Source organism: Onychostruthus taczanowskii, unplaced genomic scaffold (assembly GCF_017590055.1).
Source record: "Onychostruthus taczanowskii isolate IOZ18803 unplaced genomic scaffold, ASM1759005v1 scaffold3, whole genome shotgun sequence".
Lineage (NCBI taxonomy): Eukaryota > Metazoa > Chordata > Aves > Passeriformes > Passeridae > Onychostruthus > Onychostruthus taczanowskii.
In genome coordinates, this window is record NW_024500349.1 from 16,294,343 (window position 1) to 16,355,290 (window position 60,948).

The 60,948-nt window shown below is 38.5% G+C and overlaps 1 protein-coding gene across 1 annotated transcript; it reads left to right on the forward strand.

Moving 5' to 3' along the window:
• Window positions 1–14,200: 14,200 nt before the first annotated feature.
• VIPR2 (vasoactive intestinal peptide receptor 2) lies at window positions 14,201–60,539 on the forward strand. The gene is made up of 13 exons (XM_041408769.1): window positions 14,201–14,414; window positions 17,189–17,291; window positions 28,565–28,672; window positions 32,301–32,398; window positions 41,616–41,713; window positions 44,825–44,966; window positions 47,767–47,917; window positions 48,806–48,866; window positions 51,182–51,251; window positions 54,233–54,324; window positions 56,142–56,271; window positions 56,361–56,402; window positions 57,981–60,539. The coding sequence occupies exons 1-13, from the start codon at window positions 14,364–14,366 to the stop codon at window positions 58,152–58,154; spliced, it is 1,320 nt and encodes a 439-aa protein (XP_041264703.1). The 5' UTR covers window positions 14,201–14,363; the 3' UTR covers window positions 58,155–60,539.
• The last annotated feature ends 409 nt before the right edge of the window (window positions 60,540–60,948 follow it).

A 60,948-nucleotide genomic window follows, 5' to 3' on the forward strand; every position in this document is an offset into this window, starting at 1 on the left:
TTTTTATTGGGGGCAGGAACTGGCAGAAGATATTTTACTGGCTGGGGAGGAAAGTGAAGGGTATCTGATACACCAAGTTTATTCACATATGTGCTTGTGCATATACAATGGAGTATAGGAGTCAAAGGCAGTTCATGAGAGATACTAAAACCTCATTTTGGGAAGTGCTGAAAGAAATTTTAGTTCTTGTTTAATTAACAATTAAAACATCAAAAAAAAAAAAAAAAAAAAAAAAAAAAAAAAACCAAAAAAAAACCACCAAAACAACAAAACCAGAAGAATTGAGTAGTTTCTTCAATCCTGATATTTTTGGAAATGCAGTAACTTTATTGATTCAATCTTCCCTCAGTATTTTGAGCAGATGCTGCAATTTAATCTCAATGAAATTTTAAGAAGAGCATCTCTTCATTTTCCAAGGGAAGACCAAATGTTGCCTTCACGCTCAGGAAAGTAAAATTCAGCCCCCAGCCCACAGACTGAGCTCAGGAAAGCCATCTATGAGGAACATTTGAAGTGTTTGCAATACCCATTCTGGCAGAACCTAATTTAAAGCTGGTGAGTGCAGATCAGGTAGAAAGACATGAAAGCCATCCGATGTCCAATATTTGGTCTCATAACCAAGCATCGTTACCAAAGCCTTCAAACAGAAATTATGGGCTAATTCACTTCATCTGGAATTGGGAATTGGAAAGAAAGACCTGCGCTAGAATTCAGGAATGTATTTAATTTTTTTTGGCCTGCTACTGAATTATATGTTTTAAAGTCTCCATTTTCTGTTTGTGAATGAAACTAGCTTATAGCTTTTTTATCTGATTTGTTTACAATTCAGTAGGCAGAATTTGGAGATTAGATTTATCTCCCAGAGAAAGTTATTACAGAGGAATGAAGCAGTTTGAAATAGAAATAATAAACAAGAATATGTATTCATCTCAGCAATACTGACCTTGCAGAAAATTATTTTTCTCTTTATATTTCTCTTTCTGGGCAATTCCAGAACAAACTGTTACTAAACAATACACTTTTTTTTAACTGAAATACATTTTTAAGTATAAATATTTGGAGATAATTAAACAGTTTGAGCATTTTTATTAGGACTCAATCCAGCCTTGTGTTGTTAAAGGTGGTTAGTCTTTACCCAGCACATTTTTAGAATGGGGTCCTAAAATCACAGCCAAAGTCCTGCAACACATTGATAGACACTTTTGGAAATTAGAATTTTTCAGAAAAACGAGCAGGAGCTGGCAACATCTTCTCATTGTGGTAGTCTGCAAGTACCAAGACTGAGCCCAGAATTTTCTGAAAACCATTTTTGTTTTGTTTATTAGCAATAGATTTTGGGGCTTTTGGGGTTGTTTCCATTTAAAACTTTCCTTTTGGCCATTCTTTGGGCAACATATTTTAAACTTATGTTCTGACATATTTTTCTTTATTTAAACAAATAAAATTCAACTGTGAGAGAGATCTGGATAGTCTTTAGAAATAAGACAATCAAAGCCAGCCATACTGTCACTATATCCATACACAGCTCATGAGACCCAAGGAAGTAAATAATCCTTTCTGTGTGCACAGAGTTTTTACCAAGACACCCCACATCTACTTTACTGCAGCAGCCCTACCAGCTCAAGCTCCTAAGCAATGTTAAAGTCTGTGTAAAAGTGTCCCATGTTCCCACAGCAGCGTGGAAGCAATTGATTCTTTCTACCCAGTTACTCCCCCAGCACCGGAGAAAACGACGTGCTCCCAAATGACTAACTGGTGTTTCTTGAATCGGGTGCTTCCCTGTCATTGATAAAAGCATCAACAAGAAGATCTTCCAGAATGATGCTGACTGTCCAAAATCACCAGACATTCATATGAGGGCAGCTCCCTTCAGAAGGTTTTTCTGTCTCAGCAGTGTCTGCAAAAGTGTCTGTCATTCCTCCCTGTGTGCTCTGTACTTGATTTGTCAGGAAGCCTTTTTCTCCCAAGCATGGTTTTACCTGTAGCATTATACCTGAGAGCATCATCCTTTGCTTCCACATGGCCTTTTGGAAAACCAAATACTGATTCTCCTTTAGAGAGGCGTATTGTCTCTTTTGGTATATTCTGGCTCATTTTGTTCCATCACTTTGTAATGCTCACCCTGTGTAAGGAGTTGTCTTAAATGGACATTCCATGCATTAGTTTGGCTTAGGAAAACATGATATACCACAGGAATATCAGGTTTGTGCTGCCAAGAGCTAACAAAGACCATCCTGGAGGATCTTTCAGATCAGTCTCTGAGACAGGCCAGCCATGCTGCAGTAATATGTTTCTAATACAAATTTTTGGGGGAGAGTAGAGAAATTCTGTGGGTCATTCCAGACATGCTGCAACTCTTTGGAGCTCCAGCTGTGAATATTATTTTAAACTTCTATCATGAGGGGATCCATAGACTGTATGAGGTATGTTGTACCTGATTAATTTATGGAATAAATGGCATAAGAGTAAATTTATATGCCAAATAAAATATCAATCAAAACAGATCTTTCTGTGCTTGCTAGTTTGGGAACACAGTGTACAACAATCTTGGCTAACACATATTTCTAGTTGCTGTTTCTGCCCTTTAATAAACTCTTTCAAGGTTGGTATGATTTCAGTTTTCCATTTCCTTACAATTAAGTGGACACAAAAAGTGCTTAAGCAAACTTCGGATGACAAATATATTATCATAAAAATATTAATAAATTTGCCTGTCAGCAAGAAATAAACGTGCACTTTAAACTGGTATTTACTAATGTGTATAGAGTTACTCAAAGTGTATGACAATCAAAAGGGAAAACTAAAACTAAAACTAAAAACAAAATTAAAGTTTTGATACTGCCTTCCCTTTCCTGTTATTTATTTCTTTATCCTTCAGTTTCTTCCTTCATATTTTGGGTAGAGATGAAGAAGAGTTAAATAAACAGGAATTATTGACCTCATTTGTTCATTTTCCAGGGAGTAACTTCTAATCCCAAATCCTGTGCAGATACCATTTCTTGAGGATGGATCTGGAGATGGAATCTGCCCTCTTACTATTAATTACCTGCAAACAGCTAGCAAAAATTAATTTGCTTCATAAAACCATTGCAACATAAAAGCTAACACCATCAGGACTCCATACTAATCCAACAGCAAACATGTACAGAAGATTGTTAAAATGGGACAGTTGGTCTTTGATGAGTATTCTCCCAGAATCCAGTGATTTGCATTTAAAGTGTTTCCTAAGCCAGTGGTAATACCTTTGTGCTTAACCCTCTGTGAGCTTTCCTTCCACTAATTTGTTCAGTTTCTATCCTGTATAAATTTTTAGCAACCAGCATCCTCTGGAAGGGTCTAATAATCTGTGCATTGTGTGAAAAAGGCATGAAACTAGGTAGTTTAATTTCATGTCCTAACTAATCTTTGTATTGAGAATATCAGTAAATTTTCATTATTCATCTTCATGACATCCATACTCGTTCCTTGGAATGCCATTTAAAAGTTTGTATCATATGATCTCACTGCCAGGCTTCTGCACTGAAGACTTAAGTGAAGCATCACACACTATTAGCAGCTCAGTTAGCAGCTCAGTTCTTTCACTTGGAAATTCATCTAAGATCTTTTGGGAATATTGCCAGATCTGGTAGTTACTGTTCTTCCTTTCTCTTTATTCCATAAACTTCTACAAAAATCTTGACTACAGACAGATTTTCCTTAAACATCAGTTATGATCAAGGTTCTGCCATGGTGAGCTCTCTATACTCACTCCTTCACTGCATACACAGGTGGAATGAATCCATTTGGGGTTTTTTTCTAAGGCTTATCTTTTTAAAAATGTTGATGCATCTTGATCCTCTGTTTGCTGTACTGATGCTCCAGCAGGCTTGCTGCTTCTGATGTTTGTAAAAAAGACTTTCTTAGTACTGGTGCCATTTGGAAGTTCATCTCCTTCCTGTTCTGCTTCTTCATGTGTATTATATGGAGTTTTATGATTTTTCTGGTTAATCTCTTTTTGGCTTTTGAAGGTTCTTGCATCTGTTAACATTCCCTACCCTTTCTGCTCAGCCATGCTGGATTGATTTTTCTCTTTCTAAAATGGGATGGCCTGAATTCCCATGCTCTTTGAAGAGCTTCTGCTGCTTGCCAGGGCTTTACCCTTTGGCTATCTCTTTAACTGAGCTTCCTCCCCTATATGTAATTCTTGGTTTTGAAAATAAGAGGTGTGGCATTCTTGTTTATGTACCTTCTACCAAATTTGAAAGTTACACTAATACACACAGACATCATTTATTCTTTAACCCACAGGTTCAGGGGCACCACACTCCATAGAAAGTGACAGACTGTTGAGCATCATCCTATAGACCTGTTCATACTTTATCATTCCATGAACATTTATTGGATTGGATCATTCCATGATCAACTCACTATTTCTTCAACTTTGTATTACCTCCATAAATTTGATTTTTCCCTTATGCATCATTTCTGCAGTGCCACATCTGCATCTTTCTTCCCTTCTGCATTAACATAATCAATGCACTCAGCCCGTGGCAGAATGGCAAGCCCTTCTTATTTCAGAGTATCTACAAGAGAATAGAAAAACATATCATTAATTTTCAGAAACACATAATTTAGAAATAACTGAAAGGCTCTTAGTTTCAAATTCAGCTAAGTAAGTGACCTCTATGAGCAATATATTCAAAATGAAGTTGTACTGAAGTTGCTGTGGCTACTGCATTCAAAATCATAGCCACTGGCTATTCTAAAATCCATATATTGACCAAACACTGCACTCCCAAGATAAGTTATCATCATGGCTTGATGAGGGAGAGTTGGAAAATGACCTTAAGAGGGTGTTGAAGAAAAAAGGAGTGAAATTACTAATAATGTTATCTAGTCCAGCCAGTACAAGGCAGATAGACAGCAGTGGAGAAAGGCCACATGCCAATAAACATTGAGATAATCAAACACAACAAAAATTGAGAACATGAGTAGATGACACTTTGAGTCTGAAGCCTGTAAATCATCACCATTCTACAACCAAAACACAAACCAGCAGCACAGAGTGATGACTATCAGTGAAGGGACAGAACCTACAAAGTCACAGGGTGAGAGTTTGGGGGTGTTTCAGTAATAGAGGAGTATCAAGTATCATTAACATGGAAGCTTAGTACTGCATATCAGTATTTGACCTGACAACCTTTCATGTCTTCCTGTGCCACTGTGGACTCAGATACTCGTCGTGAGCTGATGCAGTTAGTTCAAGCATAATGTAATTTGAAGCTCATTTACCACAGAGCAGTCCATGCAATCAAAACTCTGTGATGAAAGCTGGTTTTAAAATGAAAAGCATCAACATTAAAGGTTTGTTACCAATTGGCACATGCAAATGCATTAAGAAAAAGCAGGGGAAAGTGAAATGACTAGCAAAGGAAAGCGTGCACTTTGTGTGCTCTTGCTATGCGCTGTTTGGACAGAATATCAACATTTCAATCCTGCCTAAAAAGAAAAAAGAGTAAACCTTAAAATCCCTGTAGACAATTGCTCGCAATAATCTTCTAGGACATTCTGAGCTTGTTCCTTTGTTTTGTGTTCTTGCCTTTTTTTAACTGCTTTGTGCCCTGTGTCATTGCTAACAAGTGTGGAAGGAATATATAAAATACTACCAAATTTGGAAAATTAGCACATTATATCCACTCCACTCATTTTTCTCCAATGTAAATCACTGCACAAGGCTCAAGATAATCAAGACTGAGCGCCATTGTTATTTCCATAGCCTGACCTTAATATTAAATCCTATGACTGGTGAGTCAGTTTCTGTCTGGTGTTTTGACATTTGCCTCTCACTAATCATTCTGCACAATTCCATTAAAAACAGTATATATTAAAGCAGAGAAATTACTCCTAGAATCAGTTTCTAGGTTCTTAGTCCAAAACAGCTTTGCAACAGGGGAAAAGTTCAACTGGCATTTCAGTGGTGGAGACTGAGTTAGCTAATTAATTACTGGCATATTTAGTGCATATCATTCCTCGGTACATGAGATGCCCCACCCTATAGCTGATGTAGGATACTTAGGAAGGGTCTGTGCCATCATTCCTCTGGTGATCAGAAGCCCAGCCAGCTATGTGCTCACCTTGAAAAGAGCAGTGTGATTTATGGAAATTTCAGATTTGAGTAGAATTTACATGGTTTCACAGCCAAATGCTTGATTTTGTTCCTGGCTGAAGCCAATGGGACTATTGCCATTGATCTCAAGGTGAACAGAGCTGGGCCAAAAATGAAAGATTAAGGCAATACTCATGTTTTTCTTGAGGGTTCCATGATTCCAGTCTGAGCTTTCTCAATATCTAGTGCAGCGGCACAAACCCAAGGACCCTCAACACCTCCCTAGGACCAAAGCTAAAGAGATTTCAGAATTACATTTTCAGGGTTTAGTTAGCACTTGTTAAGGAATGATTGAGGAAATATGGGAAAAGATCTGCTCCACGGACACCCATTTCCCAGCAAAATGCAAGCATCTATGGCCTACAAGCACTTTATTTCATCTGTTCAAAGTTGTTAATACCTATATTCTGTGTAATACCACAGCAATAAATGCACTTTCCCAGAAAGTGGGAAATGTAGGCATCCAGCGTTATACAAGCCTGGGAGGTCTGAGCACACATCTCCTGGCTGCCCAATCCACCAGGCTCTCTGTTCAATGACGTCCCCACTGTGTCCCCCTGAAGCTGGGCCACTGTGGGTCTGGATCTCATTTTCTATCCAACCCTAACAATTTACAAACCAGGTAGCCCGTCTCAATCCAGAAGCTCATCTCAACCCAGTACCAAAGGTGTAATCTAGACAGGGACAGAGCACAGCTCTGCTCCCAATACCGCGTTTTCCAGAAAGACACCTGCTCACCTGAATGCCCGTCTGTCTTCACCCATAAATGCTGGCAGTCCAAAGCACAACTGCCCTGCCTTTTCCTGCCTCTCTGGTGTTTTCTGTTTAACTTGGGACCTGAAGTGGGTGGTACTGATCCTGTCTATGGAACATTCCTGTGGATTACAAGGGCTTGTTTTGTCAATATCTATTTTTTTTACTCTCCTGCTACGTGGGAAAATTCTTCATACAAGCCTCAGTAATCCTTTCCTGATCAGCATGTCATTCAGATCACGTTACACTGGACAATTAGGCTTCACTTACAGTGTTGTTACTTTGCTACATGATGACTTTTTCTCTTAATGGAGACAGTAATTTTAGAGTGTTTAAAAGTTCGATTACATCAATGATGACATTTTTCCTTTCCTATCTCCTGGGTAGGCTTGAGCTAAGCAACAGAAACCAAGCCTCATATTGACAACTACACTGAAATCTCATCTCTCCTCTTTCTGAAATTGTTGCTTTATTTATATCCATTAAGCTCACGGCTAGTCAAAGTTTTTGACAGAATGATGTTCTTAATTTCAAAGGCATTTCAGTCTTCTTCTTGAACTGTCAAAAAACCCCACGACAGTATAAACAATGTTCTATCCTAAAGATACAAAAACTTGACAATCAAAACAACTTCAAACTGCAATTTACTCTGACTGAAAATTCACTATATGTTTAGTTGGCTCTACTCCAAGATTTAAAATAATGCAAATCTAGAACCTAATCTTTTGACTACATAAAAGCAATTCTCCCCCTCTCCCTTTACCAAGACTAGTGATGGCTGGAATTCTTAATCTCTTTTTTCAATCATCCTTTAGTACAAATCTAAATGCTTTATTTTCCCATATTTCTGGAGAATAGACCAATACAGGTTTCCTGATACAAATACTCCCAGATTACCAAAACATCAGGATCCAGATGCAAATTTTTGCAAATTTCCCTAAAATCTGCTCTGCTCCAAGAAAAGGTTCCATTGACCAAAAAAACTCCAGAAAGTAGAGCCTAGTAGTGCCTTCTGTTTCCCCTCTAGCAAAATTTATGCTTGTTTTGAAAAGCCACAAATAGAAATATTTATCCAAAAAGCTAAATATTTGTATTTCTGGCAAAACTAGTCAGATTTTTGATGAAAAATAGAATTTTCCACAAAGGTGTGCACTCTGTATAGAAAACTACTTTTTCTGTGTAAAAAGAAAAATAAAATTAAGCAATCGACTTTCTGTAGAAGAGTGATTTCAACAGAAAATTTGGAGAAAGACTATTTATAGCAAAGTAGGATAGGGGCTTGGAGAAGACATAGAGAAAATCACAGTCTATTGTTTGTGAACAGAGCCACAGAAAAATTCTTTTAACTAGCTGATCATGTTCTATCTTGAAAAAAAATAAAAAATCTTTGTCTTCACTGTTAAAATATTTATCCAGAACAGGCAGCTGGATATGAATCTGCACATTTACTCTCACCTCGATTAATCCACCCATTTTTCTGCCAAATTTCCTTTAGTCTACATAGTTCCTTTCCTGATGACATGTTTAATCTCAGTTTACATTTTCACAGGCAATTGAACCAAACATTCTCTAAAATCCTTAGGTCTTCATTAATATTTTCTTTATCTGCTGAATTCATCTTTCTTGACTGCAGATTGCTAAATTTATATGCAGTGCTCCGGATAAGACCTGACCAGACCTCTGTGTGTTACCTGGCCTCATTCATTGCTTTGTAACTCTACAACAAGTCTCTGTCCCATGTGTCCTGAGATCACATTTATTTTTCACAGCCATGTCACATTAATACTCATATTTGCCATGCACTGACTTGCATACAAAGGACTTCCTGCTATTGCCTTTTAGCTTGTGGTGGTAACATTAATTTGTTGTTTTTAGCACATGATGTTCCATCTTGCGTTATTAAACTTCCAACTACTTTTTAGGACTTCATTTTCAGATGATCCAGTTCTGTAGGATTACCTGAATATCACTTACTACTGACAGCACCTTGAATCAGCAGCAGTTTTTTGTCAAAGATGAAAATAATTATTGAAAGGAATAAAACAGGACCCTGGCCTGATCTCTGAGGAGCTATTTCTTTTTTTCCTCCTGTTTATACACCAGCATTATTAGTCAGGCTTACTTAATCACATTTTAATCAAATAGATGTTTCAATAAGCTCCATCAATTCAACTATAATTTCTATGTCAGCATATCAAACAAATTACTGACAGCTATCTAGAACAAATCTAATGACTTTTCTTTGCATAGAAAGACATTTTCTTACTTTTTCTCAGTAAAGTATCATCTCATGCTAGTACTACCTCCCTTTGATAAACACTACTTGTATTTTATTGTATTTTTCATTTGTTTTCCTTTCTGCACTTACTTGTCTATTCTTCTAAAGCCTTTTATACCACTTTATCAGTTAATTTTTTCTGTAGTTTTTTTTTTTTTTTTTTGTCTTTAGAGTTTTTTGGGAAGATCTACCCTTTAAATTGTAAAAAAAAAAAAAAAAAAAAAAAACCAAAACCAAAAAAACACCACAAACAAACCAAATATACTAACTATCACAAAACCCTTAAAATTAAATGGGAGAATTTTCTTCTCATTGTATCAGAAGAAAAAGATTTGATGCTTTCATGTCCAGTAAACTCTCAAAAAAAAACCAAAAAAAACCACTGACCAGCCAAATACCCAGCTTCTTTATTTTAAATTTAACCTATACATTTAAAATATCAAATTCTACTTCATCTACACATGTGAATGTAACTGAATGCCTATTTAGTTTAATGAGTATAATAAGGATCTGAGGAAATCAGAAAAATTTGGTACCCTAGCCAAGAAATTGAAAGAGTTCATTATACTAAAGAAATCTCTCTCGCTCTTTTGAAATTACATGGAAGTCTTCTAAATTTGAAAGAGAGAAAGAACAAAATCACATACTTTACACTAAGTACTGTAGACTTCATTCAGTGAAAAACATCCCTGTGCCATTTTCTGACTGAGGATTTCACAGCTACAGACATCCCTTTAAACAAGCTATTCAGCAGTCCTGAAGTTAACAAACCAGACAGGAAAGTGCCTTTGTTTTCACTGAATTTCTTTGTATTTGTGATCTGCAGAAACATCTTTTGGCAGCCAAGCTACTTGCAGATTACAGAAAGACAACACTGCTGCTGGTTGGGAGTCTCTGCATTGGGGTGGAGTTGGTGTGCTGATATTGGCAAATTGCCACTGCACGGGCCACTGCCAAACAGTGTTTTGTGGAGCAGTTTGAGCCTCACCACTAGAAGATGCACCCTCAGCTACATCATAAAGCTACTCTTCATACCCAGACACACTGTTGGAGATGCTCAGAGGCAGGAGAACGAAAAAGCTGAGGTGACATGCTTGAGGACAGCCTTTCCTTAGAAAACTCTCTGTCTGTGTGGTGTTTCTCTGCCTAGAAAACAACACAGGGTTCAAGAGGGGACATAATATGATTGGTAATGGTGACAAAATTTTAGAACTTCTGGACACCATCTCTGTGTTTTATCTTCAGATAAAACACAGAGAACCTGAATTTCATTTTCTCCTCTTACTGCAGCTACAGTATTTGATGCTGGAATGTTGGACAGTAGGATCACTGTGCTGCTTCTCAAAGGATGGTGCTGCAGCCACACATCCCCTGGAGCGTGTCCAAGGTCTGAAATCCCATTGTCATGAGCAGGACACATACTGTATGCCTCACTCAGGCTTGGAACCTTCTTTGTCATATTCTATCTGATCACTGAGAGACACTTAGTAAGATCAAGTATGTTAATAGTTACTGATACTAAAATTTCACAGAACTTTAATTTTCTCCAGTATAAAAGATCCAAACTGCACATACACTAGTCACAATCTTTCTTTCCCGGAAACCCTTTCTAAAATCTATTTCCAAGGCTTGATGGAATCTTTCCTTAAATACTTGGACTGCAGGAAAAAAAAACAAACCCAAACAACCAACCTAACAAAATGCAGGATGACAGTAGAGTGCCTTTGGGAGAGTTAGGAATATCTGATGAAGACCTAGTGTCTTTGAAAAGTGTGAACACCTAGGAGGAGCACTCCTTTGGCAATGAGACTTAGTACAGCATTCCACATAAACTCTCTGTGGTCTGGAAAGCAGGGCTCAAAACACACAAAACAGCTTGAGCAGCTCAAGAGACAGACAGGCTTGCAAGAGGCACGTTGTTCAGGATGGCTTGTATACATGCTTTGAGGGAAACCCTTCAAAACTTTTCATGCAGTTTAGGTATTTCTGGCAACTCTATATTATGCATTGTGTGAGCAATAATTGTTAGATAATTGAACAAAAGACAACTCCTTTTAAACAATGAAAGCAACGGATCTGGAGACTTTATACACAAAACATGAAGAAGATTTGTGAGTAAAATACAAATTTTCAAAGCATCTTGAACTCCATCAACAATTTAAATAAGACTTGAGCTCAAAGAGGATTGGTGTCATTACTTCAGTATGGAAACTCTAAATCAGCCATTTACTGCCAGCACTGTATTAGAGGATTCCAAACAGACAGATGGCCAGGCAGCAAGTAATTGTTACTTACGGCTCGACTGGCATGTACCTTTCCTCAGCAGGAAGACTCTTCCAACAACTGGAACTGAGGAAAAGCTTTTGTGTCCTGAATGTGTTGTGAGAACAGAGAACTTGCTGTACTTTGGCACTGCCTGCCGCTGTATCCATTGCCCATCACTGAACTTTCTATTTCCGTTTTTACTGCCCTCTGAGGAACACCCAGGCTCAGCTGATCAAAAATACTATTTATTTCACTCAAAATGCATTTCCTTCTCTACCACCTCTATTGTGATGAATTTCTGTGCATCCTCTCTGGGCTCCATTCTCTCTGTGTGTTCGCAGTCCTGTGCCTCGTGGATACCTCCATAAAATTTTTCCTTTTAATTTGACAGTCCCTTCTTTAAAATGTCATCAAATCAACTCTGCCTAAATGTATATGACTCCTTTGTTCTTTCATAAACCTATCTGTTCTTTGCTGATTAAGAGTATCAGTCTCATTTGTATTTACCCCTATATATCAACAGCTGTTCTAGTTTCATTCTTGTTCTTTATTTCCCTTCTACATCCGCTGTAACAGAGCACTGAACTGTGATAGGTTTAGGTGAAAAGAACTTGAACCATAATTTCTGGACTTTATCCATCAAGAATTTGTTTTCTTCTTAGGGAAAAAGGAGCACTTAGCTATATATAAACAAAAATATTAGTATTTGATGCATCTCCTTCATCTACTGTCTCTTTCATGTCAAAGAGTCACTGGGAACTGCAATGGAGGAAAGGGTTGAGAAATAACTGATGATATTTCTTTTTACCTAAAAATGTTGTTTAATTGAAAATAAAACATCACAAAAATCTTTGTACAATCTTCTGATAGAACAGATGTAAGTTTCAAAATTTCTTTGCTAGTTCTAGCGTATGTGGACTATTAATATTTGAGATATTAGTTTCTGTCATTCCACAGAAGGAATAATGATGACAGTTCCCAAGACTGTTTCTACACTGAACGTTAACAGTAATTTGTTAATTGGTTTCCCAGGCTACTCAGCTTCAACAGCCTAATGAATTATTTGCTGGAAGAATTAAACACTGGGGTTTGGTGTCTGGCAACTCTTGCGTCCTCAGCTGCTGGGGCAGCCCAGCTGGGGCACAGCCTGCCTGGTGGCTGCTCTGCACAGGGACTGCCCTGGGGTTTATTGCTGATGAACCTGATGAGCCTTGGCACGTATTAATTCCACTCATGAGAACGACTGCTCTCTTAGCGGGATGCCAGTCATCACAAAGAGCAAGAAAGAACTTCTAAAGAGAGAAGACTGGAAGGATTTTCCAAAGACTTGCAGTAATGATAAAACATCAGCCGCTCGTGAATGATAAAAGCAATGGTTTTGAGATTGTTATTTTGGAAAGACTTATAGCTCTTAGAGAAATTGTGAGGAGCAGATCCAGACTGCCTGTGTCAACCAAGAGCCTGAAGAGGAATCTCAGACACTGGTCTCAGGAAACAGAGGGGCTGCACTGTGCAATTCTCCGTGTCCAGGAGTTTTGACCTGAGAGCTTGCCTGGGAATCTCAGAGCTAATGGCATAACCAGTCTCCTCTGCAAACCAGCTGTGTCAGTAGATGCAATCTGGCCTTTCAGTCCACCTATCACATACAGATCAAAGTCAATCCAAAGAGGTACTATTTTCTGCAACAATGAGAATATTTTCATTACCTGACAATATACCATGCTACAACTTTTTCTTTCTACATGAATGTTTCCCTCTGCTCTCAACATGCAGGTTATAATACTGTTTATTGGTTTGTCATATTTCTTTTTTATTACACCAAAGATGTTATAATCAGGTATTTCTTCTTAATATATGAAAATAATTTTTGCATACACATCAAAAAATTAAAATTCTCTTTAGCTTTTCTCATAGAAGTGTCCTTGCTTTGCTTGTAGCTGTTTTTTTGAGGGGCTATTTAGGAGAGTTTTATGCTGCCTCCTCAATGCCTTTTAGTACATAATACTTACATTACAACACATATTAAATCAATGGAAAGGCAACCGTAATATATTCCCTTTTTCAGCTAAAAGCCAATTTATAAATGCTTCTTTTTCTGTAACACAAGGGACGTGCTAACATGTCATTTAAATGTGTACTTTGTATGCCTCGTGAGGCAAAACCCGGATCCATGCCTGGTGTTAACTGCCAGGGAATGTCATGGAGTTGCTTTAAACTCTTGTTTCTCTATTGAGAACTCGGAAAAAGAAGAGTTGTGGAGAAGAAATTTTTAGTAATACAGCTGTTGCTCTACACAGTGGTGAAACGCACCCTGCCAGGGATCACTTCACTCACCACTCAATGTTTTTCGTGCGTGCCTGGTTTGAGGGGTCTGTGTTCGATGATCTTACTGCTTTCCCCGGCAAAAGGCATCCCGGAGCGGGCACCGATGCGCTGCCGGGATGGGCACCCAGGCTGCCTGGGCGTGTATCACGGGAAGAGGGGGTTCTCCGGCACCTGGGAGCGGGCAGCGAGGGGTATGAGCATCCAATGCCCGGCAGCAGCCCGGGGGTGGCGGTGGCACCTGCGGGGCGCAGCGATGGGCGGGGGGCGTCCCGGCTCAGGGCAGCGACTCGCACCTCTTATGGGGGGAGCGCCGGCGGCAGCGAGAGGGAGGAGGAGAAAAGGAAGGCGAGGAGAGGGGCTGGGGAGACACGGGCGGGCGGGCAGGAGCCGGGGGCTAGAGGAGGAGCTCCGCGCAGAGCGGCGGCGGGCACGGCCGCGGTCGGGCCGGGAGCTGCGGCGCCGGAGCGGGGCAGGTGCGGGAGCAGGCAGGGGAGCCGGCAGCGGCCCCGGGCCCTATGGTGCCGGGCGGGACCCGGACCCCGCTCCCCGCCTTCCAACGGGGCCCGCGGAGCGCCTTCGGACGGGCACTGGGCGGGCATGAGGACGCTGCCGATCCTCCTGCTCTCGCTCTGCTGGAGCCTGCCCCGGGTAAGTCTCGGGCGCGCCGCCCGCCCGAGGGAGCGCTCGCTGCGCTCCGGACCGCGGGCCGGGCTGACCGCACGGCGCTTACCGGAGGAGCCTGAGCGGAGCCCCCCGGGCTGTTCCGCAGCCCCGCGGGGCGGGGGCTCGGCGCGGCAGGTGCGGAGGCCCCGCCGCACACGCTCCGGGACGGCGCTGCCTCCCGCCGCTGTCCCCGGGCGGGGAAGGCGAGCGGAGCGGGCGCGCAGCTCCCCCGGCGCTCCCTGCCGCATCCCCGGCAGCTCCGCTCCGCCGGGCACAGTCCCATCCCCGCGGAACCGCCGCTTGAGCCCCGCAGTTTCCCCCGAGGCCGGTGGACACCGCTGGTTTGCGAAGAGTTTTCACCGAGCGCTGCCCGGGAGCGGTCCAGAAGCCACTGGCCGTCGTTGTGGGGGGAAAAGCCTCACATCTACAACTGCCCTGCAATATGTACAATGGGATTGCGATGTACAAAGTAATCAGACTATTGAAGTCTTCTTTAGGGAGCCTGCTTTTATCATCTGTATATTTTCAAGCGTTTCTTAAGTAGTTTCTTAAGTAAAAGTCAGTTATATTGATGGAAATATCGATACACACAAAAAAAAAATTTTAAAGCCTTTTAAATTTTTTGTTACTGTGTAACACTAAAAGTCGGGAAACCATACTGAAGGTGAGTGCAAGCTGCTTGTCAGAAGAAATGTTTATTCATCAAATTGCTGGTCTAAATGCTTTAGAAATTATTGAGCTGCTTAAAATGCAGAGATACTCCTGAGTTGGATTTCCAGCTCGGTGTGTGCCTTTACATGCGGTTTGTATTCATTGATGATGAAGGATAACCCACCGTTGGTTAAGCAGAGGGAAACATGCATCAGCACAAGTCCTAAAAAGTGTTGAGTGCCCTCAAAATCTTGATGTGTTTCGGGAGATGGTCAGAGCCACAAAGTCTGGAACCCTAAATCTCTTTAGTTGTGAAGTCCGTCTGAATGTACTGGATGCATTAGGACATTGTACAGTACAGTTTAGCATGTAGCCCACCTGTGAAAAGTAATATGCCACCTTTGGGAAATAACAGATTTTTAACAAAACTTTACTATTAATCACTGATATTTCAGAGGTACCAGAAAGTGAAGTTGTTTATTCAGCAGGCTTCTTAATTGCAGTGGCTAGTTTGATTTATCCTTCATTTATTTAACTTCTTTATTAACTGAACCTTCCTTTCCAACACCCAGTAATTGTAATAGTTCTCGGTGAGTAGGAAAACCACTGTCAAGTTATGGAATGTTAGCACTTGGAAATGAAAAGTAGCCAAAAATAAGTTTTTTGAAAGGAAAGTGCTATTAAAAAATATTATGTATACATGGGACTTTTATTTTACATGGCCGCTATCTGCGAAAAAAGATTATACATACCAAAATGTAGGAATTTTCAGTGTAATGCTGAACTTTGAATTACAAATTCTAGAAATCCTAATAGATGTTAAATATGTGCCTCTGAAAGGAAAAGAATTCTGCACTTGAAACATGTGCTATACTCAACTTAGAGAAAAGACATGGGAAAGGAAGTCAGGTTCTGATGTTGTGAAATGAGATATTTGGAGAAGAGAGAGATTTTTGTGAGTTTTCATAACAGCCTCTGCTGTTATGCTTATGGCTCTTGCGCTGTATTTTTAAAAGCTGTGCAAGTGGTTGTCCACAAAGAGACTGCAGCATCATCAGGTTCTCAGTCCTAACTCTAGATCCGAGGTTCTGGGCCCAGAATCACAACTTAATTAATTATTAACATTTTTTAAAAATTGCTGTGTCATGCATCAGAGATCATTACCAGATTGTGTTATTCAACGTCTCCTAAAAATGTGAAAGAAAAGACAGAATCTTGGAGAGAGACCACCTTTTTCTTGGTAACTACAAGTGTGAGGTGTAAGGATGACTGAAGTACTCATTTTATTGTATTAAGATGTGATTTCATTTGAGCTAATCAAACTGTCCCATCAGCACCACTGATGTTTCCAGCTTTTCCATTTGCCACCTCCTGCAGTAATTTCTCCCATGCAGTCTCTTTCAGACTCCATGTGTTTCTCTGTGAGGCTCTGACTGCCTCTCTGAATTGAGCTGACCCCAGTACAACTTTCCAGGGTCTCGTTTCTCTCTCCAGTACTGCTGCATTCCTCTCTTCCTGTGGACATACATAAACTTTTCTGAAAACCTAAGAACTGAGGGTAGGGCTTTGAACCAGTAAAGGCATTAGTGCTTTAATTTTTACATAGTGGGGTTTTCTTCTTGTGTAGCATTTGCTTGAATGAAATAATCATGGTCTGGGGCCTTCAGGAGATAAAATATGGTGGAAAAGGGAAGGAAAGCAGAATTTACCATGTCAAAGAGAATGAAATTTGATAAATTTTCATGTTCTGTGATTTGTACTAAACCTTCAGCTCCCTAACTTACTCCAAAAGGGGAAAAGAGCAAATGAATCTACTCTCCTTTTTCAGTTTCAGCTCAGAGTTTTTCTGGAGAAAAATATCTGGTGGCACAATATTGACGAATGCACTAGAAAGCTGAATGAATGCTACAGGAAGAAGCCAGTAGAGTATTTCAACATTTTGCTCTGAAAAGTCAATGTGTGAGAAGCTAAAATGGGCATTGAGTGTGTCTAGCATGTGCTTGGGCGAAACCTGTGCCAGTTAAAGTTGTGGCTTTCATTGCTGGTAGCTGCATTCTTCATTTTCATTCTAGTTTCAAGACATTTGTTAATTTGTTAATTCGACACAGGTGAATGGTGTCCATCCAGAATGCAGATTTCAGCTGGAGATTCACAAGGAGGAAACCAGGTGCATGGAACTTCTAAAGAATGCAAAGCCAATGGACTACAAGGGTAAGAAAACTGTAATGTAAAGATAACTGGAGTATTGAAGATTTTCTCTCTTTACCTTCTTTACTGTTGTGATTGCAGTTCCTGTAGTTGTCTGAGCTGTGCTTGGGATTTGACAGTTTTTAGAATTTATGGAATTTTGCATTAAATGCACTGCTGCAGCAAACGTGGTAAGAGCTGTGCAGGTGCTAAGAATGCCCTGGCTGGGACACCAGCTGGGAGCAAGCACCTTCTCCTGTGCTGAGATGTTGTTGTGGCATTTTCTGACTGGCAGAGCAGCTGTGATGACAGGACCAGCAGGAAGAGAAAATCTGAGGGAAAGCTGAAAGCCTTGGGTCCAAGCACCTCTCCCTAGCTGTGGCTGAAAGTGCTAGTGGCAGGAAGGATCTCTGGGTTTCCCAAGTGGACAATGTTTCAGACTGAAGGCCAGATTCACACCTAGAGGACCATGGAGTCGTGCAAAGGGAAAACCAGACAGCTGTGTTATGTCCAAAACCCCAGCTCTCTCTGTTACTTTATCGTTTTCATTTTCTTTCTGCATAGAGAGATAAATATATAGCTAGTGATAGAGCAAACTGAAATTTAGTGGAAGGAAGAAGAATAGTAGATGTAGGGTTTGGTTAGGTTTTTGGGCTTGGGGTTTGTTTGGTTTGGGTGTTTTGTTGGGGTGGGTTTTTTTGGTTTTTTTTTAGATTTTATTAGATTTCCTTTCTATGTTCTCATGGGAGGAGAAAAAACATTTATGGAAAAATAACATTTTTCTTGTAAGTTGAAGCTGCTGGTAAAGCCATTTGTTCAGCAAGCGGAATAAAAAGGTGACAGATAAATTTAGATTGTCAATACATGATTTATTTGGGCTTTTTGTGTTCATTTTGTTTTGAATACACTCTGACAATGACTATGGGACCTCAGAGACCTGCCATCTGCAGTGCTCTTTGAGCATAAACATGAGTCTCAACTTATGATGCTTTTTCCACCTCTCCTCAATTTAAATGTGTAACTCTCTTAATGCATATTCTAATACTAATTTGTATAAAAAAATTCAAAGGATCATCAACAGTTTATATTTTATTATAATTTCTCCATTTTATTAATCAAGATCAGTAATTTAAAAAATGCAAAAACTTACTGGAACAATTAATCTAGATTTAAGGTTTTATTTATATATGAGTGGTGAAGAAAGATGGCTGTTACATAAATAATACTAGTGCGAAGCCAGATGGAGAAATAATTAGTAGGCCAGCTTAATGAATTAAATCATGAGCCAATAAATTCCCTGCTAGCTGTTATATGGCTTTGAAAGTCAAGCTTTCCTCAAGATACACTTTTGTGATCCAGATGCTGCACTGCTCCAAGGGTATCTTTGTGATGCACACCAGTTTTATTTTGGGTTCCCTAGGGGAAGAAAGAAGTTTGCTGCCAGTATTTTCTTCCCAGCCTCTTTTCACTGGGAAATGGGTGCCTTCTGAAGGCAAACTGCTGTGAAAGAAGACTCGTGTCTTCTTTCTTGGAGGGACACAGGATGTCTGATGGTGTTGATTCCACCCTGCAGACAGTGGCAGAACAGCAGTGAAAGGATTTAGTTATTTTTTTAAATGCCCATCTGAAACTAAAGGAATATTCCATTTTGTTGGAGACTGGAATAAAGCCCCAGCTTTATGAAAACTGCATGTTTAATACTACAGGAGAATTTGTTCTATGCTTTCTGTTACAGATACCCTCACCAAGAACCTCCAGAGAGTAGCCTATGTTAAATATATGCATTTACATTTACAAAAATAGACATTATCTTTGTGTTCTTATTTTCCTAGTAAGCTCTCTGTAATCATACAAAGAAGTAAGGACTCTTTTGAACAGTAATACTCTGACTGCTGATAAAGTAGAATTACTAAAGAAAATTGACAAGCTGGAACTAGTCCAAATTGTAGCTCCACATGTAACTTGTAACACATTTGAAACGTAATTCTTTACAATAAATTCCCGAATGCTATTTCACTTTTTCCTGATTGGGAAAGGTGGTTATCCAACCCTTCCCATACTTCTCTAGCTTTAGTATGTGCTACCTGACTTACAAAAGCTGTTAATAAAAATCTTATGAAGGAACTGTCTTGATCTTGAAAATAAGGGTTCCCTGAGATTTTCCACAGAAGGCTTGGACCTCCATTATCAAAACCAGTGGGAATCTTTTCATTAATTTACTGGGCACCTGGGAAACCTTTGCACCTCTATGTCACATGGTCCAGAATTTGGCTGGCATGCACAGCTTCTGAATTCTGGAGGATCCAAATTGTGCGGGACAAGTAGTTTCTTCTTTCAACTAGATGACAATTATGTATTAAATTTCTTATCTTCCCAGCTCCCAGTTAGGGAGGTAAAAAGGAAACATTTAAAGGCTATTCGGGTTTCTTTGACATGATAAAATGATTTTACGCCTGAGCTGTCTCAAGACATGGGCTGAAGAATTTTGCTGAGTAATTTTTGCATGGTACCTAAAATCACTGACTATGAAGTATATGAAGTACTTGTTTACTTCATGGCTTAGTAAAACAGTAGCATGTTTTGCAAATAAACATTGTTTAAAGACAGTTTAAACATCCTTTGACCAAGGCTAAGGTACCCAGTTGGTGTAAGTTCTGCTCATTTGCCAGTGCCAGACTGTGAGACACCCGAACCTCTTGCTTTGCACCCTTTGGGGGATTTTCGGGCATTAGCACATACTTTTCCATTAGTGGACAGCATTATACTCCATTTAGGGGAGAAGTCACTCTCCAAAGACCTGTGGCAGTGCTTTCCTCCCTGTGGTGCTCATTAGAACATCTGGTTGTTTATTTTATGGAGACTGCATTAGCTTCTATCCACATTTGTTGTCTTCTTTCCTCCTATAATTTGGCCCCTGAGATATGAATGCACCCTAGCTGGAAGCCTAGGAGAGGTTCTTCTATCTTTGGGCAGATTTCTATATTTTTGAAGGACAGATGAATTGAGTTCTAACTAGCTCATAATAGCTACAGATTTTGAGATCTATATGGAAAAAGAACTGATTTGTTTTTTATCTGCTACCAATGGCTTGTTTTCTAACAAAAAACCAAAAAACCAAAAAAACAAAAAAAAAAAAAAAAAAAAAAAGGAAGTTCCCAAGAAAAGTGATTGAAAATACAAAAAATTACCTACCTTTATTGAGTTTTAAAAATTCTTCCTTATAAAGAAACTGGCTCATTTTTCTTCACCTTCAAGTGAAAAAATGAAATCTTATGGTCAAAAATGTTAAAACTCAGGAGCTTTTAAGAGGGTTCTACAACTAAAAGTTCTAAAAAAGATTTCATCATGAAAAGAATGAAGTTTAGGGAATTTTGATTCATCTTGAACTGAGTGGCTGCACGGTTAAGTGTGTCTTTTTGGATTTTGATTTCTGAAATATGTTCTTCTGAGACCCACATGTCAGACAACATTTTTAATTTTAGATATGGCTTTTTAACTGAGAAAGGGATGTAGACAAAAAGAAAAATGGCTTTGGAAAGAATTTCATAAATCTCTCAAAGAGAAACTCCATAATGCAGCTTGTCATAGGAAATTAAAAGAGACAAGACACCAAAATGATGCTCTTAGTTATCTTGAGTTTAAAGCAAGAGGGAGCAATATTGCTGTTTAACCCAATCTCCTGAATTGCACTGTCAATAGAATTTTCCTCAGTGATTCCAGCACTGAGCTCCTGATCTCAGGGATGGAACAGAGCTGTTGAGAACAGTGGGATGAACATTCAAATGTCAGACCCATGGCACGTTGCGCAGAAGATAAATTTATCTGACTGTTTAGCTTACCTGTTAAGGTTGTTTTTCCAGGAAGAAAGGTGCATATTTTGCATTTGCACACATCCCCACACCTTTGTGTGTAATACACACATCTCTCTCTACAGCTACACCAATGTGATCACTCCATCCTCCACGTTAGCAAATAGGAGACTGACATAAAGCCAGAGGAGGCCTTTCTTTTGCTACATGAAAAGGAATCTCCTCAAGGTTCCCCCTTTATTATGCTCCCTCTCTCATCAAGGTCTTGCATCAGGTTTTGTTTAGATTTGAAGCTGTTTTCTCTGTAAAATGAGTCAGTACTTCAGACTGCAGTGGTGCTGGCAGTCCTCTGAGCTAGCATTCAAAGCAGAATTAAGTGAGATGGTGGGGTCATGGAACTTCTTTCATGCAGCACCAGCAACTCTTGGAAGCACAACTTTAGCCGTCTTAAATCTCTGTGCTGCTGCTTTTCCAGGTGTAGTACAGATATCATACTACTTTTTACTTCACACTTTTTTTTTTTTTTTTTTTTAATGAAGGACAATAAAGGGGCAGCTTTGGATATTTTTATGTTTTGGCTTTCACTGATTGAAGTGTCATCATTAATGGCACCACATAAAACTGACCCTTACGGTATTGACAATGTCTGGTCTTTGTGGAAGCTGTACTTAAATATTTGAGGGCAGAAGAGCAGCAGAGCTCTGTCTTTTAAGGAGGCTGGGTGAGAAAGGTGAGAAAGAACCTTGAATGAAATGAATTGCCTACTGGAAAGTAACTAACTGTAAATAAAATGGCGAAGACCAAGAAAACATCCTGATTAGCCTCATTCAAAAATCTCACATAGTAAAATTTACTAAGAGTGACAATAACAAACCCTTTCAGACAGAAGAGAAGTACCAGGTGCCCAAAATTTCTTTGAAGACATGAAATTTCTGCTCTACCCAAAATGTAAATAGAAATTTAGTAGTAGACATTAATATATGGCATTTGTAACCCTGAAGAAGGAAAATGCACATCCATAAGTGAATTTGTTGTGTTTTCCAGAAGATTCTGAAGGAAATACTGCCCAGAGTAGTCTTGCACTTGAATCCTGATAAAGACAGCTGTGGCCATGGCAGTCTCTTCTCCATGACATCCAAAGCTGAAATACCACAAGGAAGGAATTTTGGGTACCAAAACACTGAAAAAGCTTCAACTAATGCAACAAATAGCACATGGGTTAGACATAATACATACTAGCAGAAATATATGGTCCAACTTCTCAATAGAGACTTTTAATATTTTGTGGTGGGGTTTATATGAACAGGAGATTGATTTTTAGTGGTCATTTTCAAGAATGTACAGCATGTCAGAATTGGGGCAACATAAAGATGAAGGCACCTCTTACAGCTTTGACTATACACACATTAATATATTTGCATAAGAATAGAAAAGAGTGTTCTTATGGTAAGATTAGCATGCTGTTCAGTCATTCAAAAATAAATGCTGTTGTCTTCACAGGACATTTTGAGTAATTGGAAAGCAGGATTTACCTGGGAAATTTGGATGAAAGTTTGTTTTCTTTTTTGAGAGGAATTTTTTCAAAGTTTTAGCTGACAACTTCTATATTTCCCCACAGAACCCTAAAATATGTAAATTACATTAAGTTTAAAGCTGGCCAATAGATTTTTGATTCTCCAAAGGGAAACTGTTCTTCAAAAGGGAAACAAGACATTTCTTCTGGTGTGTTTAATTTTGTGAAAATCCATAAATCCCTTAGAAATCTTTGAAACAGTATTTTTGCCGTTCCTGGTATTAGAACTGGCTTTTAAAGAACGTATGAACTGCAAATATTTTAGGTTACAATGAGACAAACTCTATTGGTTTCATCATTCTGTTTAAACCAGTGAAATCTGATGTACACTGCAGAATTCCCAATTTCTGTTTGCTGTCTATGAGTAGTGTTTGTTGACTGGAAATCAAAAGTTTTTCCATTGGCATTTCCTCCACTTCTGGAGCCCACTGTAGGCAGTGCTGTACTGTCACAGACTGCGGGCAGGAGCTCCACGCAGAGGGGCTTTGGGCAGGCAGGGTCTGCAGGTCCTTCCCCGCAGGTCAAGGCAGCTTCTCTTGGTCAGGTGTCACCTCCCTGGGACAGGGACATCAGCCTGCAGAGCGGGGTCAGGGCTCAGCACAGGGCACCAGGGCTGGGCAGAGCCCTGGGATGGCTGGGCAGGGCCACAGTGCAGGGCAGGGGAGAGGAAGGCTCAGGCTCTGAGGAGGATGAAGGCAGGGCCATCACAGCCTGTTAGTGCTCTCAGAGCCCTGACACAAGTAGGTGGGAAACACCCTCAGTGGGGCAGATTTTTTGGGACTGCCTCATTCCTATTCCCACTCTAAGCAGTGCTGCTTTGCTCCAGCTTATGCAGCACCTCTTTTTCGTTTCTTTTTTATCACTTGTGTGAAAATGCAGAAGGAATGTCAGTCCATATATGTTCATAATTCCCATGCGACCTAAGTTCCATGCTGTGGCACACGGACCTGCAGTCTAGAAATCATTGCCCATAAGAGGTGAGATGGCTCCTGCTCTGCCAAGTTAACTACAAAAATCAAAACATTGAAAAATAAACCCTGGGCTAGCTGTCGACTTTCTGACTCATTTTCAAAGCACTCTGTTGTTTTTTCATGTTTTATGCATGCCTAGACAGTTTTGAAAAATGCTAAACCTCTCTTGGAAGTGACAGTTTTTAAATCCAAATACAAAGTGCCACCTAGCGGTTATATATTTACAAAATGTGTCTATAAACAAAATTTTCCAGCACAAGCCCGGTGTTTTATGTTTTCATAGACAAAGAAGCACACGTAGGTGAGAGAAGTTGTTGCTCAAAGACTGGATCTCAAAAAGCAGGATGATGAATGGGGGGGCAGCACTTATGTAAGCTGAAGAAAATGGGAAACAAAATGTAGTTTATAGTCTGTTATGTTTCCTTTAATTATGAACTATCTGCAAATGCATGACAAGCATTAAAGACCAAACATTCAAATAAAGTAAGTGATCTCATTGAAACTAGCTAACAATAACATGTGCAGTGTCCTCTGGAGGAACAGGAGAAGAGACTTTTGGGCAAGTCACTGAGCAAAGGCTTTCAGGGAAGTTTGGTTGTTTCCTTGGATATTCTGTGAATGACACATCACAGAAATAAGCAGTGCAAGTGAAGAGACTGAAAAGGAATTGTTCTATGCAGGCTGCAGGAGTGTTCTTCTAGACACCACAGAATCAGGGACGAAGAACCTTTCTTCTTTTTGCCCTTGCTAGTTTTTTTGACAGGTGTTAGTGGCTTAAAGCCAGAGGTCAACCCATCCCCACACAGACACTCGCTCACTCCCACCAGCAGGACTGGGGAGAGAATTGGGAAGGTAAAAGCTGGAAAACTCTTGCATTGAGAAAATGACAATTAACTAGGGAAAGCAAAAACCAACTGTTCAGCACAAATCCAAAACACAGCCCTGTGTTAGCAGCTGTGAAGAAAATTATCTCAGCAGAATCAACCCAGTAGCTAAATGAAAAGGTAAAGAATATGATAGTAGACATGCAGAAAAAGTTGAGAAGCTATCACAAATCTAAGCTGGACTGACTTTTTATGTGAGAATATCAAAGAGAAAGAAAAAAACACTCAATGCTTGAGAATTTATTGAAGCACAGTGCAAACATAGAGACTAAATCCAATAATGAGCACAAAATAAAAAATATGTACAATAAAGTACATCTGGGTACTTAGAATACTTAAAAATAGTATAAATAAAATTATAGACATTCTATGAAATAAACATTGGAGCAATTAAAGTTTTACCTTAAAAGTGAGCTACAGAAATAAATAGAAAGCTAGCTATAGAAAGTATCATTTTACTGATAAAATTGTTACCAGAACTAACACATAAGACCTGATTTAAACCTAAAAGTATGAATATTTTTTTATCTGACTTGATCAATATCCTTCAGAGACAGTAGGAAGCAGGCCTATATATTCGAGAGATGGGTAAAATTTCCAGAAATTGAGACTTTAGATAATGATTTTATGAGTGATACACTAATGGATAACAGTCCAGGCATCCTAACACTGAATTAATTAATGGCTGGACAGAAAGTTGAGAGGAGAATACTAAGTTTTATCAAGTTAGATATTCTATGTAGAGAAACAGGAACATTTAGCACAGCATTTCACACTTTCACTTACCAACAATTTGGAATTTAAAGCAGCATAGACTGCTTTGTGGTCACTGAAAAGAAACAGGCAATCTTTGGGAGCAATTAACCTGGCCTAATTTCAATTGTTTTAAGATGAAGTCAAGTTAATTGTATCCCACCCCTGCATAAGGGTATGTTTTCCTAAGAGAAAAAGAAGATAAATGAATGCAGTATTGTTAAAAATCTGTAGTAATTGGAAGAATGGGGCAATGAGGAAAGGTGTGATTTGAAAGTCCAGAAGATGCATTGCTGTTTAGTTGTAATTCTAGCAGTAATTACACCAGTAATTAATACAATTTCAGCATTCAGACTAGATTCAGATGCCCACTGTAGTCATTCAGTGACTATAAATGCCTCCAGAACATTTCAGCACTTTTCTCAGATGTCCTGTACCATTACCAATAAGCCTGTGGATAATCATAAATTGAGGCTTAATATTCTTGGAGTTCTGGTGACTCATGATTTGTGATGTACTTGAATGTAGTCTACATGATGGAAATACATCTTTGGTGTTACTTCATCCATTTGATTTGAGGAATCTGAAGCACTTCCATTCTCTCCTGGGCCACAGATGCTTGTAAAGTCCTAAAATACTGAGGAAAAATAAAGGAAAAAACCATATTCCAGAAACCATGAGTGACTTGTGATGTTCTGAACATCAAAAACGTGTGTACTGAGTTCCTTCCAGCAAGCTTTGAGATTTGATACAAATTGTGTTGATTAATTTTGGTAGGAATAGGACTTGAACTTCAATTTTTCTATATAGTATTTCATGCAATTGAGGCTTGAATAAGATTTTCAAGTGTTTTCTGTGGAAAACACAGCAATGGAGCTCTGAAGTCCATGCTGTTCTGCTGCCTGTTTGGCAAAACCTTGGCCCAGTCAATGTACAGTAGCATAGAAAAAATTTACAAAGTCCTCTGAGCTGTTTGCAGATTGCTGTAACAAACCCACCGTTTTACAGAGTGGATTAAACAAAAGGGAAAATTTGAGAAAGTCATCAGCTTCCATGGGTGTGCATGAAGAGCTTCATGACTCATCTCAGCTCTCACTGTTAGTGGAAATGGGGTTGAAATAAAAACGTCTGAGGTCTTACAAGATGATAATTATTCTTGTGTACTCCAGGGCTTGTTTATGCTGGCTCAGGGAGTCCATCAATCAAAGCCAAAAGAGTTTCATTTTGTCACTGTAGTTCTGAGTGCTGGCAGATGAAGAAAATAGTTTCTTTGTCTTTCTGATTACTTGTATGTCGTGTTATTGATGTTGGTTTTGGCTTAAAATCAACTGGGGAGGAAGCATGGCCTGAATTGGTTCAGGTAAAATTCTTTTACGTTGAGTAAGCTCTGGTGCTGCATCACAGAGATTTGGACTTGATTTTGACCCAGAACTGCAGCTCAGGAAGGACCTCAGCATGTTGAAATTCCATTTCAAAGGTTTTGAAGGTGACCTGCTCAGTGTAAACCTCTGAAATTGTGTACAGATGGCCAAGCCACCATCAGAGATCTCTCAGGGATACTGTTGGTAATGCCAAGAGAGGCCAATGCAGCACACAGGGTAGTGGAGGATAAGTCATTACGTTATCTACTCACAGAGATAAACTTTATGAAGTGTTCCCTTTAGTAATCCCTTGTTTTTGGCATAATCTTTCTGAATATAGAACAGATGCAGCATTTAGAACCGTACAATCCCAAGAGGAGTGAAGAAAGACCCAATCCCCATAAGCAAGTGAATCCTCTGGAGAATTGCACTTCCTTGGGAAACTCTATAAAGAGGACTCTGTGGAATTGGTGATCAAATGCAGAATTTCCCCCATAATCCTCCTCTCATCTTCATTTATCATCTCCAGACCTTGTTCTTGTGCCACTCAGAGGCTCCCTCACAGCTATCACACTTGGGTGGATGTTTCCAAAGGAAAGCAAGGCCCATGGGAACACTGTGCCTCTGGCTTTCCTTCGTGCTGCAACTAGGACATAACCCTGGGACAAATCCAGCTGCTGGTCCTGTTACACATTCTTTGGTTCCCTAGTTTACGTGTGCTTTGAAAGTAACTTAAACTTTGAAAGCAGGATGCTGCATATTTTAAGTCAACACAAGCTGTCCAAGTTTAATTGCACTAAAAAGTTTTTATACAAATATAGAACTTCTAAATATTCCTTTTCAAGTTTCATTTAACTCATGTGGCTTGATTTTGGGCATGATCTCACTAGCACAGAATAAATTAATAATGAATTGCTAATACTATAAATATTCTGAAGAATAATATGGCTGTGAGCAGTTCCCAATCCAAGTTTTATGTTCTCTACTGAAAGGAACAAACTGTCCCTTATACTGCTAATACTCTTATGGAGATAACACCAGTGTCTGTCTTTAACATTAATTACAAACTAAAATTTTTAATTGCCTTATCTGAAGACATAAAAGCCCAGAGTTTTGCACGATTTCTTTTTTTTAAATAACTTGAACTGAGATAATATGAGTAACATTTCCTTACTTCTTTGTCCTTGCAAGGTTTGTGTTGACAAACTTCCATAGCTGTTTGCTTAGCTTAGAAGATATGAATTACAAACAGACACTTTCAACAGGACGTGATTGAGCCAAATGCCTATAGCAGCTATAGGAAGATTTTCACTCATTCACAAGATACAGCCTTTGAGCCACACATGAACATGGGCAAAGCTGTAGCAAGTTACTTTCATGTTGTAAAAAGCATTTACTGCCACTATAAAATATATCTAGGAAGGCCCTCTGTCCTTCCTGAAACCAATACATAGAAGCATTATTTGTTCAAATGTCTTTTTTTCAGTTTGAGAGATTATTCTGTAAATCCATGCCTATTGTTCCAAACACTCTCCAATGATAATGCATTCCTATCATATGTGGTGCTGAGATCAATGACCTACTCGCATATTTATTTGTAATATTCAATCTGCTTGATAGAAAACTCCATTCTAACTGTAATTAGGGAATTCTCATATCAATGCTCAGGAGTTACTTTTTAATCTTTCTTACTTTTTTCTTAGCATCCTCACATCACAATGACATTGTTTTAATGAGACATTTTGCAAATAATGTATTAACTGACCTCAAAATTGGCTGGTTAATCAGCAGACTATTATGATTCCTTTAAAGTTTTCATGGAAAATATAATAATTTAAGCTTTCTTGAAGGAGTCTAATGTTTTTTGAACCGCTTGTCCAAAGCTTTCACCAGGTCTTAATAAGGTAAACCCAGCTTTCAAGGTTTTATTGCTGGTTTTGTTTCAGGATGTGTTGGAGTTTGGGATAACATCACCTGCTGGCGTCCTGCAAAGATTGGAGAGACTGTCACTGTCCCTTGTCCAAAAGTTTTCAGCCTTTTTTCTGGAAAACCAGGTATTTTATTTTAAGGTGTATTTTTACTGGATTCTCTCTGGTATTCTGTAACATAATGTGCTAAAAATTATTTACTTGAGGGTATAATTTTCTTTGTAGATTAAAAATTATTGTCAGAGCTGCTCAGGATGCACCGTGAAAAGACCAAATTATCATCTTTGTGTTCTGTTTGGTGTTCTTTGAGTTAGATACAAGTATATTTCTGATACAGTGACACTCAACAAAGCTGCCGACATTGCTTGCTCTTTTTTGACCTATTTTGTTAATTATTAAGGCAGCTGAGCCTGACTGACATCTCCAACATCTGCCAGCAGGCCACATGTAGGTTGTTCCCTCTGTGTCTCAGGAGGGGAGCTCTGCCTTGCCATCATGAGAATAAAGAGCCCACATTAACAGATAATACCTAAAAATTACTGTTATTGCAATTTAAGGTAGTTATTATGAAACCTTTTATTCTGCTTTTTAATAGAACTTGAAAAGAGCTCATCAGTGTCTCAGACTGCTGAAACATTTCACTGGTTTAAGTCTCCCATCTTCTGCACCATCTTGTCAATACATCATATTTTGCCCTGTGGCATTTAAGTGGGGTTTTGAAAATAAATGATGCACACAGAGTATTTCACACGTATCTCAAAATGCTGCTGGAAAAATCTTACCCCACTGCTCAGGTGGGAAACCATTGTCAAGAAGAGCTGGTGAAAGATGAAAAACTTACCACAGTTATGTAATTCTTTTTTTGGGGATTGGTGTCTCCGTGGAGGGCTTTAACAATATCACTTTTAACTTCGGGGCTAATTTGGGGTTTGACTAAAATACCTTTAGAGTCAAAGCTGTTGAATAAGTCTTGTTCCAGTAAAAAATAGATAAGCAAAACAATCTACAGATGAGCAAAGGTTTTCATTCCTAGAACTGGTGAATCTTGATTAGTTTATCATGGATAGTCTAAACAATTTGTAAAGGGGAAAGTATGTGTAATCGTTGCTAAATGTTGTGAAATCTATAAAAGTTTTCAAATTACTCAAACCAAGATAATAAAGTGTTGTCATGAGACAAGGCAAACTAATAAATATCAAAAATTCAAAATCTGAATTAAATCACACTGCTTCTGTCTATTTGCCAAAAGCTAGAGCATGCACACTCTCTCTGGAGTTTATTTCACAAACTTTAGTTATATTACAACAACATTTTAATTTTACTATAAAACAACTGCAATAAATATTTAAGTCTGAAACCTTCACAGTGCATTACAACCCTATCTCACTTCACCATGGTGTCAGCAAGACTGAAATTTTTCTTCATTTTATAGTTTGCTATCATTTTCCCTGATCCAGCTTTTTTTCATAGCCACCTGTTTGCTTCCTGCTTGTGGAACTAACAGGGTTGATTTTAAATGTTCCTGTTCAATTAAGAGTGTTTTTTAGACCTTCTCTTTCTAAAATTTCAGAGAAGGAAGACAACAAACATTTTGCGTGGTTGATTCAATTAAGAGCTAACTAAACATCTTGGTACTTTCATAAGTTGATTATGCTCAGGCATATGTAATTTATTTAATTCATACACAGCACATTACAAATTAACTTAATTCTTACGGTGGAAACTTATGAAAATACCTTCAAACAAAAAATTTCACTCTTTTTATTTAGCCAGATTTGTGAAATGTATGTTTTAGCTTTCAGTGTTTAAGAGGAGTTAAAATTCTACAGGATGATCTAGACTACCTTATTTTTATGTTAATATTCCAAACCTCAAGTAGGCTTTTAAATACCATCAGTTTCTTAAAGGATTCCCAATTTAAATTGTGAATTTAAAAAATAGTTTTCTTCTCATCTTTAGAACCTTTGGGGTGCTGGCTCTAAATTTCTTCCGTGGTGCTCTGTTATAGTTTAAGCATACCACATGATTAATTCTGTATTGAATATTAGTAACTTTTGATTAAAAGAATTTTACTGCAAAAGCAATCATATCATCCTATAATGTTTTTTCCTGTATTTTACAAGATTATTAGTCTCAGAAAGTTATTCTGTAAAGTTTTTATTCAAATATATCAAGTTAAAGGTTTTAAATAAAGTGGACATCTGAAATACTTAACTACCTGAAAAGATGGTGTCGAAATAAACACTGCCTTCCATAGAACATTGCCCAACTCTCTTTAGGTTAGAAGGTATTGCAGTGTTTGAAGTAGAAAATACTTCAGTATCTTGAGTACGTTGAGTTTTTTCTTGCAAAACTGGCTTTGACGCAATTGTGGTTCTGTTAACACATTCCTCTGCTCTGCCTGGTCAGAGAATCTTGATGTACTGTTAAAGTGAAGACTCTTCACAGTGTATAAATAGGTTACATTTTCTTTTAAAAATGTCACTTCTATGCCAAATGGCAAAAGTGGTCCCGTTGTTTGAGGAGATCGTGGGTTTAGGTCAAGGCCTTTTTACTAGCTGGAAAGATTTGGTTGTTGGCTGGTGGACCACTTATTGGATATTTACAACTTTCCACTGAAGACTTTATACAAAGAAGAAATTCCAGTAAGCAATCAACAAAATAAAGATCACAAAAGCTTTCGTTTGGAGTGTACATAAACAAGTTTGGTTATTCTTGACCAACACTGACCTATGGCACATAAATTTATTTTTCTGTGGTGAAAACCTGGAAACTTTGAGTCAATTATAGACCAGTGGTAAACTCCAAACCAAGGCAGTATATTATTATAGATTTCAAGTATCATAGATACAGAAATTGCTCTAAGAAATGTGAGGTACAAATTAACATTGCAAGAGTAAGTTACAATATCAGGCTTTTCTGTTTTGCCCCCTTGAAGTTGTTCAATATTGCCTGAAAAATTAATTCATTTTAATTAGATTAAGAAGTAGTATCATGGGTTGCCCCCATGTCATCTGTGTGACTTTGTCTCTGGAAAGAGTCAACATTTTCTGTTAGCTCCAAACAGAAACTTTCTGAAATTAATAAATCTTCAAAATTCCTTTCCAGCCATACTTCCACATGTCCTGTACATCCCTTGTACTACATTGTTTCAATATTGGTTCAAAGAATGAAATTCAGCATGCACCTTTACCTCATTCTTCAGTCTATGACATAATTTGTCCTTTAAACTTCATCACCAAACTTACCAACATTTGCTGTAGCAGTAACTCATTACCTTAATGTCTAAGAGCTTTTGTAAGTCTTCAGTAGATTCCTCAGTATTGGCTTCTCAAAAGCCGTAAACAGGAGGTCAGAACAACTCTCACTGAAATTACTCTTCTTTCAAATTCCTTTACCTACAAATGGCCCATTACAGAGTGAAGTGTACGGCTCCCTTCTGAGTATTTTAAATAAAACAGCAGAACATTTAGGCTTTTGCAGATGTGTAACAGAAATAGCTGCTATACCGAAGGAAAAGTCTTGGGTTTACTTCTGTTTTACTGTAGTGCAAAGGCAACTCCAAGCAAGAGTAAAAGCCAAAGGAATATGAATGAAAAGCACATGAAAGGAAATGGTTGGGTTGAGTCCGAGGAAACAAAGGAAAAAGAGCTAGGTTGTGATCAGCTAATGACACAGTTAGATTGTTTTAGGAGTCATTGATGCGGAGAGTTTTGGATCTTTCTGATTTAAACTCTCTAATTTTGCTTTGCAGGAAACATTAGCAAAAATTGTACAAGTAATGGGTGGTCGGATATATTTCCTGACATCTTAAGCACTTGTGGATATAATGACTACGAAGACGATTATAAGGTAGGAAAAATACTTTTTCTGTTAATTTAGATGATGGTGTTGAATACAGCTATCAGCTACATTCTGCTTCTAAATAAATCTCATTTTACTCAGACTGAATAAAAATGAGATTTAATGAAAATCTGTAGTAACTTTTCATAGCATTGGTTGCAATACGCTTGGATTGCAGTTGTCCAATGAGATAAAATCAGGAATGTAGGACTCAGTAACTGTTTGAAACTCAAGGCTATAAACAGTTGGTAATTGCAGTGAAGCATCTGTACATCTCATATTGCAGTGCTACTCAGCTGGTGCACCATATGTTTTGCATTGTGTTATTTCTAGAAGTTTGTTAGTTCAAAAGAATTTTTTTAAAAGTTATCTCAAAACCTAATACTAATAATCTGTTATAATCTGTTAATCTTACGTGCACTGGTTTGTTGATGCTATGTGTTAAAGTTATAAGTAAAATAGAATTGATTTTTATCATTGGAATTATTGGCAGATTTATATTGGACTTGAAATTGTGCTAATAATTGTAAGTTATCCATAAAGCTATCAAGGTCTCCTCAATGCACTATGCATGGGAAACTGAATATGTTCACTTTGCAGATATTATCTTTTTGTTGAGTGAAGGGTTTTTACCATCATGTTTTATGTATTTTCTGTCTGCTTTCCTGCTGAGGCTAACAGATCAAGAGTTTGTTTACAAGGATGAGCTCATAGTGTCAGTAAAACTCTTGGTACCCAAAATGGATTAAGCCCTCTCATGAGGGCCAGTTGTTTTTTCCCCTGCGTTTTAGTATGTGTGGAATAGCTGTAGCAGATCAGTTCTGTCTGGCTTGCAGAGATCCAGCTAAGTATTCCAGCTAAGCCAGGAAGGTTTTGCCATTTTCTTTCTGTATTTAAAAGCCCAACCACTAGTGTAGTTGAAAATAGATAATAGAGAAAATTGAGAGAATATATTGTTTTCCCAACTTTTCTGAAGGCAAATTCTAAAACATCTGTGTCATCTGACAGCTCAGGAACACACATGCATTACTGCTAAAACAGCCACTTTAAACATTGTCACTCAACCCAGGAATTGCCATGTGGTGTGAAAATGGGTCAAAACATAAAAATTCAAATTAACAAAATATAATATTTCAAGTAGTGAGAACAGTTAGAAGATGAACTAGAATAATGGAAAAGCAGTTCTTGTTTGACATATTCATTAGTAAGTTGAAGGAGGTGAATTAAATGCAAATTGAGTATACTTGCAGGAATTAACCTAGACAACTTGAAATAGGATATAGCAGCAACATTTGCAAAAGCCTTGAAAAAAAGCAAATAATAAAAATGTGAGGATGAAAATCAGGAGAGGGATATGGAAAGCAGGTACTGGAAAATTACTGGCAAACATACAGTCAATATAATCTCATACATACAATATAAATCATAGAGAAAATAGAAAAATGCAAGTATCATGCAGTAGTGAGATTTCAGGAGGCATTTGAGGTTCTGCACCATCTACCTGTTTTCACAGAAGATGTTTTCTTGATTTCAGATCTTGGTGCTCAATGGTAACCACTCAAACCAAAACCTTTACTCATCATAAATCAGTATAGTTTGTTGGGGTTTTTTATAAATCTAATATTTTTACTCTGAAAGCTAAAAATAGAGTCCTAATATTTGGATGCTGACTGTTCTGGGCATAAAAATGTCACACAACAACATGCTCTGAAGCATGGGGCATGCAGTATATGAGATTGTCCTCAAGGTTACATTAACTAATATTTTAGGGAAGGTGGCAAAATAGTTTTCCTAGAGTGAGTCCTAAGTGTTATTTTTTATATTTTGAAGACAATGTTGGAGGAGTAGAAACTGTCTTTGGTATAAGTTTGGTGCCTGCATCTTCACTGCTGAATGAATTTCTACTATAGATCCAACTAACTATTTATTCCTTTGGGATTTTTTTCTGTCTTTTAAGACACATTCTTTTATCTTTAATCGAAAGGGGGCTTATTTCTGTACATATTTTACATATTGTATGTATATATGCACACACAGAGGCATATATCTCTCTGCAGATATACATTTATTTGGGGCAGCTTTGAATATTCTAAAGAAGGTTTAAATTATAAAGATCCGTGAGCAAATACCGAGTAATTTGTTAACAGGTACCAAGTTGCTATGCTTAAAAATGCACTGAAATGAGGAAGCTTATTAAAAAATAGCATAAACATGTCACCTCTTATTTCCTTACTGAAAGATCTTGCATGCTTCCACAGTTTCTATTTAATGTTCAAATTAAAAATGTTCCATTTTTATTTCATTTTAATGATATATTAGCAGGTTCTATAAAAAGAAAATATTTGCTTAACATTTTGAAATTAACTGTAAGCGCCTGATACAAAACCCTTGGTTTATTCTGTGTTAGATCTTAATGCTCTTTGCTACTCTTGCCATTATTTTGGGGGGATAAGTTTGATAAATATGACTGTCCTGGTTTTTCAGCTGGGATAGAGTTAATTTTCTTCCTAGTAGCTGGTACAGGGCTGTGTTTTGATTTTGGTGTGAGAATAATGTTGATTATTTGGTATAATTTGATTATACTGGTGTTTTGCTGTTGCTAAGTAGTGCTTATCCGAAGTCAAGGACTTCTCAGCTTCCCAGGCTCTGCCAGAGAGCAGGTGCACAAGGAGCTGGGAGGGAACATGGCCAGCACAGCTGACCCCACCTGGCCAGAGGGACATTCCCCACCACAGAATGTCATCTCCAGTATATAAACCAGGAGGAGTTGGCTGGGAGCTGTCAGCTGCTGCTCAGGGATGGGCTGGGCATCAGTCAGAGGCTGCTGAGCAATGGAGTTGGGCATCACTTGTCTTCCTACCCCAACCCAGGTTTTCCTTTCTTCCCAGTTGTCCTCCCCATGCCATGGCAGGAGGAGGGAGGGAGTGGTTGTGTGATGTTTTGTTGCCGCTGGGGTTAAAGCACAACAATGATAATGTCTGAACAAAATATTTGTATGTTGTTATGGCATTAAAGTGTAGACCTAAACCTTTATTATATGCTTCCAGACCTTTTTCTGTAAGCAAACTAGTTACTGCTAACCTTGAAGATCAAGTTTTATGTTCATCTTAGGCATTCAGATAAGTATCTTTTTTTCCCCATTTTCTATTTCTGTGGAGCTCATGGCAGTACAACACGCAAACAGCAAAAAAAAGCAAGCTTGATTTGACCATGCTAGAAACACACATCAAGGTGTGTTAACCAAACTCAAGCCTCACTGTAGTCTTTCCTTGATTTACTTTGACATCTTCTACCTAGACTGAACAAACTGGAGACATGTCCTTGCTGTTGTCAGAAGATATTAAACTCTGTGTCAGCATTATTAATATAGAGCAAGATGTCTGGTGAATGTAAAGCACTGAAATGTGTCCACTTTATTTAAAATAATGACTGAATCAGTTAATACAGCTTTGTCTGATCTTAGACCCAGGCTTTATTAGATCACACAACAGCACCACTATATGCAAGTTTCAGGCTGTGTGATTTGACTGTGTAGCGTCATACTAAAAGAAATTCATGGACAGAAAGATCCTCAGGGCTATTAAGTGTGCTGATACTGGTGCAGCTTGTGCCTGTAGTAGAAGCATTGTCTGCTGCAGTGGACTGAAGGTAAGGGCGCTGTGACCTTCCTGACGAAGCATCCTAAGAAGGGCTCAGGGGCACAGGCACGTCCTCCTCTCAGCCCGGGGAGTGATGCTCTGCTTCAGCTGCTTCTGGGTGACGCAGAGAAAGAGACAGGAGCCTGGTCTGGTGTTGCACAGAGTAACCACTTTTACTAAGAGCAGGGTGCTCCAGCAAAGGATGCCAAGGCCAAAAATACCAAGTGCCTGGGAAAGCAGGGCTTTATATGGGAAATAGAGGGGCGGGACAAAACTGGAAAACCAATAGGGTACAGGTGTGGGGGTGGAGCAAAGGGGAAGGGCCAATGGGGTGGGAGAAATCAACATATGACCGCAAAGGCCGCTGGGGCTGGGTGACCTTTCTCCTCAAGCTCTGAGGGAAGGCTGTGTGGGTCAGGGGCTGGCTGTCCAGGGGAGCACAACAAGCTTTTCCTGGGCCTGTTCTCTGGCCCCCACAATCATCCATGGAAGAAGCATTCCTCATTTGCCCAGTTCCTGGAGTGCTCTCACCACCCTGGATGAGCAGCAGAAACACCTCTCCCGGCGAGGGGAGCTGAGGCCGTGGCAGGAGCAGGGCCTTGGCTGTGGCTGCCTTGAGAAAACAGATGCATTGCCACTGTCTGTGGAGCGGATCGTTGCTCTGGAATAATGCACTGTTTCCAGTGAGTCTAGATTGAATCTTTGCCTCTCACCAAAATCTGACACAAGGCAGACATCTATCAATGTGTTTCCTTGTGTCTGTAAGTCATGCTAAATTTATTTATGTTAGGCTGCATTTTTTATTAATATTTTTCCATCAGGAGACCAGTATTCCTTAAAATAAGTGCAAAAATTTTCCATTGACTTCAAGTGAGGACTAGGACTGGATATTAGCTGATATTCTCTCTTGTAGAGCAAAGAGGGAATTTGCTTTAATTGCAGAATGTTAATAAGCTGCTAAATTCAAGCCCATGAATGTTCACATTCACAGATACATCTGCTGATTCATGTTTACACAGGAAAATGTGGAATTTACGTTTTCCTGTATGGTGCATTTACAAAGTTGTCATCTCTCCTACTAAGGAAACCTTGAATAACAAGACATTCTGACTGGCATAATTAAAATTAATGATGCCACTATTATTATAGGAGGTACTTATGGCACTGCTGATCGCATCTTTTTTCTGGGTGGTGTTTAAGCTCAAGGTGAATTGAAGGGAAAATGTCAGAGAAAGGATATTATAAATTACTTGTATAAAGATTATTAAATCCCATGAGGAATGCCAATTTTATTGCATGTCTTTTAGTAAATTCTGTTCTCTACATACATAATTTTAAAATGTGTAGAAGTGTCCTATAAGACAAAATTAAATTTTCCACAACATGTAATCCGCCTCTTTATCTCAGTTTTTATTTATTCTTGTATAAGTACAAAATTTTAAAAATGGCTACTGCCTTGTTGAAGTTAATTTCACAGAAGGAAAGAACTAGCGTTCCTTACTCTGTTTCTATTTGCATTTGCTCGTTTCAGTGTTTCTAAGGCACTGAACTCATTTGCTAGGCCCAGTTCTTATTTTACATTGTACAGTTTAAGATTTTCTGATATGTTCTCCGAGTATGAATATTCAAATATTATGAAATATTCAAATATTGACACATGCATCATGAAAATTTAAGTTCACAAATTTTAATACAGTTTTGATAATTATATCTGTAAAGAGGAAGCTCCTAGGTGCAGTATTACAGGATTATATTAGCCCAGGGAATAGACAAAATGAAGGGTCAGTTGGGATGATAGTGGTCATGTATTCCTTAGCAATGATAAATTATATTTCTGAATGAAAGGAATAAAAATTTGAGGGCTTTTCTTTTACATTAAGGGTGATTTCTGGTCAACGGCAAACCTCCTTTGGACAAAGAATCATGCCCTTAACTTTCTCCAGTGTTTTCTCCTTCAGCACTGAGGCACCTTCTCACCCCTAGAGGTCCTTCCAAGCCAAGGCTGAGGTTGGGATCTGCCGGGTGACTCTCAGCCTTGCCTAGGAAGTGTCTCTGCTCTTCTGGGCTATTTTGTAAATAAACAGAAGAATTCTGTCTCCTGAACTTAGTAAAAATAACACGAAACTAAATTTAAAGGAAACATTAGCAGAAACAGGTGGTTTTTCTAAGAAAACAAAACACAAATGTGCCTAAAAATAGACTTTCAAACAATGTATTGAAGTTAAGACAAAGTAGGCAAACTTGTACTAATCCAATTACATTTTATATGTAGGGGTTTATGTCCTTTAAAAACCTATTAACATTAAGTAGCCACAAAAAAAAAAAAAAAAAAAAAAAAAAAAAAAAAAAAAAAAAAAGTTTTAGGATTAGCTCTTTAGAAAACATTTACACTTCCTGTAAACATTTCCATTATTTTTTTCTGAAAATCATAAGATTTTTTTCTGTGCCTAACCACCTAATGACTTTGGTTTAGTGGTTGCAATTTTAATATTTTCCTCAGAAGTTTAAAAATAAGTAATTGGATTCCAGTTTTGGAGTCAGCATTGTTTAAATAATCATGTGAATATTTTGCAGAGGCCAGCTGTTATTACTATGTTCTGATTTTGGTAGACCTGCAGAAAAGTTCATGTCATTTCAATTTCATAATGGGATTTCAATTTCATGTGTATGACTTGAATCAGTTTTCCTTTGAAAAGAGCTATAAAATCTGAGGAGGTTATAATATTTCTTCTGTGTTAAAATATTTGAATATATAATTTCTGAAATTATATTTGGTCAATCTGTACCTTTGTTGCAGTCATTTTATTCCTGAAAATCTTGCACATTTATATTTTAAGTTTAGGGGTTGAAGCTAAGTGTTACTTGAGACATGGGTAATTACTGTTCACACAGAGCAATAAGAACTAAATAAGACATTCCATTTTATATAAAAGTCACTGGTTTTTGTGCTGTCAGATTTGGCATTGCTTGGCCTGTTCCTTTTGCACCAATAAAATACAAAGAGTTTGTTTCTAAAGGGTACTAGCTAAAATACAGATGAGTGACAAATATTTAATAGCTGTGACTAAGTCAATATTGGTCTAATGAATTTCCTGGTTTTCAATTGCCACAGCACAATGTGGAATTTAATTCTTAGTCTTTATGAAGTTTGTGTGTTTAACTGACATATAATTTGAGAACACCATTTACTAATTTTTTTTATTTTTGGGGGTCACTAGGCATTATAGAGGTCTTACAGGCAAATTAAGGCACATCTTTTATGTTCATACAGGAAATGTAAGGAGCAGTATGATTGCATCATCCTTGGTGCTGAGTCTGATAAAGTGCTTCATGCTAATAATCTAAAGCATTCTAATAATCTAAATTTTTTTTTTGGAAAATCAAAGAACGTGAATTTAAATAATTGTAATTTTTAATGCAGTGGATTAAAATGGATTAGTGATTACTTACCTTTGCAACTGTTTGAGAAGCAGGGTTAATTTTTGATCACAGAAAAATGTGTAGCATCTAAGATTTCTCTCCATTATAAAACTAAACTACTAAAATGTTGGAGAAAAGGGGAAAGGTGTTATTTTCTACCTTTTCTTTTCAAGTGTGGAATAACGATAATTATTATCATATGATAAAATAATTTCAACTGTGTAATCATTTCTTATTTTCTCGTGCTTAGCTTGAGTAAAATGACCATGGTCATAATTAAGGTAATGTCCAAGCACTCCTGGCTGATTAACTTCAATCCTGACATAGTTCCATGCAGTTATTTCACATTCATCCCTTTGGCCAAGGAATGGCCAGCAGAGAGACTCAGCCCTGCTGATGCTGACAGCTGTTTGCTGGGCTAAAACTACACGGGCTTCTGCTTCTCATTTTAGCCGGACTATTTGTTGTAAGGGGGCATGTGTGTGTAACAGAATGCCAGAAACATTACATGAAATAGTGGTTTTTTGGCAGAAGACAACCTCTTTTGTTCTCCCTAGCAGGGCAAAGTGACAGAGTCACTTCATGTGCAGCAGCCTGACAGTTTCTGTCAAGCTCAGAGCACATGGCCAGAGGATAAATTCAAGGCAGTGTTACAGCAATGGGGCAGGACAACTGATGCTTTGTTAGTAAGTTCATGCAGGGTTTCTACCTTTTTTCCCTTCATTTAGGAATTCTGGAACCGATTTCAATTTCCAATTTCAAGAGTCTCAGTCAGTGGAGGTTTCCTGAAATCAAATCTGGACAGAATTTTTAAAATGGTGTGGAATTATGAAAAATTAAACCAGTCCAGCTTTTTTGTAGGGCATGTCTCAATCATCCCAATGCAGTGTGAACAGCTACTTACTTTATACCAAAGTACAAAAGACAATTTCTACAATCTAATGGTTAAAATATATAACATAACAGTTGCTATGAATGCACTTAAGATCCATGGCAGTTGCTTCCCATATTTTTCCACTTTAACCATATCTACAACAGAGCAGTTTTAGTTAAAGCAAGAGTCTTCATTCATTTCACATTTCATTTTGCCTTTTCCATATCTGTATAACGATTGGAATGCTCAGCTAATATCATCATGAATTGGGATTACTAAAATAACCTCCTTACTTGGCCTTTTGAATGCTATAAAAATAAATACACTAAAGTAATTTGAAATTCCTTTGGCTATGTTAGTTTACTTAAAGAGTTGCTTCATTGCTACTTTTTACCAGCCTCATTTGGGAAGGCAAATGCTAACCACATGCACTAAATATTGAAATTCTGTCTCTTATATGTAGCATGTTCTATGTTGCTTTAAAAATCTTTAATTTCATAATATAATTTTTAAAACTTCCCTGTTTTAATATTTTATTTAGCTTGAGTGGAAACTAATGTCAATCTAATTACTTTGTTGTAAGCAGAAATGGAGAAGCAGTTTAATTCTGAAAATATTTGGCCCTATTTTTCCTGATATTGTTATTTAGAATAGGATTTAATGTAGTGTGTAGCTGGTGAGTTTACAGATATATGCAGTTAATCAGCAGACTGTGCATTTCAGCTCACTTTTCCTCTGTTGAAAAACTTCCTTTCCAAGTTTTAGCAAGTAACTTTACTAATGAAAGAGTGGTTTGAGTCACCATTTAATGAAGTATTTGAAAATTTAGAATGAGAAATTAATGAGACTTAAACATGTCTTTAAAATTAAATTCATGTATAACTGCATTACAAAGCACTCTAGAGCAGAAGGACTGCGGGAAATTACCTCTTTTAGAGATAATCCATTCTTTCAAACTGACTTGCTCTTACCAGTTTGATTGTGTTCATGGAAATTGATGAATCTGATACTTTATTTGGCCTCATTGACATGGTATGATCAACTGGAATGGTACCAGACTGTGTGTCTAAGTTTTGAGTTCCTGAGGCTGAATTTTCTACTGAAGTCAATTGTCTTGAGATGTTGCCTTGCCAAATGTGTTGGAATAGAGATATAACATTCTCATCATGTACTATACAGCAAAGAATGAAAATCATGCCATAGCTTTCAGAGCTATTTAATGGACAATTACATCATTTCACAGACAATTTGATCTATTAGTAAGTAGTTTCTGCATATATATTTTTCTGTGCAGGTCAACTTCTATGTGAGGGTGAAAGCAATTTATACTCTTGGACACAGCGTATCTCTGATTGCTCTTACAACAGGAAGTATAATTCTTTGCCTTTTCAGGTATGTGTTTTTTCATGAGTAAATACTAACAATGATAAGACATCTTTAGCTGTTGTCTGATTGCTCAGCTATTTAGAAAATGCATAGAGTTTACGCTTTTTGCAGTTAAACAGCTGACAGTAATGTAATGCTGACTAGATTTTTGCTAGCAATGATCATATTAATAATTTTCAAAGTATTTTACAAATTTATAGCCCATGTAAGAAAGAGCAGTAATTTAGGAATGATTACATAAAGAATTTTCTGTTTGGTTATTAAAACTAACACCTTGAATTGCTCTTGAGAATTAGTTGGATGCTGATCTCACCAGTGGACATGAGTGCAGTCACGTTTTGCAGAAACTTCTGAGTGGTTTCCAGGGGTACTGTAATCAAAGGCAATCACTAATTTGTCCAACTGTAAATCACAGAATCACCAAATCACTGAATCACCAAGGTTGAAAGAGACCTTCAGGATCATCTACTCCTGCCATCAACCCAGCACTGCCACAATCACCCCTAAACCGTATCCCCAAGTGCTGCATCCAAACATGTTTTGAACAAGTCCAAAGACAGTTGACTCCACTACCTCCCTGGGCAACTCATTCCAATGCCTGACCATTCTTGCAGTGAAAACTTTTTGTCTAGTACCTAATCTGAACCTCCCCTGATGCAACTAAAGGCCATTACTTCTCATCCTTTCACTTGAATCATGCAGAAGGGACCAGCCCCCACCTGGCTGCACCCTCCTTTCAGGTGGTTGTAGGGAGCAATGAGGTCTCCCCCGAGCCTCCTCTTCTCCAGACAAAACAACCCCAGTTCACTCAGCTGCTCTGCACAAAACATGTTTGCTAGACTCTTCACCAGCTTCGTTGCCTTTGTCTGGCCACTCTCAGCACCACAGAAATGTCCTTTTTGAAATGAAGGGCCCAGAACTGAACATGGCGCTCGAGGTACAAGTGTCGCCGGTTCCAAGCACAGTAGTAAAGGTGTGGATAATTGTGCTGGGTCTGCAGTGTTTTGTTAGGCAGTGTTAGGAAAGGCAGTACTGCCTCCTGCTTTTGCCCAATTTCTGTGACTTTTCTCAGACTGAAAGCAATCTTCAACTAGTAAAATAACTTTTAAACCTTCAACTAGTAAAAAAACTTTTTACTGGTCTTATCAGTATCACAGTTTATCTCAGTCTCTCCACCTTCATGCCTTTATGTATCACTTCTACCTGTCTAACAGAATAGCCTTTATTTTCCCCATTATGAACTTCACACCACTTTTCTGCTCCACTTAGGACCAAGAAAGCCAAGAAAGTGCATATCACAGTTTTGGTAGAAAGGAAGTACAAATAATATGTAGATAACAGCATGTTGTTTGTCAGAGCCTCATTCCTCTCATTAAATATTCCTATGGTGAGATCTGTAAGCCTTTCAGTCTGCCATCAAATTTTCTCAATATCTAAATCTTCAGAAATCATTCAGAGCAGATATGTAACCCATAGTTATGTTTGGAATACCTTTTAAAAAAATGAACTGAGCCAGTCATGGTTATACTCCTTCTACCAGCAAATGCTCCAGGCAGATCCCAATGCAGATCACTGCAGTTTCAAAACTGCTAAAACCACATTTAATACAGAGAATTACAGACGTCTGAATGTCACCCATCACCAGAAGTCAGCTGTAACAAATCAAGCATTTAAGAGGTGTACTCAAAACCTTCAACTTCAGTTTAAGTATCCAACTAGAGGTATGTTTTCCAAGTCTTCCAGCTGAGTAAGGGGAAAACAGGCTTTTTTCATGAGGCAACATGTGTTCTTCTAAGCCCCCCTTGAAGAAGATTCTCTCTCTGTTATTTGCAGGGAGTGTTGGGGCCTCCCAATATAGTGAATTGAATTAGGAATTAATTTCTACCTGCTAACTCCAAAATATTTGTTTGACAGCTTTATATATATCCAACATTTATTATTTGAGCTACTGAATGGGATGAGTAACTAATGATCTACATGAGTTATTCAAGAAAAACAATTTCCTCCTATCTGCAGCTTGCATGTATCTCTGAATTCCATGGGAGCACATGATGCAGTCCAGCATAATAGTGGTATTTCAGCAAAGGATGTGCATGGCCACAGCAATCACTGCATTTTAGACAACTGTTTAAAATTCAGCCTGGTATTATGTCCTTTGCCAAATTCAGGCCTAACATGGCAGATCTGTTCTTTATTTCCTTGCACTCATTGTAACTATTCTTGCTTCAGTAATGTCAGAATTATGTATGTTTGATAAAAATCACAACTGGAAGAATACTTATAAGTTGCCACTGCACACTGCCATTACACCTATTGCATCTTCATTTTTTCCCTGCTCATGCTTGCTAAAATGCCTTGGCTTCTGGTCTGTTTCCAGGTGCAGCTCAAGGTGCTGGTTGTGACCACAAAAACCTCTTAGCGCTTTGGTTTCTAGGGATTTTCTATAAAAAGAATATTTTCAACAGGAAAATCTTGAAGGAGCTGTATTTTAAGGGAAAAGCCCTCAACTTCTAGCTTGCTTCCCCTGAGCACTCATTCAGCTACATGGAATCTTTTGTCTGTCATTTGTTTGTAAGGCTTTCACATGGCTGCCAGACTAAAGAAGTTTTGCATTCATTGGGTAGAAAGGATAGGTGATCAAATGTTCTGAATGCATTTTTAATTGCTCCTGCATACACCATCATCATAGGATCAAAAGTCACTCTGTAGTAAAACACAGCTGAATAAAAGAAAGAAACCAGAAAATAATAGGTGAGAGCACATCTGAAGTATATCCAGGATAATCAAAGTTGTATTTGCAAGAAAAACACTGGAATGAGTGCACACACAGAAGGATACAATAGCCTGTGTTTATTGTCAGCTTATTATGTCAGTTTATTGTCAGTTTATTATGTTATGCTGAAATGTGCGAGAAATACCATTGGGGTCTTTTAATCTGTGATACTGAGCAGAAGTGAGAGATGAAAGAAAACAGCAAGGCAGCCCTGACAAAATGACAGAAAAGGAAAGGGTATGCTCTTACTCAAGGTTCATATTGCTAAGAAATGTCCACAGAGTAATAGTCTTTTCAACAGTTTCTGCATCATAAACTAAAATGCTTATTTTAAATCTTTTTAGGAAACTTCATTGTACTCGGAACTACATCCATCTGAACCTGTTCCTCTCTTTCATTCTAAGAGCAATCTCTGTTTTAGTCAAGGATGATATTCTTTATTCCAGCTCCAACACAGCTCACTGTCCAGAGGATCAAACCTCATGGGTAATAAACCTCATTTGCTACCTGGTGTAACACTGTTTCATCACTGAATTTTGCTCCCTGATCCTTTTAAATATTTAGGAGTACCAAGATTTCGCTGTAGACAATTCTGAAGAGAACATACTGACTGGGAGAATTGGGTGTTCGATGAATCCAGATAAAGAAGGTTATGGAACAAGTAGGAGACCTTAACATTGTTTGCACGTTCATGAAGGACAACTTATCATCAGCCAAGACAAATCATAACCAGATACATCTGGTTAAATAAATAGCCAGCCACTATAAATAAATATGAATAAATACGGCCACTGCATTAATCATCTGGGAGGGTTGAAGACAAACAGGAGTGCCATCAGCTGGGAGTGATTAAAGGCAGCTGCTCTGGAAGTGTTCCAGCAGCTTTATCTGGGGTGCAGGAATTGGACAGGTATCAGTGGAGGGAGGGAATAACTCAGCAAATTAAATATTTGCAGGAGTTGTCTTCATTAACTCCTCAGTACTTCTGGGCTATGAAAGAAGTGTTATCATCTGCACTCTTGGCAAGCTAATATGTTTACTGCATTTTCATGTATGGGGTTTAAAAAAATCTCAAGTCTTGCTGTTAAAAGACTGACCTCTATATGATATGCCCCATTTGCTGCCATGTTGTTTCAGTCAAAAATCCCTTCTAATTTTAATTAATGATAGTTCAGGCTTGTGAGAAAAAAAATGGAATAACATATTTTTTTGTCTTGATAGAGCCATATTGTCCCAAAATGTGAAGTTCTTAGCAGTGAATACCAAGCTGTATATAGGAATTCTTACTCTGGGATATTTCTAATGGAGAAAAACAGGAACTGAGTTAGTAGACTGCAATTAGGCAAAGTAGATAGCAGACAGATTGCCAGGGGTAATCAGAAGTTCTTAGGTCCTTGAAAGACTGTTCAGTGGACTCTCAAAATTCTACTTGGTTTCTGCAGTCTCATTCATTCCCAGTTATTCTTGGCTACAAAGCCCTATACTTTCCTATTTAAATATGTCAGATTTTGTGGACTGCTGGCTAATTTCTGTTGCATTGAATGTGGGATGATCTGGCACCAGCCTGACAAGGCTGGTCTGTCTATCAAGCACTGGTGCTGCCTTTCACACATAACAGCACGTGGGGTTTTCCCCTTCCGTCATGTGTGTGTGATGTTCCACAGTCCTGCTGCACTCACAGAGGTCTAAAACACACAGTTCATAAGCTCTGTAAGTAGGTCCTGGCTCTGGACTACAGGAGAATTAATTTTGGCTAACTTTACTGATAGATACCTTCACTGTTCAGCATGAGCAAATACAGCTCATACAGGATTACATGCAGGAGGAAGGGAAAATACTTTGATGCAGGGTTCTGGTATGTAAATTGAGAATGTAATAGAAGGAAATATTGGAATTGATAAAGGATTACAAAATTTGCACTGCTGATATGATTGTAAGGAATCCTAAGCATAAAAGTAAATTTCAACTTGCATGAAAATTTCAACTTTTCACGCATTTTGAAATGCTTAATTTTATCCATCTTACATTTTCTGGCCCATTGCTGATCTGCAGTGGATATCCCAATCTCCAGAGGTAAGATCAGTTTTACCAAAGTTAGCTAGCTTTCAGACTTTGATTGTAGGCAGCTAAAATCAGATAAAATAAATTCAAGCCTTTGGACTCTTCCTTAGTTTTCTACATAAGCATGTACACAGGCATGGATGTTACTTGGAATGCACTGAGGTGTCTGAGACATCCTGGGGGGCTGATGGCTATGAAGAAGTCTCCCTGAGGAGGTCTGTGCCCTTCTGGCTTAGCAGCTGGTGACTGCATCTCACTTCTTAATAAACATCTAGGTTTAGAGAGAGGAATTAATCACTGAAAATTAGTAAGTTACCTGCTTAGGTATCTGGTGTAGTTGGAATTTTAACAGCAAAATGCAGGTGTAAAGGGTATTTAAAATGGAGAAGTGAGTAAAGCTGGTAGAAACTAGAGATTTTATTTGGTCCAGTTTGTGTAGTCTGTTACATTCACCATATCATCACATTTCTTGGGCACATTCTCAGTCCACATGAACATTTTCATATTCAATTCTCACGTCCCAGATTCCTACAGGGAAGTACCAAAGTAGCAGCAGCCAGCACTAGGGAACATCAGCAGCACAGACATCTGAAAATTAATTCTGAAGACCAGCACACAGACTATAAGTATCATTTTTTGATATATGTCTATGTTTTGTTAACTAAGAAACATTAAAACTTTTTCTAAAGGGAAAACGTTAATTTTAAAAATCCAGACTTAATCTTCTAAGTCTACAAAGTAATCACAAAAAGTTACTTCATAATAATTTAGTTATTTTTCATTCAGTTTCACATTTAGCTTTGAAAAAATCATAAAGTACTTTCTTTGTTAAATTTTACTGTGTTAGGAAGCCATGTGACATTTTAATACATTTATTAGACTCCGAGTAGATGATAATTTAATTTTATAGCAATTCATTAATAAACTGTTGCAAAAGCGTGCATTTATTGATAACTACTATATTTTTCTATATTTATCCTATGAAGTTTTCAAAACTTCTGAGTGAAGTTGCAATGAGAGCCATCTAAATAATTTTTAATAATTCACTTTATCTCAATATATACAGTAACAATTACAATGTTGCAATTTGCTTGACTGAAGATAAACATTTCTACTGGACCTGGCTTATTGATACTACAAAGACAGCTAAGATTTTTGGCTGTAGTAATAAAAGTAATATGGCATCTTTCCTGTGACAAATTTGATCCTTCTTCTCATATTTCAGGTGGGCTGCAAGGCAATTCTGGTGTTTTTTCAGTACGGTGTTATGGCAAACTTTTACTGGCTCTTGGTAGAAGGACTTTACCTCCACATCCTCCTTGTGCTAATATTCTCCCCCAACAGACACTTCACGATCTACCTGCTGATAGGATGGGGTAAGAACTTGCCCATCTCCCAGTAATGTTCTTTTTTCTGTGTGTGTGTGTGTTGGTCAGGTTCAGTGTTTCATACCAAGGTAGTTGAGCTGTCTCTGCTGGTGACTCCTCAGGCTCACAGATTGCTCAGCTCAGCTCCAGCACAGGAGAAAGAGCAGGCACAAAGCTGCTGGAGCAGTTCTTCCCTGCTGACACAGCTTTCATCTGTGCCCAGGGATTGCTCTGGCGCAAAGGCTGCCAAAACATATGATTCAGGTGTCCTAATTTGTGAGGAAAATTAAAATTTAGCTGCACAGCCATGAGCTATATTTTATGCGATTTTCCTTTTTGAAAAGCCCAAACAATACTGTCCATCTGGTTTTAAATATATATATTCCTTTCATTTACAGAAAATGCCATGATATTTATATGGAACACTTTAATACTTCCAGTAATAGGTGGTCATAAAACATTTGGGTGTTGCTGGGAAATGGGAATAAACCAGTGTGTGGACAAGGTTCCTTATGAAATGATTTATACTTCTATTTTATATTGCAGTCCTTGGAGGTGCATTGGGAATGCATAACTTGTATCTATTTCCCTGTAAGTCACTCTGACACCTTGCAAAAAACCAAAGAAAGGCGGGGTTTTTTGTGTATTAGTAATTATGGCTACATTCTATAAGAAATAAACTCACTTCCCTGCAGTCTTTGTTTGTAATACATTACCGATGTATACATGTAATCATGTAGCTCATCAGATGGACCTCTCCTTCCATTCCCTGAACTGTTTACTATATGCTGTGTATTTGGTGAAGAACTGCTTACCAGCAGGCTGAACTTTTTGGTTTTTTTTTCCCTGTGGACTTGCATTTTTGTGATCATTCTCTAAACCTCTGGCATTTTTCAGGAATTCCTACAATATTCATTATTACATGGACAGTGACACGGATCATTCTAGAGGACACTGGGTGAGTGTGTGTGGGAGAGAAAGTTTAAATCCCCCCCATGCCTGTGCAATCCTTGCCTCGGGTATGGTATTGCTCACACGAAGGTGGTTTGCTGCTCTGGAGGGATGAGCACAGAACTGAAATTTCAGAGATGGCAATAAAAGGGCAGGTGTTTGGGAGCTCTTCAGCTGTGGTTTATGCTTGATGTTTATTTGAAAAACTCAGAGAGCAGGAGAGAGCAGGGATAAGTTATGACTCCTGCTACTCCTTGGCACACCCACATCTGGAGCTATCTGCTGGGGAAGTCAAAGTAATGTTGGAAACAGCAGTGGGGTCCTTGGGCTCAGTGCTGCAATGTGTGCAGGAAGGCACTGGCCATTCTAATTTGCTAACTGGCAACTCGCAGGATTGGAGTGTAGATAACTTTGGGTAAATATACATTACATTCCCAAAAGTGAAGTGATGTAAGGGTGTGTCAGATGCACATAGCCAGGTAAAGCTAAAGCTAACTAGAGCTAACCCTGCTCCTGGCATGTGAAGGGGAGCTGAGACAAGAATTTTGTAGGAAAATCAGACTTGATCCTGCTGCTCCCAAGGAATGGGAGAACATTCCTAACTAGTGGACAAATAGTTTGCACAGTCCTGTTTTGTCCAACTAACTATTATGTTTCAATTTATTCTGTAATTAAACTGAAAAATCATGTCCTACATATTTTCAAGTCTTTCTTTGCAAGACGTCTAATGTGTTAACCAAAGGCAAACTCCTTTTCCCTTTTTCATTATGATTACTGAGGAAGTCTGAGGGGTAATTAATCTCTAATCTGACTAACCTTTCAGAGCACTAAGAGTATTTGGATCAAAAGTGCAGAACCCCAGGGTGAAAATTAAATATTCAGTTTTTCAGGCAGAACTTCAGGTTCAGTCTCACATTTTCACAAACAAGTTCCAGGCATCTATAACCTACATGTCCCACAAGAAATTATGTAATTCCAGTTGCACCTGTCAGTTGCTTTAGATGTTCCTGCTACCCAGAGGTCAGCATTAAGTGCACACTGGAGAAATGTCCTCACACAAAGTGAAACTGAGCTTGGTTCCCACAAAGGTTAACATCCTCCATGATGTCTAATGGTACAGCTCAGTGTGCTTGATGTTTTAGCTGCTTTCATAGAGTCACAGAATGGATTGGTTTGGGAGAGACCTTGAAGACCAGTTGGTTCCAGCCCTCCTTGCCATGGGCAGTGATGCCACACTCAGGTTACTCAGAGTCCCATCCAGTCTGGCCTTGAGCACTGCCATGGATAGGACATCCACAGCTTCTCTGAGACCACACCCTGAGACCTGTGTCCAGTTCTGGGCCACTCACTGCAGGAAAGACACTGAGGTACTGGAGTGTGTCCAGAGAAGGGCAACGGAGCTGGTGAAGGCTCTGGAACACAAGTCTGGTGAGGAGCAGCTGAGAAAGCTGGGGATGTTCAGTCTGAAGAAAAGGAGGCTCAGGGGAGACCTCATCACTCCCTACAACTGCCTGAACAGAGGTTGTAGCCAAGTGGGGCTCATTCTCTTCTCCAGGCAACCAGTGACAGGACAAGAGGAAATGGCCTTAGGCTGTGCCAGGGGAGGTTCAGTTTGGACATTGGGAAGAATTTTTTCACTGAAGGGGTTGAAAAGCATTGGAATGGGCTCTCCACAGAGGTGGTGGAGTCAGCTTTCCTGGAGGTGTTCAAGAAATGACTGGATGTGGCACCCAGTGCCATGCTCTAGTGGTCCTTGGTCGAAGGTTGGACTCAATGATCTCAGAGGTCTTTTCCAACCAAAATGATTCTGCAACTTTATGAGTAAAGAATTTCTTCCTGACATCTAAATCTCTCCTCTTTCATTTTTAAACCGTTGTCCCTTGTCCTATCACTACATGCCCTGGCAAAATGTCATTTTCTCTCTTTTTTATAAATCCCCTTTAAATGCTGGAAGGCCACAGTGATTTCTCCATGGAGCCTTGTATTCTCCAGGCTGAACAACCCCAACTCTCAGCCTGTCTTTGCAGGAGAGGTGCTTCAGCCCTCTGATCACCTCTGGACCTGTTCTGACAGGGCCACATCTTTCTTCTGCTGAGGAGTCCTGAACACAGTGAAGACAGTGCTCCTGGTGGGGAAACCAAGTATGCATATTAAAACAAAGGGAATAAAATTAATGGCAGGAAAGGACTGAATGCCAAATTCTGGGCTAGAGCAGGCATTATTTTAGTGTGCTTTGACTTGTTTATAAGAATATTTCTCATACGTCTTGCTTGCCAGATGATATTAATGTCAACATGATTTTCCCTCTTTTTTTTTTTATAGCTGCTGGGATACAAATGAGCATGGTGGTCCCTGGTGGGTTATACGAATACCAATTTTAATTTCTATTATAGTAAGTAAAATTTGAAGCATGAATTATATATCTGTTCAGCATTGTGCAGTGCATGTAGCCATTATTCTTTACTGCTAGTTACAGATAGGCAGGAATTCCATTTTAATGAAAAGAAATTGTGCTGCAGGAGAAATGTTAAACAGATGCCAAGGCCATTAAAATTTGTTGCTTTCAAAATTTATCTGCCTCCTATTAAATTAGCAGTTGCTTTTATTTGTGTGTTGTTCTTTCTTTAACGTCTCTCCTGTTTATGAGCCTGGAGAAAGGAAAAATCTAATTATACTTCTCAATGAATTGCAGATTTGATTTTGTGTGTAAATAGATAGCCTTGCAATCGAGAATGTGATATTAGTAAAAAAAAAATACGGCTGTGTATATCTTTCTTTAATTGGTAGCCTACTCAAATGTATATTAAACATGAAGTATTTGCAAAATAATACCACTGGAGAATGTTTCACAGGGCTTTTCTTGTTTGGAACTCATTAGAATTAGTGGATTAGTGTAATATTCCTGTTGATTGTAATGATTGTGTAATTAACTTTGGGCATAATGTACTATAGTTATATGTTCATTTCTGAAAATAGAGAGCAAATGAATATATTTTAGATATACTTGCTTCAGTTTTAAAATTATAGGCAGAAGATCAAGGGCATCATTAGATTACACAAGATTTCAGGAGTTTGCATTAAGCTCGGCCTTGCCTTTCAATCTGTGGCTGCTGAAAATAATTTTGGAAGAAATTCCTGTCATCAATATCAAAGTGAATTCTGCAGTTTGAAGAGAAAGAAGAGTAGGCCATATGTGTGAAATGACATAAAATAAGGCCTCAGAGATGTTTTATCTTCTGAAGAAATGAGCATGCAAGAGAACTACAGCAGGAAGGGAATACTTGGACCTCAAAGGAGCTGGAGAATGGGGAACAATCCAGAGTTAAGAAAATATGTTGGAAGATAAAAGCAAAACAAACCACCTGGTGTTTACAGGAAACCCTGTTCTCTTGGAAGCTCAGTTTGAGCAGCTATTTGAGACTGCATGTGCCAGAAGGCAAGGCTCCTCCAAAGCAGCCCTAGACCTGGAAGTTATCCCAGGGCACATTGGCAGACCTGAACTGCAGCTGGATCTTAGTGAAGACTGGGAAGAGAAATCAGATGGAGTACTGGTCAGGCAGCAAAGTTTGATCTATGCCACAATATTGTGAGAGCAAGTTCTGATACCATTTTGCACAGTAGGAATGGCTTCAGTCAATTCAGTGTGTCAGAGCCCTCCCTGGCATTTCCTCCTGAGAATTTTGGCTTGAGAGAAGTCATTTGGCAGACATTCACACTTCATGCTGTACACACTTCAGTTGGAGGTGGCTGTTCCAAATGAATGTGCTGTTGCCCCTGTTTTCTCCTTGTCCACTAATACTGGTTCCAGTGCATATGGCAAGTTAATATCCCCTGCTGTGGGCACTCAGCTGTATTAAGTCTGCAGATAAAATCTGCAATTACAGACTTTTGTCTGTTACCTTTATAGGTAAGCCTCTAAGTAATCATCTGTCTGAAAAAAAAAAAGTATGTTAAGTTCAGCAAAAGCCTGTATTTTCTAACATTTCTTTTTTATTCTTTCTAAACAATATATTACATATCATTTTCCTAAATTTTTATTTCATTCCTATAATTTCCTTTCACTACCCTTCACCTGTCATTTTGAACAAAGTGTTAAAAACAGAGGGACGTGCAGTTGCTATGACTGTGTTTTATTTATTAGTATCCCAAATTCTATAGGCTGTGTTATATGAAGACATAGAAATCCATTGAACTTGAAAAGCGTGGAGCCAAATTTTTAAGAGAAAGAAGGGTTCCACCAATACATGAAGACAGAAATTTTTAGCAGTGAGACAGGCACTGTCTGGTTAAGTACTCCAACTCCCGATTTTGTGCTTTGGGATGGAGTTAGTTTAAAACTACAAAGTTCTCATTTTCACCATTATATAAATTTTTCTCTGGATTAATTTCTTCTAAGATGTGTGCATTTGATGCAGCTGTTTATGTAACTGGAGTCACAGTTTTTAGCACACATTGCAGCTCTGAAGGTGTGGATTCCAACTGTTCGCTTACTTCAGCATGGACATGCTGTATTTAGTGTGCAGTTTTCTAGACCACACCAATGAATCCAACACCAGAAGACATGGGGACCAGAGGAAGCTGAAAGTCAAGACTGAAGAAATAATGGGAGTGACACTTAGGACATACTGAGTTTTATACTTCAATTTTCTAGGCTGATTAGGTTCTGATCATAATGATTTTTATGCAGATGTCTTTCTGAAAAATAAAATACGAAATAAAATACAAAATGAAATGCTACTCTTCTGTCTTAGAGGGCTGTCATGAGAATTAGGCTGCAGATGGACTGGATGATCTCCAGAGGTCCGTTCCAACACCAGCTGGTCTGTGATTCCTTCATTCGTAATGTCAGCATAAATATCTAAGACAATATCTAAGACCTGTGAGAGGCCCTTTTTGTGTTTGGTTGGAGTAGACAGATCAGCTGTGCAACAATCTCCTCTAACCCTAATTCAGACAGAAAATACTGAAAGTTGAGGTGAGGAGCGAGGGAGGGTCAAAACTGCCTCTGGGCTTCCGCTTGTGAATCCACGTGACAATTTAGGACAGTGCTCGATTGCAGAAAACCACATCCAGTGTCCCAGCCTGGGAAACCTGTCCTCCGCTGAAGTAGTGGAAGGAGGACACTTCTGAAAACTGGGGCTTTCAAAGACTTCTGCCAGCCAGAACAGCAGTGTGGGCTTGCGGTGTTGCTGGACATGGCAAAAGTGGTGCTACAGAACCCGAGAGGTTTGGCACTGCAGAGCTGAGGGGTTCTGGAGGGAGGTGCACAGCTCCCATGCTGACTTGGCTCCTGTCTGACTCAATAAGAATTTCTTTTTGCTAAATATTGAGTGGAGGATTCAGAAATCATCATTATATTTGTTTTCTTTGCAGGTGAATTTTATACTTTTCATTAGCATTATAAGAATCTTACTGCAGAAGTTAAGATCTCCAGATGTTGGAGGAAATGACCAGTCACAATACAAGTGAGTCATTCTTTTAGATATTATAGACAGAAGCAAAATAATCTCTTTAAGATTTCATCTGCTGAGAACCAACAACTGCTGCCTTACTATAATTAGATTTAATTTAGAACTACTTATTGACAAAACATGCTATGCAGAAATAAAGAATGTCCTTAAAGCCAAGAGAAGCAGGACCTTAGGTGTTATGTAGACAATATGACATGTTTGATGCAAAAAGTGAAAAATTCTGATGTGCCACAGAAAATCAACACAACTGGACTGACAAGCACATTTGTTTTGTGTTTGTGATTCAATTATCTAAACATGTGGGAGAGCTTGTTGAATCTAGATGAAACTGTGCAGTTGCTACATTATTATGTAGCACAATGGCCAACCTATGGGCAGGAAATCCCCTCAAGTTTACTTCTTGTGACATAAAGTTTTCATTGCTTGCATGTGATATTTATTTAATTTTTGAAAATTATGTATTCCCTTACTTTCATTCCCACCATTTTGCACAGTTTACTGTAGGACTTTATAATATGAAATATTCACATTAATAGCAACCTTGTCCTTCATTATTCAGCCCTGTAAATTCTTTGCTTTTAGCATTTGATTGCCTGATTAAGTTTGCATTTCTGGTCTTTAGCCGATACCCATGGGAAAGTAGATTAACCTCCTCAAGAAACTGCATCTGCAGAGCAAATGAAAAGATCTGGGAGGCTCATTTATAAAATTGCAAATGCATTTTCTAAAATGAAGAGAAGAATAAGACTGTTTTGTTTGTCCCTTTCTTTTACTAAAATGTAAGTGCAGTATAGAGAAAGCAGCATCAACTGAACAAAACTTACTAAGCCAAGCATGGAGTGAAAGTGAAATATGAATCTAAAATCAATACTGCTCATGCAAGTCACCATTTTTATTCCCTTCCTCTGAACCTGCTTGTAGCTGGTTCCATCCTTTTAGTTGTTTGTTTTACTCTTTCAGTGAACAAGGCTAAGTTCAAATAAAATCAGTTTTCCATTTCATTTGGGGAACCAGGAAATTTGCTGCCAGTGTCATCTCCTCCAGTTGTAAATAATTTCTTCTGCTAAGGAATCCCTATTTTTCCTGCTTCTGGTAACACCTTTAGATGTGAAGGATTTGCTGTTCTTGAGGAGCTTTGCTGTCAGAAATTATTTCCACATAAATAGATGCGGCCCCTGGGCCATTATGAACAAAGAAAGGCCATGAAAACTGACACAGAAAAAATAAAACTACTTGAAATACCTTTTCTGTTAAAATAAGTGAATTCACAACAGCATCCTTTCATTGTTGAATCAAGTTATATTCATCAATACAGTGACGAATTATGGAACTCAACATTATAACTTCTCAAATTTTATCTGATGCCAGATATCCAAAATTGTCCATGACTGGCCCTGTATAATATATAAAACTGATGTTATTAGAGTGAAATAAATGACAGATAAGGTAAAACTAGCAATTTTTCATTCCAGTAGTTTCACAGGCTGTTTGTCAGAGCAGCTCTGCTTAGTAATTTAAAGTTGTTTCCTTAACTTCAGTAAGTAGTGTCTTCTGCTAAATTTTGTTATGTAATTGACAACATTGAAAATTATTTAATGGCATATGCTTAATACCATCAGTAAAGCTATGAAGTTTTAGTATTTGAGGCTCATGAAAATCCATTAGTTGAGATGATTCTGGATTGCATTTCCTAGGTACTGTTTGCATACTGTGCATGTGCAATGCACAGAATAACCCTGCAGTTACACATTCATCTCAGTAAAACAAGAGCTCATCATTAAATTGCAGCTTTGTCTCTTTCCTTTACCCAGGAGACTTGCAAAATCCACCTTGCTGCTGATTCCTTTATTTGGAGTTCACTACACAGTGTTTGCTCTGTTTCCTGACCGCAGTTCCAACAATTATAAAATAATCTTTGAGTTGTGTTTGGGATCTTTTCAGGTAAATTTTAAGGTTTTTATTCAAAATTTATTATTTTACTGACCTAGGTGAGTGCTGCCTACTAACTAAGGAATATTGTCTCTTTCCAGGGGTTGATTGTTGCAGTCCTGTATTGTTTTTTGAACAGTGAAGTAAGTCTCATCTTTCCTACTGAGAATGTTAAATATTGATTTTAGTAAATGTATAAGTGCCCCCATAATTCTGCTCTGATACACGAAACTGTTTTAGAAGATGTCTGCATTCTTATTAGTGGAATATATTTGTGGCAGTTTTTATACAACAGGAGAAATCAGTGTAGCTGGGTGAAGAGCTTTAAGAGCTGTTTAAAATCGAATTCCTTGCAAACTGAGGTCTTAGTGTCTTCTGCTATTTAACATGATCTAATCTAGCTCGGACAGAAGCAATGTGCAAGTGAGGTGCAACACATCTGAAAATTCATCTGGAACTTGAAATACCATTTAGTAAGTATTTAGGGGTAATGCTTTGTCAGTATCTAAACCTCAGAAAAGCACAGATTTTCAGAAGTGCTCAGCATGTCATAGTTTTCATAGTCTCAACTGAGAAAGATGCAAGAAATTCCTTTTGATTTCAGCCACTATGCAGTGTCTGACAGAAGGAATCTGTCTGAAGGCACCTGCACAGACAATTAACATTCAGCTCTCCTGAGTGCTGTTCTGGTCTTTGATATTCATGAGATGCCTGATTTTGGGTTAATTGTTTGATTCTATGCCTTAAGTACATGAGATAAATAGCTCAATACCAAAACCTACTGTTGCAGCACAAGTGATACAAAATTGATTTTTGAAAGTGAACTTAGGGCACTTCTTCACACACAGTGTAGGCAGTCTTTGCCTCAGTTATGTGACCTTTGTAAAATTATATTCTAGAGGGAAGGGATGCCATCCAGAGGGACCACTGCAGGCTTGTGGAGAGGGGGGAAAGAACCTCAAGAGGTTCAACAGAGCCAAGTTCAAGGCTCTGGACCAGGGTCTGTGCAGGGCTGACTGAGGAATGAAGGGGTTGAGAGCCAACAGAGAAGGACTTGAGGATGAAGAATGGGCCATGAGCTGGCAGTGTGCACTTGTAGCCCAAAAAGCCACCTCTATTCAGCATTAAAAGAAGCATGGCCAGCAAGTCATGAGAGGTGAATTGTCACCAGTACAAGAAAGACATGGATGTGTTAGAGCAGGTCCAGAGGAGGCCACAGAAATTATCAGAAGGCTGGAACACCTCTCCTATGAAAACAGGCTGAGGGAGTAGGGTTGCTCAGCCTGGAAAAGAGAAGGATCTGGGGGAACTTCATAGCACCTTGGAGTACATAAAGGGGGGATTATAAGAAAGATGGCAAAAAACTTCTTATCAAGGCCTGTAGTGTCAGGACACTTCTAAACTGATATGTGGTAGATCTAGGAAGGAAAAAATCTTTTCTGTAAGGGTGGTGGAGACACTGTAACAGGTTGCCCAGAGAAGCTGTGGTTGCCCCATCCCAAGGCCAGACTGGGTGATGCTCTGAGCAACCTTGTCTGGTGGAAGGTGTTCCTGCCCATGGAAGGGGGTAGAACTACATAATCCTTAAAAGTTTGTACCAATCCAAACCATTCCATGATTCTGTTCCTAGAGATCCCTATGTGACAGCCAACAGACGTGGAAAATTTCCTCACATAAAAGAAAATTTTCAGTTCATATTGTTCATTTCCTTTTGAACACAGGTGCAGGGGGAGCTGAAAAGAAAGTGGCGGAGTTTGTGCTGGAAGCAGACAGCAGGCAGAGACTACAGACTCCACAGCTCATCCATTTCCCGAAACGGATCAGAAAGTGTTTCCCAGCTCCACAGGAATTCAAGAGCTCACTCCTTTATGCAGACAGAGACCACCATGATATAAATGAGCTAGGTCCCCCCAAAACATGAAAAACTGTGGGATATATCATTCATTATGCAGCTTGATGTGATATTTTATAACATGTACAGTTTAGTGCTTTGCTTTTCTACATGTTGGTACTTGGGGAATTGGTTTGTGCAGCCAAGCTATTATTAATGGAGAAGCCTGCCCCATGGATGCTTTCTGTTTTGTTCAAATTGTATTCATATTAATTCTGGTGTTCTCTTGCAGTTTACTAGCTATAACAATTCAAAAATTCATTTTCCATAAAGGTCCCTTTACCTTCCAAAATGGCTATAAGATCCATGCAGGGTATCCTACTCAATGCAGATTTCTTTGGCACATGTAAAGGGTTAAGATGGGAAGAAAATTTCTTACACTTTATTTATACTTAAGGAAACATTGCCTTAAGGATTAGGAAATTCTTTTCTAATTATGGAAAATAAAAAATAAGACAAAACCAAGACCATAATTAACCACACTGGGAGTTCAGTGTGCTAATCCAGGAAATCATTAACATGATTTACAAGAGAGGGAAAAAGGTAGTACTTCTAGGCTAATGGTACACATTTCAGAGATTACTTTCTACAGAGTTTGATTCCAATCCTATTGTTACTTTCAAAAGTGCCTGGTTTGATGTTTGGGTGCAGAGTGTAGGGCTATTTTACAGGCCATACAGAAAAAACTGACATATTACTTCTGAATATAGTAGTTCTCAGTTGTTCTCTTCTGTTTCAAGTCAGAGATTTGTGTTGATCTTTCATGAAGGAGTTTTCTGAAGAGGTATGTTCTATTGCTAAAGCAGCCTGGCAAAGGATGAAAAACAGCCTTGGATAGCTCATTACACATGGAAAATACCATTTTTTACAGTATTATCATTGAACTCTGTCTCTAGCAACTACATATTTGACTGCAAAACACAAGGAATATTGCAGTGAAGTTGCAACTCAGATTTAACAAAAAATTTAAAAGGTTTAGGTTTATTCAGTTCTGTATCTATCTGTTTAAAATTTAGTCCTGACTGTGGCTCCAGGAAAAAAAAAAAATTAGAATCCCTAAAAATTACCATAAAAGGCATAAAGAAGGAATTTTCAATAATGTCAAGCCTCTTATGTAGCCTTGTTTAAAAAAAAAAAAAAAAGGCAGAGAACTGACAGTCTTATAAAAATATACATAACATTTCCTCTCTTTAAAAGAAATAAACCCAGTCATGTTCTTTTCCCATGTCAATGTTTAACCATGTCCACCCTACATTACAAGTGGAAGTAATATGTATTTGCATGAGTACCTCCACACCAACCATTGCCCTCATATTTCAGATAACAGATTTTATGGAGCCAGCAGAATCCAAGGTCCCTACTCTTGTCAGATAAAGGGAAGAGCAGCAGCAAGGGCATCCCTTGGCAGGCATATTTGTACATCCTTGAAAATATTACCAGTACTGGGAATATTGTCAGCAGCTGTCTAAGTGTGTTACAACTCTTGGTGTGATTTAATCCAGCTATTTATCAGTCAAACACAATTTGTTTTAATGGGATTGTCATGGAGTAACACAAAGTTTTGTCAGACCAAAGATAGAAAGAACCCATGGTTCACATGACTGCTGCAGAACCTCGTGAATATTACATGACACCAGCAGGTATCATTTGAGTTAAACAATAATCATTCAAAGAATTGTTACTTACAAAAATTGAATTTAAAGGAGCTATTGATCACTTTCAGATTATTCATAGTGTTTTCTGTTTGGCAAAGTAACTGTGAGATTCTGGGTGGAAGTTGGGGGCCCAAGAACATTCCCATGGGGTCTGAAGATGTGCCCCTACACATGAATTTAAACTCAATATATTCCCAAAGACTTTAGACTGAGGAAACTGCTAAAATTTAGTATGTTTCCTGGATCTCTTGAGAAACTTGTCACAAGCTCTTAACTACAAATATGTGAAGACCCACTGGAGCTTTGGGAGATGCTTTTACACCTAAATTAAACACATCTGTGCACATTAGGATTCTTTGTCTGCAGTGGCACTGGGACTGCTCAGTTCCCTGAGATGAGACGTGCAGGATGTTCTTTTTTCCCCTTAATTTCTGGTGTAGAAAGGCACACGTGACAAGCATTCAAGTGTGCTCATCTTTGTGCTCAAATGAGGTTATGTGAGCGAGTTGACACACAGACAGAATGATAGCACAGAAATAGATGTTTCAGGCAATCATTTCCATCAGTCTGTTCTGCATGATGCATCACCAATTATATGTGTTTATAACACATTGTATCTTAGAGAAAACTGTCTTTGTTCTAATTAGGTGAGCATGAAAAAAAATCTGCATTTTAATTATTTCTGGGTTATAAAAAAGAAAAGCCTTAATAAGAAAATACATTTTATACTGCAACAAACCAGCATTGTTTCCTTTAAAAGGGTGCAGATGTCTTTGGGCTTGATTCTATTTTTCATGTAGGGTGAAATGCCACATGAGAATTTCACAGTGGGACAACACAGAGGTTTCACTAAGTTTGTAAAGGACCATGTGGACATGCAAAGAATGGCACACAGGAGAGAGAGGTGCTGTATATATTTTTCTTTCAAACCAGTATAAAGTACAGTACTTTGGAGAACCTCATTCCTTTATTAATAATATAAACGCAGAAAATCTAAATACTGTTTTGTGAGACAGTTTAACTTCATAATACTTTGTTCAGGCATTATCATGGCAGTAAAGACACAGAGGGCACTGCACTCACTTGTTTTTACTCCCAGAAAATTTCTTATTTCCAAATAATTTTATGCAAAGTTACAGCAGT

Bases quoted from the DNA above. Each gene is read 5' to 3' on its own strand.
- VIPR2 (XM_041408769.1), top strand. From the start codon at position 14,364: ATGAGGACGCTGCCGATCCTCCTGCTCTCGCTCTGCTGGAGCCTGCCC. The intron at 17,292-28,564 runs GTAAGAAAACTG...GTTTTGTTTCAG, and splicing joins AAAGCCAATGGACTACAAGG to GATGTGTTGGAGTTTGGGAT. The intron at 51,252-54,232 runs GTAAGTAAAATT...TTTTCTTTGCAG, and splicing joins CAATTTTAATTTCTATTATA to GTGAATTTTATACTTTTCAT.